At 34.4% G+C, this 72,089-nt stretch overlaps 1 protein-coding gene, 1 long non-coding RNA gene and 1 pseudogene across 2 annotated transcripts; 1 reads left to right on the plus strand and 2 right to left on the minus strand.

Moving 5' to 3' along the window:
- Positions 1-43,184: 43,184 nt before the first annotated feature.
- LOC145074618 (uncharacterized) lies at positions 43,185-44,035 on the plus strand. The gene is made up of 3 exons (XR_013691941.1): positions 43,185-43,372; positions 43,467-43,522; positions 43,796-44,035. It is a non-coding gene; the product is annotated as an uncharacterized LOC145074618 (long non-coding RNA).
- An 861-nt stretch (positions 44,036-44,896) lies between these two features.
- On the minus strand, positions 44,897-46,103 carry LOC145075826 (uncharacterized). The gene is made up of 3 exons (XM_079021924.1): positions 45,827-46,103; positions 45,338-45,575; positions 44,897-45,290 (listed from the first exon to the last, which is right to left on the minus strand). Exons 1-3 carry the CDS (start codon positions 46,101-46,103, stop codon positions 44,897-44,899), a joined length of 909 nt encoding a protein of 302 aa, XP_078878050.1.
- A 1,997-nt stretch (positions 46,104-48,100) lies between these two features.
- Positions 48,101-48,908, minus strand: LOC145073038 (dehydration-responsive element-binding protein 1B pseudogene; annotated as a pseudogene).
- Positions 48,909-72,089: the final 23,181 nt, after the last annotated feature.

The following is a 72,089-nucleotide window of genomic DNA, read 5'->3' on the forward strand; positions in this document are numbered from 1 at the left end:
AATCTAATCGGTCTTTAAGGATTTTTTAATCCTAACAACCCTAATCACGCCTCTACAGTAGCAATTCTTCATAGAGTTCTTCTAAGGTGTGACGTTTAATCATTCGACATTCTTGAATCATCGTTATGTTCTTACTTTACTTGTTCTGAATCTTATCGATCTTTAAGGATTTTTAAATCCTAACACTAACTAATAACTCATTTTGCTCACGATATTTATTAACTTTATTTTCACAGGACTGAGAGCACGAGGTTTTACTTACCTCCTTGGTACTACAAGTGGTGATTGAACTGTTGTAAGAGCTCATTGTTTACCAACAGTAAAAATCGGATTGTCCAATTTGATTTTGACCGAAGACCAAAAACAAATGCTCTTTGAACGAAAACGGTTGACCGAGAACAATATATCTTGGCCGAGAACTCTATATCTTGTTACCGAGAACGTTATTCAGCCGCCGAGAACACGAAAACCTAACCGAAATCAAGGTTTTGATCGTGTTTCCTTATCCAATGAATCCCAAATTAGGTAATTTACCAAAAACAATCTCTAACGCAATATCTTCAAAAATTAGTGAAGAACACTTATAAAATGATGAACACGAAGAACAACAACAATTATTTTCGTCAAAAAGAACTCAATAACACCAAAAGAAACTTCAATAAACTTAGGGATTGTTTTGAAAACTGATTTATACCGAAACAACTTTAAGTCATTTTCAAGTTCTGATACCAATTGTAAAATCCCGATCTAGGTATCAATCCAAATCACTAGATTGGTGCGGAATCACATTCAAGTGAATGACACAAATTGTAACTATGAAATAAGAGCACAATGTTGAATCTTCAATGCACACTATATTAATCAATAGTCTAGTACATAAAACTATCTATGTCTTTCGGTTCTCTCTGTCTCTCTCAAATATCGAAATCAACAACTAGAATGACCAACTCTAAACACGGCTAAATCAATACGATATAAATACCTAGAGCTAATTGCAAAGGCCCAACCCAAAGCCCAACCGAAATTACTTAATGATTTCAGTCCAAACACCACCGAATTCATGGTGTTTTTGATCCTAGGCTGAGAACTTTAAAAGCTATGTAAAGTAAAGTATAAACCACAAATCATGTCCCAACAATTGCGACCTATGCAAACCATGGGCACCTATAATAGTTTATATAAATCGCATCTCACCTCACTCCAAACCATTCTCTTTTAATTTTTTGTTTGTTTGTTTGTTTTATCGTTTTCTTTTTCTGCCTTTGGTCTATTTTTTCTTTTATCATTTTTTATCCATTAATGTTATTTAATTTATTTGATTTATTATTACTATTAGTATTAAAAAATATTATAAATAATAATAAAAGAAATAAAACAAAGGTTGTTTTTATTTATCATCAGATATACTGCTAGTTTGATTATTATAATTGTATGGTGTATTATGCATATTGTGTGGATCATAAGCTTTCGGTCGAGCGCTATAGAAGGTTTCCCATCTAGCAGGACGTTCTGATTTGTACGTACGTTGTATACAAGGTTTCCCCTACCGTTCAGAGTATTCATATGTTATTTTCCGACTATCGTTTTGTTATGTTTTTCATTTGGACTATTCAGATGTTATTTTTCGTTCATACTATCCATGTGTTATTTTTTCCATTTTGACTATCATTTTGTTATTTTTTAGTCATTTATCCCTGTGTTATTTTTGCCATTTAGACTACCCTTCTGTTATTTTTCGTTCGGATTATGTTTGTGTTATTTTTTCGTTCCAACTATTCTTGTGTTATTTTTTTCGTTTCGACTTTCATTATGTTATTTTCTTCGTTCAAACCATCCATGTGTTATTTTTTTCGTTCAGACTATCTATGTGCTATGTTTTCGTTCGGACAATCTCTGAGTTATTTTTTCGTTTCGACCATCCCTATGTTATTTTTTCGTTCGGACTATCCATGTGTTATTTTTCGTTCGGGCTATCTTTGTCTTATTTTTTCGTTCAAACTATCTATGTGTTATTTTTTTTGTACGGACTATCATTGTGTTATTTTTTGTTCGAACTATCATGTGTTATTCTTTTGTTGTGATTTTCGTAAAAAAAAATATTGAATAATACATAGATAGTCTGAACAAAAAATAACACAATGATAGACCAAACGAATAAATAACGCATGAATGGTTGAAACAAAAAAATAACACGGTGATAGTCGGAACGAGAAAGTAACATATAGATAGTTTGAATGAAAAAATAACACATAGATAATCCGAACAAAAAAACTAACATAGAGATAGACGGAATGAAAAAAATAACACATGAATAATACGAACGAAAAAAATAACGCAACGATAGTTGGAATGATATAGAGGGTGTGTATATGATGTCTATAATAATAATAATAATAATAATAATAATAATAATAATAATAATAATAAAGAAAACAAAAAAAAATGACAGAATTTTTTTAAAAAAAAATAGTCAAAACCCTTTTTGATGTGATTAATATTATGGATAATTACAAGGTAATTAGGGATTAGGGAGTACAATTAAAATTGAGGGGTATGTCAATGTGGGACTAGTCCACTTGGTTGAGATGGAAGCCTCTTAGACAGGAGCTCTTTGGTTCAAACCCGAACATAGTGAATTTAATATTTAACCACTAACTAGCCGTTCAAAAAAATAAAAATGAGGGGTATATATAACAACACTTTTCTTTTTCTTAATTCTATTCCCTCTACCAAACATCCCCTTAATGTTTATAATGAAATTTAATTTTAAAAAGTGTGTACTTTCATTGTAAAATGCTTTTTAAATGGTTATCAACTAGTAATAACATTTATATAAAGCTATTAGTAAAGATGTTTTTCTTATTAGACAAAACTGCAAAAATGGTCATTATGGTATGTATGTTTTTGCGGTTTAGTCAAACCTCGATTTGTTTTGCTTCATGGTACTTTTGGCCTAGTTTGTATGTGAAAATGATCCCCTGACTTGACTTCCGTTAAGTTGTTGTTGTTAACCCCCTTTCATGTCTCCTACATAAGGATATATTTGTCTTTTCACCTTTTAGGGACCATTTTTGCACCTGAAAAAAAATATCCCCTTTATATACCAGAGGGACCACCGATCTCTTCTTCCACAAAGTCTCTTTTCTTCCCATTTTTTTTGACCTGTTACAATAACAATGGTGGTTTGTTTTGTGGAAAGCTTGATGTAGTTAAAACATCATGTATCTCACATAATCCCGGAAGGAGGTTTTTTGCATGCTCTATGAATGATTCTGTTTGTAGGTTTATTAGGTGGCTTGACCCGCCCATGTGTGCTACGACTAAAGCCATCATACCTGGTCTACTAAGAAATTTGAATTCAATGCAGGAACGGTGCAATCAATTGGTTATGTGTATCAACATACTAAAGGAGCAATGCAATGGACTGATAAGCAGGAACAATATCTTGGTGGAAAATTGGAATATATTGAAGGATAAATCTTTGAAGCTAAAAATCTATCTATTTGCAACCTGGTTTATGTTTGTGATTGTTATGTTTAGTATTCAGTATGTGTAAGGGTTAGGGTTAGACAAATGTTTTTTTTTGTTATCACGGGATGAAGGGTATTATTAGAAAAATGGGGACATTTTATAGGAAATTGATTTGATCATGTTTGTAATGAAATACGTTGTTAATGATATATATGGTCTGAAAGTATGAAAATGTGTATCAGAATTTGACAAAATATTACCAAATTAAGCATAAATGTGTCATTGCCAAATTAACTGTGGTATCAAAGTATGACTAAGATATATCAAAATAAGAACATTTGTAGAACCAAAATACATTAATTACTAAATTAAGCATAAATGTGTCGTTACACCATACATAAGCACATTATGAAACCATACCTAAAAGTCTAAACATAACAACCAAAATACAATCAAAGTGTTATTGCACGATACATAAAAGTCTAAACATAACAAACAAGTTTTCATCAACATACAACCAAAATCACATAAAAGCACCTACATGAAACCATACAAATTTCATAAATACTTACTTCTTGGACTGATTCCCACCTTTCCCTTTACATGTCCTAGAGTTGTGTCCCTTATTCTTTCATTTGCCACAAGTAACACTAATATGATTCCTTGATAACTTCTATACTCCATCATTTGTTGGTCTGTAGGAACCTTCTTCTTGTGTAGCACCTTGACTTCCCTTCTGATTTTTGCTCAACCTTTCACCTCCACTCTGTCTTCTTTTTTCTCAGGCCTTCCCACCTGAGTGCGATGTAGAGGAAGAATTAGCTTTGTTGGACAATCACTTTTGGGTCACATTGCTCTCCACTTGAGTGGCTCCACCTTAAATGAATATGCTTTTTGCCATGTCTCTAGCTCTCCACAAGGTATATTAGCTAGAGAAAAAAACACTATTAGATAGTAGTATTAGAATTAGATAGATTTTTAGAAATAAATTACAAAAGTTGTCTATGTGGTTTAAAGAAAAAAACACATGTCTATCGTTCTTAGACTTTGGTCAACATTTTGACTTTTTATTGAATAGTAGTATTAGAATTAGATAGATTTTTTTGAAATACATGTAATATGACAAAATCGAAATAAGATGTCAAAATGAACAAATACAAGAAAGTACAATGTTATTTATTGTTTTTAATCCTATAAAATAGAGATTTTTTTTCTGATCCAGGATGTTTTATTCTTGTGTAGGATTATTTAAATTCTTGGACTGCGTTGTATGTGCCAACGGGCAATGTGGGATGTGCAACATAAGGTCTCAAAATTGGGCTCAACAATATCTAGGTCAAATTTTTTATCTTTGGTTTTATTCGCTTGTGAATTCGTGGAGAGACGAGTACTTGATCCTACAGAATGCAATTACTTGTGCGTGTGCAAGCAATCACAAGACTCGTCCTTTATAATCTTAGTAACACGGCGTAGGAACTGTCATGAAATGTGGATAGTTACAAAACAAAAATGGTATAAATATCAACCGTTTAAATTATAAAAAAATGAGTAAATTACACAAATCGTCCCTCGAGCTGGTGTTAAAAGGCACGTTTAGTCCTTATTTTCAAAAATTAACTCAGACCATCCCTCATTTGGTTTAAACTTGCACGCTCCGTCCCTAATATTCGGTTTTGTTACGATTTTAGTCTGTGCCTAATCTAGGATAATCATTATGCCATTTGTGGAGTTCTTTTCCAATTAATTTAATGTTAATAATATTATTATTATTTAAAAAAAATAGAAATTAAATATGCCCCAACCCTCGATGTTGTTAAACATGAACTCAATATCTCAAACCCCAACCCACTCCACCCTAATTATCTAGAAATACCACCACCGACGAACCACCTTGAAGTCAAAATCTGGCCACTGGACCACCACTTAGAACCACCTTGAAATACCTACTGGACTAGCATCGTCGGACTACCACCGTCTCTTTCTCACTGTATCTCTTACTTCCCTTCTTCTTTACAGCAACATCATCGTAGGCGACATCACTAAGGAAAACCCTTCGTTGGTTGATGAATGCAAATAAGACACCCGAAGGTGATACTATTGATCTACCAAAGGTGTTGATCAAAATCTTCTTTCTTCTCATGCGAATCATGGGTTCTGATTTATAATTTAGGGTTTGGTTCAGATTCATTTGCAGGTTTAAGGTTTATTTAGGTTTGATTTTAGGTGTTTATTTGGTAAATTTGTGATGGTCTGATGATGATTGAAGGTCGATTGAAGAGGTTGTTAATGAATGGTTTATGGTGGTGATTGTGGTTGATTTTGTGTAGGTAAGTGGCAAGGGTTGGAGATGGTGGTCGATGGAGAATGAAAGTTGTGTAATGGTGGCGAATGGTTGGTTGTGATGGAGGGAAAAGGTGTATTGTTATGGTGGTGAAGATAATGGGTATAAGGGTGGTTGATGGTGTTGTGGGGATGAAGAAGATGATGTCCTTCCCCCAATCAATCCCTTTCTTTTTCATCATATAGTGGTGAAGTTGTGATGTATGTTGAAGTTCAACAATCTAGAGCTCGAATCAATGGATTTAATGACTGATTTTGTTTGCTTCATTACCGATTTTAGGTTTAGGGAATATATATTATGGTGGACTGTAAAAATAAATAAATAAATAAATAAAAAATAAAAAGGCAAGATGACGAGGAATGGAAGATAAAAAGAGATGGGACCCATAAATATTTAATATCTTTTAAAAATAATTATATAAATAAATTAAAAGGCCATATAAATGAATTAAAAACATTAAAAAAAAATTGGTAAGTGAAATATAGTCATTTCAGGTATTGAGGAATCAAGCGTGCAAGTTTAAATAAAATAAGGGATAGTACAATTTTTTTTTTTTAAAATAACGACTTACCATACATTTTAATGTATGCACGAAGAACTATCGATATAATTTATCCTTGAAAAGCATATATCTAAAAAAAAACAAATTATTTCACATAGTGACCACTGACCAGTAAAACAACGGTACGAAAAGAAAATTATTTAAAAAGGAATGTGAGACCAACGATGCTTTTTCCTATTTTTAGCAATCAAAGATCTTTTTTTTTCTTTTGACTTTTGTTACCTAAAATGTATGGTTTTGGTTTAGCTTCGTAGATATTTTACTATAACTTTATAAGATTAAATTAATATTTAATCATTCAATTCTTAAAACTGTTTTCATTTTTTTTAGTTTAAAAAATCTTTTTTTGAACCGACAAATAGAGAGTAACCCGATCCGATGGATCAGGAATGTCTAACGGGCCACCAAGAGGGGCACCACTCACCACCAAAGGGAACGAAGAATCGAACCCACGCCAATCCAGGGAAAATCCCCCAAATGTGCTCAGCCAAGAGTAGAACTCTTGACCTCATCCATTGAGGCCTATAACCTAGGATGCATCACAACCAGCTAGGCCGGTGATCACATGCATTATAATCTATTTAAAATGTTTTATAAAATATGTAATTAAATTAGTAAAGGCGATGTAAGACAATAAAACTATAAACGAATTATGAATGAAAATTTTAAAAAGTGAGATAAAAAATAAAATATAAAAACGATATATATATATATATCGTTTTATAAAAACGATATATATATATATATATATATATATATATATATATATATATATATATATATATATATATATATATATATATATATTAGTAAAGGCGATGTAAGACAATAAAACTATAAACGAATTATGAATGAAAATTTTAAAAAGTGAGATATATATATATATATATATATATATATATATATATATATATATATATATATATATATATATATATATATATATATATATATATATAGGGCTAGATTAAAGTGTTATATTTATTGTGTGCTAGAATGCACCAATAGGAATTTAGTAAAATTATATTATTATTTAATTAAATGATAATAGATATTAAATGGTTTCCATAATTGTATGTATATTAAATGATATCCATAATTATAATTTTCTCATTATGGAAATTAATTAAATTCGTCATTAATGTCAGCAATAACATTCTTTCAGAATGAATTCGTATCTAGGTTTTATGTCAGCAATAACATTATTTCAGGACTCACTCACTTAAAATATAATAAAGTTGTATGGAATATGAAGAATGAGGGTGTATTCTAGTAGAATATACTCTCGTTCTCCTAGAATACACTCTTATTATTTTATATATGAATTCATTCTGAAAAAATATTATTATTGACATTAATGACGAATTAAATTAGTCTCCATAAAAATGAATTATAAATATGGATATCATTTAATATACATTTAATGTTTACACAATTCTTATTGGTGCGTTCTAGCACACAATAGATGTGAGAAACATTTGAACGTACCTTGCTCTCTCTCTCTCTCTCTCTCTCCCTATATATATATATATATATATATATATATATATATATATATATATATATATATATATATATATAACTACGATAAAGTTTTTACATATTAGTTTCATAATCGATTTAGTCTTTATATCTTTTTTTATTTAATTAAGTCTCAAAAACCGGTAAATCTTAACCCGAAACCCTAACCCGAGTTGACCAGGTAAATCCCTGAGTTGACCGAGGACGGGGACGGGGATGGAGATGGTTCTACTTGTCGGGTATCCATACCCGTACTTGAAACCGGTCCCAATGAGTACCAATATATATATATATATATATATATATATATATATATATATATATATATATATATATATATATATATATATGTGTGTGTGTGTGTGTGTGTGTGTGTGTGTTTATTTTTAATCCAATCATAAATCAAAATGCATAAGAGGAAGTTCAGTAGACAAAGTAAGGTTTTTTAACTATAAAACGTGTCATTTTGGAAGTCTTTTTATGTATTTTTTATTTGCAAAAAATTAATTTAATTTGTAAACTTGAATGTTATCGTTCGTGTTTAAAGACAGTCAGTGATGATTACAGAGATTTATTTTATTTATATTAGTCTTTGTTTTCTTGGTTAATATATAATTGAGTTATTTATCATAAAGGTTCAAAGCTTTGTAACAGGGAAAAATCCCCGATTACGCATTAGGGATCCCTGTTTCCCATTAGGGATGGGGATGGGGATTAATTTCTCATTAGCAGCCGCCACAACATTGACAAGAAGCCGCCACAACGTGGCAACTGAGATTTTGGTGGTTTTGGGAATTAGGATGTAGGGCCGAATTTTCTCTAGGGTTTTGAGATCTCTCATCATCTAAATTCGTCCTTATGCCTCTATTTTTATAAGGAATTATATAAAACCCCAAATATAATTATCTAGTCAACTAGTAATTATCCATATAAATGGTAATTATCTGACTGCTTTAATTATCCTCTTTTATCCTCAAAAATATTCCAGAACTTCTAGATTTCATTTTATTAATTAAATACTATTGATTAATTAACAAATCAATTCCCTATAATGTTTCAATGTCATTTATTGCTTACTTTTGTCCTTGCGTGTAACCCAAAATAACCCTACAATTAATACTAATATTACCAATTGTTCTAATTGTGTTGGGACTATAGTCACCATTCTCCATCAAATGAATCATAAAATATGGGAGTGCAGATTGTGTGTTCATTCGAATACTTCATTTCCACTTATTTGTTATGTAAGTCATCTAGAGGAGTATACATAACCACCCCTGACTTAACTGTCTTGCGGTGTTAATGAATTATATTGATCCGGGGACACTTGATCGCATGTTCATTCAAGTACTCCATTCCATTCAATCGTTTTCTTTCTTGAGACTCATTGCTGCCAAGGATTCCCTGAAGCAGTATAATCAACTTGTTGTTCACACTGATCCATTTGGATAGATCTCGTTAGGTCATTGTATATGATCGAAATATGAGGATTGATAGGATGGGGGAGATTGTGTTAAATATATGACATATATGTGTTGATGATAACAATTGGTTTTCTAGGTTTGAGATATATGATTAAAACATAGTGGGATTGAAAAACCTATGTATCTCACCAGGTTTCCCCAACCTAGCCCACTCATTTTATATGCATTACAGGTAACGGTGTTAAGACTACTGAAGATTTGAATAAGATGTTGAGTGATGTAAGAGAAGACATGTTATAGTGTTCTGGACTATTAGTTATTTACGTTGTAACATATGTTGTGTATTGATTATGACATCCTTAGAGTTTTATTATACCGAGACATTCATTTGTACTCAAAATGTTTTAATGTACTGGGATTTTTCGCAAATAAAGATATTATGAGTTTTAAAAGCATTAAGAAAATTTTCTTCTTTTTGGTTTTAGAAAATAAGGATGTCACACACACACACACACACACACACATATATATATATATATATATATATATATATATATATATATAGACAGAGAAAGAGAGATGATCATTTGTAAATAGACAATTATTATGTGAATGTATAACACAATGGAAGGCAGTTGATTTAAAATTTTGAAACAATTGGCTCACATTATGTTATACATTCACATAATTAATCTAAAACATTAGTTAATTATGGGTAGATTAGTCACTACGTTAAATTTTAGATCATCAGATATGTTATCTTAACGTTATCACAAAATCCAACTGCTTCGATTCTTTCTGCCAATTCACACTAATTGATCAACATTACTTGATCTTCGATTCTCTCTAATCAATCTTCTATTTTCTTTGAGTTGAGTGATTGAGGTTTATGTTCATCTGTCGACATCAACAATTCATTACAAGATTTTTATCGATTTTAGCTTTGTGATCATCGATTTCATCCAAGGTAGAAGTTAAAGTGTTCAATCGATTTCTGCTAATCTTTATCTTTAACAATTGCTAACGATCTTTCAAGCTATGCTTTTTACTCTACATCATGATTTCATCAATTGATCAAGGTTTGAGTTTTCTTCCCCTGAGTTTTCATCGCTTTCAGATCAACAATATTTAGTCATTCATCAACAGTGGTATCGATTTCCATTAGATTGATGCTTCGAGTTTACTCTCAAATCAGGTGTTTTATCAATTTAACTTCATCTTAAATGTATTATCATTTCAAGTATTTGATTTTAGCCATCAATTATCAATTTCAAGCTTTTGGTTTTTTCTGTGCATTCGAGCACATATTAAATGAAGATAAGCAAGCAAAAATAACGTATCTTTGTGTTATTTTGTGCTCATTTTATAAAATCAATGAGGTATGTACATAAATATTATTATTCTTGAGCTAATTCTCTTACATTATACACGCACTCTACTTGTTTGATGAAAGTCTTGAATGAATAAAGAGTCTAATGTAGAGTCTGATATATCACTCCTTCCTTCCCACCTTTAAACTTTGTTATTATTTAATGATATTGACCCCAAATTCCAAGTTGATTTTTTTTAACTTAGTGATAACTGGTGTCCTTTTTCTCAGTGATTGAAGGACATACAACTATCATTGATGCAAATGTTCAGTGCATATGTTGAAGAAGCATATCATTTATATCTTGCCACCATTAATTAATGATGAGAACTTCAAGAAGCATATTGACATGTTGGTTTCAATGGTACTTGGTCCATCTTTAGAATCAAAATCTGTAATGAGGATGTTGGTTTAATTTACTCCCTGCACTTTCTTTATTTCTTTCTTGATGAAATTGTTGTCTACATTTGTGCAACTTTAAACATTGTTATTGCAGCATATATATATATATATATATATATATATATATATATATATATATATATATATATATAATATCCATCAAACCCCTTTCACTCCTTTCATAGTGTAAAGTGATACATACAGTTATGAAATTAGCTAAAACTTTCATGTTTTCTATCATTACAACTTTTTTGGTAAGTCTTGAATGGAACTATAGAGAATGTGGCTCGATAATAATTTCCTGGAGTGTCTCATTCAATGTAGTAGGATGTTGTAAATTTGCTTATATTTTTTTTTTTTTGTTTCAAGTGATGTATTTGAGGTAATTGAATAAAACGATAACACTGTATTCTAAATTTTTTACTTTTACATTGGTATTTAGAAATAAACTGTGCATTATTTTAATTTTATTACATATATATTTTATATTCTAGTTCGATATTTGATTTTCATATAATCATTTAGTGTTACATTCTATTTAGAATGTTCTATATATACAAACATCCTATAGCATTATTCTGTAAGAATATTAAGTTGTAACTTGAATATAGACAATCGAATTAAATTATTCTGTTAGAATGGTATGTATATTGAGAAATCAAAATATTAAATATAACATTAGAATCTTATGTAATATAAGTTTATTATATATGTTATAACACAATTTAGAATATTACACTTTAATATCATAATCTTCCATAAAAATTCATAATATTACATATCAATTAACAAAATATTAGTAAATATTGTAACCTTGTGATATATTTTTTATAATACAAAGTTGAAATTTTGGTTTTTAATCTATGAGGTTTTTAGAATACGTTTCAACTTCCAGAGAAAGTTTATTTATCCTAAAAGTATTCATTTTATTTTATAAACTTATATGTTTCTCACTCGTTTAAAAAGTTTATTAGTTTAGGTTCCTACATATTATTTGGTTTCCTACACACTTAAAGGGAATGACGGTCTGAATTAGAATATTTCATTTTATAATATAATATTACATCATATTACAATCTTTCAAATTATTACACATTAACATTATAAACTTTTCTTTTCTATAAATCAATTTTTGTCTATAGACTATTTTATATATTCCTATAACACTATAAATTGTAAATTTAGAATATTACATAATATTTCATATAATATTAGAATCTTACATGATGTAAGTTAATTGTACACATTACAACATAATTTTAGAATACTACGCTTAAATTTCATAATATTACAAATAACTTCATAATATTACATATTAACAACACATTATAGAAATATTGAATATTTTTGAATAACTAGATTAATATCATATCATTGAGTATTAAAAAAACCAAAATTTAATTAGACATTATTATATTAGAATATCTTGCATATAACTTAGAATTTCACAGAATATTACTCTATTAAAATATTCTACATATAGATTATAAAAACCTATAACATTATTTTCTTAGATTACAAACATCATACATCATAAACTATAATATTCTAATGATTTTAAACATCATACACTCTACTTATAAAATTTACCTTGAATAGTGACTTAAATTCTAAAAAAGACATAAACATCAATTGATGATAACGAACAACATATAAAATTATCCTATTAGAATATTATACATATACTTATTATAACATAAAACATACAATATTATTCTCATGGAATATTTTACATAGATAATTTAATTTTAAACTCGTCTAATATGTGAAAGATATTACTACCATTACATGACATAAACTACAAAATTACATGTATTATCATTTGAAACATAACTATTGTTCAACCACAATATTGTTTTATTAAATATTCACCAATCTTCAAACATTCAAACCATAACTATTATTTACCAAACATTCAACCATACATGTTAATCAAAATATAGAAAATATAGCCAATATTCAAAGAGAAAAGACTCCAAATTCATTGACCAATAAATTCTTGCAAATATTTTATAAATTCGATCAACAATCTTCATGTCACCGCATCGCTTCCTATGCCAGGTTAAGAAGCTTTAGTCAGTCAGATGTTGTAATATTAGAATGTTACATAATATAATTTCATTTTACACATTAAAATATTAGAATATTACACTTTAATATCAGAATATTACACACAGTTTCAGAATATCAAATCTCAACATAATATTAAATGTTAAATAGTTAGAATAGCCAGAATAATAATGTATCAATGAGTATTAAACAAGCCTAAATTTAATTAGGTATTATTCTATTATACATATACTTATCATACATACTTATAAAGCTAGCATTTTTCCTTGAACCTCATGCATTTGAAGCCCCCATAAAAATTTGCATTGAAACCTCCTATTTTAATGAATACAACTCAAAAATCTCTTAATAATGATTAACAATTCAAAGGTTTTATAACTTATAGAATATATTTAATAATCAATTAATGGATACTCTACTATAAAAAGGTCAATCTTTTTGAGTAGACACACAAATACAAATCACTTACAAAATTCACAAAGAAAGCAAGTTTAAAGTTTTTTTTGCTGGTTTGAGGGCTTTGAACAATTTTTCGAGCCATGTTATTATGTTGACGTTTTAAATGTGTAAGTTTGTTATATACTAATTCTTTTTTGTATTTTCTTCATTTAAGTATTCTTTTAAGAATATCATTGTTTGTTGTGGTTGAAATTTTAATGTAAATTAGATTAAATTCATGTTATCGATCATATGTTATGGAAGGTGATATATATAATATTTAATTAACTATTGTATACATGTTTGTATGTTTAGGTTGCTTCAAAACAATAATTAATTAAAAATCATGAATATGTCATATTATCCATATTATCCATGTAAGCCTTTTTTAAAATGCAAATTGTCTATATTATCACTTTATATTTTAGTATATGTTTAACATTTTAATTATAATACTAAGTGCTTTTTAAAAGTTTCTTTCACTTATTAATAATAACAAGTGGTTTTAAAATTAATAAGCAATAATTATAAATAATAAAATCAAATTACATGGATATGCTATATTATCCATTCAAGTCTCTTTTGAAATGCAAATTATCTATCTTATCACTTTATTATTTAGTGTATTTTTCACATTTTAATAATAATATTAAATGTTTCTTAAAAGTCTTCTTTAACTTATTATTAATAATAAGTGGTTTAAAACTAATGAATAACAATTTTAAATGATAATAACATCAAATTATAAATTATATTTAGCTATAAATAAATTGTATTTTAAATGAACATCATTATTGAGATTAGAAAATGATCGCATAAGTAAAAATATAATTAATCAATAATAATAATTGTTAAAAAATAATACTAAATAGATAATTATATTTAATTCTATTAATGAGGAATGTGGGTTGATGTCAATGAATATTATTGTTCAAAATAATTGATATTATATATATATATATATATATATATATATATATATATATATATATATATATATATATATATTAGTGTAAAAATGTTATCTCAAAGTTAATGTCATTAATATAACCGTTTTAAACATATATTTTTCAATATTTTAACAATATATTTTTAATCTTCGTTGCGCAACGCGCGAGAATTCATCTAGTTATAACATAAAACATAGAGTATTACTAACATTACATTACATAAACTATAACATTACATCTATTATTCTCTAAAATACATAACACAAATTGAATGTCAAACTTATACATCTTATATTCTAAAATTACAACTATATTGTCATATATACTTGTTTCATAATTTGTTGGCGTGTATTTAATCAGTTGATGAGCTATGGGATGAGCCACCATGAACTACATTTTTTTATAAACTTTGTCGTACATTGTTTTCTTTAGGACCAAAAACTCATTTTCCCTTGATTTGGTAATTTTGTTATCTCATCTGCATCAAAAAAATATACCATACTTTTGTTAAAACAATAAACTAGGATATAAAAAATAAATTTTTAATAATGTTCTAAACATGTTGTTTCCAACTAAATCCATTTTGTTTAAAAATATATATTACACATTACTTAACAAAAATGTTCAAAACAAGTTATTTCAACAAAATTAAGATGTCTAAAATAATATCTTACATATTACTTAACAAAAAGTTTGAAAGAAAGTTGTTTCCAACAAAAACAAAATGTCTGAAGTTAGAATATGACATATAATTTTAAAATATTTCGCATAACTGCATAGTATATCAAATGCTCTCTGAATATTACACATTACTTCACGAAAATGTTCAAATCAAGCAGTTTAGACAAAATCAAAATATTTAGATAGCAAAACCCATATCACTCTTTTTGTACTACATCTTCCAATTAAATAATTCAATAACATTCGAACTTAGATTATACTAATAAGAATACGTAGAATATCAAAATTAAAAAAATCCTTTTTACTAAATTTATACCAGAAGATAAATAATTAACATAATACCTTAAATAACTCACATATGGTCTTCACTGGAATCATTATGTTACTTTGTTTGAGAACTTTCTTTGAATCCTTTATCCTCGACTCTTTGGTATCGAATAATAACAATCAAGAATATATAAAATAAATATTTATCCAAGATATACATGGTATTCAACTAAAACATACATTATACTTCATATAAGAATTAGAATATCACATAAAAACATTCCAGAATATATAGATTTCAATGGAATTATAAAAGTTCATGTTTTGCAAAGTGGAGATTCATCATGTATATAATCAAGATATGATTGTGTAGAACGAGCTGTTTTTGTGATCATTTTAGTGTTTTGTTGTGATGAATATGAAACAAACTAACTTAAATTAACTACAAACATCAAATATTAGTAACATTCTAAAGCTTTACAACATACAAGAGATCCAATTAAATACCAAATCAAAAAATTAAAGTGATAATCCATTGATTAATATAAATCAAAATCATATACAAATCAGAATCATGTAAGAACATCTGGAATACTAACATATCAACCCATATTATACAGATTTAGTACCAGGTCATGTCATTAATCAACAAATCTACTTCTATCAATTATTGAAACCTAAAATACCTGCAATAGATGTAATTTCCTCATGTTATGGATATTTTAAGTCATCGGTGGATGTTTTTTGTATGAAAACTTAGATTTGCAGCCTTTGATTGAGAATCAACTACTTCTGAAGAATCATCACACAAACCAGAGCTAGAATTAGAATCAATTTTAGCAGAACGAGCCATGTTTAATGCTCGATTAGAAAAAAAAATATTCAAATTGGTGTACCCAAGCTTTGATTTGGTTGAATGAAATCGTAGTTTTTAGAATAAGAATCATAATCAATTTCTTCGCGTTTTTCTTGAGAGATTGGAAACAAAGTTTAATCATGAACGAACTTTGAATCGATGAAAGCAAAATGTAATCACGATTCAAGATCAGAATATGAATCAAAACATTGAAAATCAAAACGATAGTGAATCATAATCAATTTTTAGGGTTTTAACAAGAAGAAATTAGAGTATTTTAACTCAAAATCACTCACAGATATAAAATCAAGAAGATATTGTAGTATTATACGTCACTTGGATTAACTCCAGATGCAAAATCTGAATCCGATTCTGAATGACCCATTTGCTGTAAAACCAAGCTTTGATTTCGTTTGATTCAGGAATGTTGATGCCCGAGAACTTGATCTGATTTTATGATTAATCAAAAACAAATTTGTGAAGGAAGCAGAAGATGTCGATGATCGAGATTTGGATCAAATGGGGTTGAGTGTCCGTATCTAGGGTTTTTAGGAAGAATACATAGTGTTTTTTGTAAGCTGGATGAAAAAGAATGCAAAATTCCATTCCTAACCCTCCGTGTCTTGATCTAATCCCAAAGTTCCATATATATATATATATATATATATATATATATATATATATATATATATATATATATATATATATATATATATATATATATATATATATATATATATATATATATATACACTAGGCGAATGTCTGCACGTTGCGTAGAAACACCTATATAGTTGAAGTCATTATAAATATATATTTTTTTAATTTAAAATTAACGTTGTTGTTAAATTTGATATAATAGTTCGTATAATTAATTGATATAATATATTGATTATTTTGAATTATATGATATTATATACATCTATTATAACGGCATAATCTCAATCATTTAAATGACTTCTACCCACGAGTTACACATTAATAAAATTAAATATAATATATGGTCTAATGTTATTTATAGTTGTTGTTATTATTAATTAATTTTTTTAAATTTATTTGCTTAATGCTTTAATTTCTGTCATTATAATTATTTAAAATATCAAACATTATTTTTGATTTTAAAGGTAACAATATAATCATTTATATAGAGTTATTTTTAATTATTGTTATTTTAAGTTATTTTAAACTATTTATTTAAAAACTTTTAACAATTATAAAAATATCTTTAGGAAATATTTTACTTAAATTGAGATTACAATTTAGTTTTTGCATTTATCACTACAATTTATCACTTTTAACTATTTACAAAATATTATTTGGTTTTTTAAGTGGAACTGAAATTTATATTTAAGTTGACACTATAATGTTATATTTAAATTAACAAATTAAGTATTTTGTCCAAACTGTTCAAAAGTTGTAGCTTTAAACTGATAATGATTTACATACAACAACATATTAAATTTAATATATTAAGTATAATATGTTAAATTCAAAGACATAACTTTATAAGTAGAAGTAAATATATTATTTTAAAATTAATATTTAGTTTGTTTATGATTACACTTTAGGTTTAGCATTTGTTTAACCTTATTAACAAACTTATAATCATTATTAGAAAGACACTATAATGTATCACTTTTAGGTATTTACAAAATATTATTTGGGTTGTTTAAGTTAGACTAAAATTTATATTTAAGTTGACCATGCAATGTTATATTTCAATTAATAATTTAAGTATTTTATACAAATTGTTCAAAAGTTGTATATTTAAAATGATAATGGTATACATCCAACAATATATTAAAACTAATAAATTAAGTATACTATGTTAAAAGTTAAAAAAAAAACATAACTTTATAAGTAAAAGTAAATACATTTTTTAATATTGAAATTTAATTTATATATGATTACACTTTATGTTTGATATTTATTTAACATTATTAACCGACTTATAATTATTATTAGAAAGAAATTGAAAAGTCATGAGAGTTTCAAATGAATGTGGTGAAAGGAAAAATGAATGGGAGTTTCAAATGAATATGGTGAAAGGAAAAATGCTTCCTTTATAAGTATATAAAGATAAAGATATATATATATATATATATATATATATATATATATATATATATATATATATATATATATAGAGAGAGAGAGAGAGAGGGGTGAGTTATTTAAGAACTTAAAGATGTGCGAAAACCCTAGAACTCTTAATCCACTCAACTTTTTTTCAAAACGAATGCCACCATTAGTCTCCAAATGATGCGTGTAAGCCATATTTAGGTTCAAAAAAAGATTTGACGAACTTTTTTTTTTGAAATGTGCATGTATATGCACATTTTGTATTTTCTTCAAAAAAAAAAAAAGCAAACTTCAAAACAAACACAAAAATGAGATTTTAATACTAGTCTATAAAAAGTATTGCAACTTGAAAATGTAAAAAAAGCGTAAAAATAAGTATACATATATGCACATGTATAAAATTGAGTGTTTTGACTCATCTAGGAGAGTTTTAGATGCGTTTGATCAAGGTGCTGCCGGAAATCGTAAATGGGACATTATACCGAAGGAGTTATACCGATATAAAGGAGATACGAGGTCGAGTACGAGGTCTGTTAAGGTATATTTTACCACGTTAATTAGTAATTATGATATTAGATTATTTATAAAATTTGATAAACTTGAGTATATTACGGGTATCCATGATATGGTGCTGTTACAAACCCGTTAGTAAGACCAGTGAGTAAATCTTATGATTAGAGGTTTATTTAAGACTATAAGGGTTATAAACCTTGATATTTGAGAAATACCCATTATGAGAAATTTAGCAGTTGGATTACGGGTTAAGCCTATTGTGATTAAATTATGAGATTTGATTAGTTTAGTGACAAGAAGTCCTAGAGGGTAGCTAGTAATGAATTGTGACAAGTTTTGAGAAAATTGTTATTTAATGATTAGGTGCTACCACATTACGAACTGATAGGCAATTGATGATCAGATCGGATACTAGAATTAGTCAACTAACTACCAGGTGAGTAACACTACTCTAACATCCATTGATATGTTGTCTGTGATATATATTATATGATTTAAAGGATTAATAATTAATAAGTAATAAATTAATAGATTGATAGATTGATTACTCCGAGAGAATAATATATTATTCAAAGATTGATTGTGATTGAAAGATGAATCATATTAAAAGATAGATCATGTCTAAGTAATTGATATATTTGATGTGTGATATTTATGATATATGTGATATGCGATGTATGAATCATATAGAGATCTAGATAATTGATTACTGTTAAGAAATTATTTATTATTATGAGTTAAATAATTATCGATAAATACATTATAAATGATAGATTAATTATGATTAATAAATAGATCATGATAGATAGATTATTCATGAACCGATAAATTAGGATATAGAGATTAATTTCCATTTAAAGAAATAGATATTAATAAATAGATTTATTAATACTGAGAAAGATAAATTATGATGGTGAGCGACATTGATAGATTAATTGTGAATTGAGAGAGACAAAAAGAGAGAGAGAGGAAGAGAGAGGAAGATATATATATATATATATATATATATATATATATATATATATATATATATATATATATATATATAGAGAGAGAGAGAGATGGAGGAAGGGACACACACACACACATAGAGAAAAGGAGAGATCACTGATTGGGAGAATAATCACGATTGAGAAATAGATTACTGACAAAGATATAGATTATTAATTTATGAATAGATTCTAAATAAGAATTAGATTATCACAGAGTTTAGTTATGATAACACCTTTAATTACATAAATTAATTGTTACCTAAGTGAGAAATAAGTCATAATGTGAGTTATATGATTTATTTGATTATGTTTTTGTAGTTGTTATTCACTAAGCCGTGAGGCTACTACGATCCTTATGATAACTACATGCATTCCAAAGTACTAATGTACACCAAAACTATTGTAAAATTTTAAATGATAAATGAAAATTTTTGGGTGTACATGGTATGAAATCCTGGGCGTTAAAATTCAAAAGTAGAGAAAAGTATATATATGTGTATAATGTTTCTTTCAACTCATATTTCATTAGTATACACAAATTAATTCATAAATAAATAAAATATAGTTTAATATAGTCAATTCATAGCTTAATATAGTCAATTCACAACTTAATACAGTCACTTCACAGTTTAATACACAAAATTCACAGCTTAATATAACAAATTTATAGTTTAATACATAAAAAATTTACATTCATAGTCTTATTATCATCTTAATAGGCAAGTTTAGACACTAATTTAGAGCTTAAAACTTATAAAAATCTATAAATTCACAACTTAAAACTTATATTTTCTTCTTAATAATTGTTAAAACTAACATTAACAAAACTAAACAGTAATTGAAGCATTAAATCATCACAATTCAAAACTTATAAAGACCTAAAAATTCATAGCTTAATGTAGATAATTCATAGCTTACAAGGACCTAAAAAATTCACAGCTTAATACAGTTAATTCATACCTTAAAAAAGATAATTCACAACTTAAGACAACTAATTTACAGTTTAATATACAAAATTTACATCTATATATAATAAATTTACAGTTTAATACATAAATTCTCAGTTTAATAGACTAGTTCAGACACTAATTTACACTTTAATACTCATAAAAACTCATGAATTCACAGCTTAAAGCTTACATTTTCTTATTAATAATAGTTAAAACTAACATTGACATAACTAAACAATAATTGAAACATTAAAACAACACAATTAACAACTTTTTTCATTCCCGTTGACATGGAATAAAAATAAATCAAAATTATTTTTTTGATAACCTATACTAACGACGTGTCATCAACATAGGTTTTCAAAAAACCGCGCAACTTTTTTTCATTCCCGCCGAAGCTATGTCGACATCTTGCCGTCAGCTTATCTTTTCAGGTAAAACAAATATGGTCAAAGTTGAAAAAAGCTATGGCGACGACATGTCGTCGGCTAGCCCTGCTTTTAGCGACGACAAATGTCATCAACATAGGGTTAAATTCTTGTAATAGCTAACGATGAGTGGATGTTAAACAACAAAAATGAACATCAATATATTACATGATAATTAGTGTGGAAGATGTAGGCATTGGGAATGAACATTGCAGATCAGATGAAAACCACGAAAGTAATGAAAGAAGAGCATCATTGAATGTCAATTTTATTAAAGATGAAGAAGAGTTTCCGTATTTTAAAAAACGATAATGGCGGATACAAACCTTTCCACTACTTGTGACCATGATCATGTTGTTGATATCTTGGAATAATAAAATTATTTTCTTCTTCTTGTGGTTGCATATGAGGCAACACGAAGAATATGCACAAGAATAGGAAGATGATGACATAAACATGTTGGTGTGGTTGGGCAGATCGTGGTATTGTTGGGTGGTTTGATGATTTTCTCCAACTTAGATGGTGGTTGCGATGAAGCTAATTTCCAAAGAGGATGGCAATGCAAATGATGTTTGGGTTAGAGTGATAATGTCGATCAAAGGTATTAGGGTTGGTATATGGTTGTTAAGGGTTTTCTAATTATATGCTTTTTATTTAATTGATTTAAGTTTCCTAAATTAGTGGAATTTTTAAAGAAAATTAAATGATTATAACGTTAATTTACCTATATACCCTTATCTAATGATTTACTAAGAATGAGTAACACATTAACATAATACTTGTCGGTTTTGTGAGAATGACTAAGAATATGGATGAACATCTATTGTGCGGACGTATAGACAATGTTATTTTGTGAGAATGACTGAGAAAATATGTTACAAACACACGAGGAAAACATCATGAACTATATGATATAAACAACCTAATTAATACGTGACTAATTGATTGTGTAACAGAAAATAAGTACCATTAATATGAATTCCTATAATACCCCTCTTCCTACTTTAATATAGAGATCTTCTGAAAGATAAAAGAATAACGTGTGTGTGTGTCCTGATGCAACAAGGAAAGATAATTGTTTATGCTTGTATACTGTTATACCCTGAAAAGATTTATTCGCTTTTGGAATATCTATTGCTTTTCCCATAACCAAAAGTCAAAAATTGTGTGAATTCGACGAAACCAATATATAATGAGGTAGAGTGTTCTAAAAAACAAAGTACATTAAGTAGTGATCAAAAGTCAAAAGAAAAGGCTAAGTAGATCTTGACATATGAATGTATTAGGCTAAGTGGTGTGGTAACGGGATTACCACCGGTAATCCAATGTGGTCCTTCTCACCGGTGGTAAACACTACCACACCTTATTGATTTCACCGTTGGTATGTCACCGACGGTAGTATTACACCGTGGGTAAAAATTCGAATTTTATGACCGTTGGACGTCAATGTTGCATATGTAACGATTGATTTTTTTTTAAATTACCATATAAATACATGTAGGGTGCGAAATGTATAGTTTGAAATCAAAATTAGTCTTATTCTGTTTACGTGTGAATTCATGTATTTCGAAGTGTATGTATTTTGCAAGGCACCTGTTGATGTCGAAGTCCAATGTCTAGTTCTTGCATATTATTTGTGCGTTTGTATCACTCTATAAATATAATAAGTATAGGGGTAGAGAGTAGCTTTTGCATGTTTTCGCTCTTGTATTCTCTCTCTTGAACTCTTGTACTCTTACAAACGAAATCATATATTATTTACATATCGTGTTCTTATTGCTTTCAGTGATTGAATACGTTTTTAAAACTCGATTTAAACACTCTTCAATTAGTATCAGAGTAGGATACATTCAGTCAATTCTAGTTTTCTCGCACTTTTTCAATATTTTTGAATCGCTCTTTCAGATTCAAAGTTTTATGCATTATTGATTAAGAAAACTTGTGTCGATTGATTGATTTGTTTCAATTCTACAATCAATTTGTTAGATCGAGTGTTTCTTGATCATTCTCTGGTTGATTCTTCGGTTAGATCTCTTTTCTGAAATCAAAATCACTTGTGTCCGTACGAAAATGGCGAACTTCAACATGAACACGATGTCAAGCTTTTATCATTTGCCCGGATCATCTACGAAGATTCCAATGCTCATACCTGAATATTATGAGCAGTGGGCCAATCGAATGGAGAATTGAGTCAACGAAATCAATGAAGATCTTTGGAGGTGTATCACAAGTGGAAACAATCGTCCTTGAAGGCCTGAATAGGTCGGAACAACTAGTTCATCTCCTGATGTTGCTATACAAACAGATAAATAGAAAGCAAACGATAAGAAATGCCTACGAGAACTACGTGGTGCTCTTCCACCAGTAGTTTACAACTATGTTCGAAGTTGCAAAACCGCGATGGAAATTTGGGATATGTTGAAAGATAAGTATCAGGGAAGTAAAAAGACCAAGAAAAGTTTAGTAAAGCAGTGTCTGTTGGAATTGGGTGAGTTCAAGCAGAAAGGTAACAAAACCATCGAGTTATACTATGATCGTTTTAACGAGTTGATCTTCAAGTGTACTCGTTATGGTGTCACTCGTTCGACTCTGGAATACAATCTGACTTTCTTGATGGGGTTGCGAAAGGAATGGAGGACCATAAGCCTGATGATTAAAACTCAACAAAGTTTCGATAGTTATTCTCTGGCTGATTTGCACAAGGTTCTAAAAGCCCATGAAAGTGAGATTAATAAGATTGCTGAAGTAGGGAAGTTGAACTTAGGAGGACCATTGGCTTTAATATCGAAAGTGACTGCCAAGGACTCTGAAATCGAATACGATGAACAAGAGGATGTTGATGAAGAAGGATTTTTGGTGAATTCTGAGGATGAAGCATTGGCTTATTACTCGAATGATAAAGTGATTTTTTTCTCAAAAAACCATTTAATCCAAAGTACAAGAACAATAGTGAATTCAAAGCGAATAGCTCAACAGGAAAAGGTGGAAGGGTAGAGACGAAGGAGGAGAATAAGGAAGGAAAGACTATGATTGAGAAGAAGCCACTAAAGCTGAAAGGGGATTCGGTTTATGATTGCAACTATTGCAATGGTTCGAATCACTTGGCCAAAGACTGCATGCTGCAAAAGAAGGAAGAGAAGAAGGAGAGGGTGAAAGATGAAGCGTACTATGCTGAGAAGATTTAGGATTTGAAGGCACGAACAAAGGGACTCTCCTTGATGGATAAAGGAGGAGACGAGAGTGATGGGACACTATCAGATCTGGTCATTTCGGGTCTGGTGAGGAGGAAATGAGGAATCCAACCCATAGAGCAACGTTTGCTCAGTTCGAAGAGGATGATTCAAAAAATGAGAAGGTTACTAGAACTTTCTTTCTCTCAAATGTAGCCAAAAAATCACCAATGACTACAAAGGTACGTAATCTTCTTAAATCTCCTAATATTCCCTCCTGTACTTATCATGCAGTTTTAATAGATTTTGATGACACTCTTTCTTATCTTAATGATATGTTGATTTCTATGAGTAGAGAAGTTGAACAACCAAAATCATTACTATATTATATTTGAAATAAGATGGAGATTAAAAAGAGTATGAAAGAAAATTAAGAGCTTCAATTGTGAAACATAAGAGTATATAGCGATTTCGTTAGAAATGATAATATTTTCTTAGTTAAACAAAGAAATATCTACTGTAACTCCGCAAAACGTTTGTATGCTAAGCTTACTGAATTGCATCATTCTTCTGATATCTGTAAAGAACATGATCAAAAATTATTACCATTCTTAGATTATGAAAGAGAAAAAATAGATGCTACTTCTTATGACTATGAAAAGAAAATTTTTGAGTTTGATATAGTTCCTAATGACTCGTATGCGTATGGAATTGTTAAGATTGATGAATGCCTAAATGCTAATGAACTTGTGCATATAGTCAATGAAACTCTAACTAAATATGAACAAGTTAAAATTTGAACATGAATGAGACTTCGACGTTAGACTCTCAACAAAATTTTGAAGATGATTCTAATAGTAACAGTGAAATTGAGGAGGAAGAAATTATTGATTGTTCTCAATTATCTGTTATTAATGTCAATTTGATGGAAAAAAGGAAAAGAAAATTTTCATGATTCAATGACAAAGATTAACAGTGATCAACCCTCTACATCGAAATTTTGTGATCCTTTTGATCAAGTTGTAGTGGAAGATTATGAAATCGACGAGGATGATGTTTCGAATGAAACACCTATTCCACGAGTTGTTAGCGAACAAGTTTATGAAAAATCAAAGGAGTTCGAAAAGGTGTTGAAAGAAAAAGGTCCACATTATCTGGAATCTAATTCAGTTGTCTATCCATCATTCAAATGTACAGTTGAGGTTGTATTTCCAAACCAAGTCTTTGTCACTTCTAGAAATGGTGACAAGATAAATCCATAAATAAACAAACTTGTTGATGAAGATAACAAAGATGTGACAAAAGATGGTTTCTATTTGAACCAAAGCACAGTTGAAAATGGTCTGAACAAAAACTCAACAACTTTCCAAAGACAAAAACCAAAAAGTGTCTCGGAAGTAAAAACGGAAAAATCAAGTGTAGTTAATCAATCCAAAGAAATTGTTTCGAAATCACAAAAGACAAAAAAAAAGTTTTCAAGGAAAGTGTTGAAAAAATTGTTTGTGAGGAAGGTATTTTGACTACAAAAGCTCGAAAAAACGTTTATTGGAAAAATGTCAAAACTTTTCAAAAATAAAAAGTTTTTAAGCAAAAATCAACTAAACAAGTTAAGACTTTTTCTCAAAATAAAACTTATGTTCAAACCAAGCTATCTCAAAAGCAAAATATTTTTTCAAAAAGTCAAACTAATGTTCAAAATCAAGTTCGATCTCAAAATGTTCAAAAACAAGGAAATGGAAAATTTGTTCAAAATCAACGTCCGAGAAATTTTGATCCAAATCGTGAAAATAAAAGGTTTGCTCAAAAAAATCAAAGGAATTTTGTTCGAAATAATGAACAAAGAAATTTCAATCCAACTCATGGACAAAGACGTTTTCAACAAGTACAAAATGTTTTCAATCTAAATGTTGTTGGTTATAATAATCAATATCAAAATCGATTTCAAAATTTATGAAAACCATCTTTTCCAAAACAAAATTTTGAAAAATTGGACGTTCAAGGGAAGACAAATGAACCTTTTAAGCCCACAAATCCACACTTTCCAAATCCTAAGTCGAAGCAGAAGGTGAAAGCATCTTTTGTGAAAGGAAGAAGTGATGTGAAAAAATCAATCATTGGCTCAAAGGTAAAGGGAAACAATATCAGTCAGGAAAGTACTCTCAAGAGCAAATCATGTTTGCTTACGAGAACTACTTAAATGATTCGATGAATGGATGTTCATCGTCTTAGGATTCAAATCCATTTGTGAAAAAATGGAAAGAAATTCCCAAGAAGAAGGTTGAAGTACATCGAACTGAGGATGGAAAAGGGAAAATCAATGTTAAACCTTTTCCATTGAATGATTACATTTCAATGCCTAAATTTGTCGAAATTTACTTAATTGACAATTTAATGTCAAAGGTTCTAAAATGGGTATTATGTTCATCTTTTCATAATGCATTTCAAACTAATGTCCAAGGACCGTAAAAGTATTGGGGACCTAAATTCTTCTAAATGATCACATGTACTATGTGACGAGCAATACGATGAGCATTGATACATTGATATTGGTTGCTCTCATCACATGACTGAGCGAAAGGAGAATTTGCGAGACTATAGAAAGCCAGATAATGCAGGAGTAGTGAAGTTTGGCAACAAAAACAAATACGAAGTCAAGGTATATGGCAAAGTGACGAATGGAAAATTTACTATGAATAGAGTAGCGTATGTCCAAGGCTTACAACATAATTTGATAAGTGTTTCACAACTCGTTGTGGGAACTGTCAATCAAGTTGTGTTCGATGAAGAAGGAAGCATCATCTCTAACAAAGAAACGAAGGAGATTCTTCTTATGTTAAAAAGAAAAGAAGACATGTTCACGCTTGACATGAAACCTATAGTTGGTGTTCCCTCTCTTGTATACTATCGAAAGATTCGTCAAACCTTAGATGGTTATGCCATCATCATCTCTCCCATCTGAATTATAAAAATCTCCACAGGTTGGTTTTACATGATCTAGTTCGAGGCTTACCTGATTAAAATTTGATAACGATTCGTTGTGTGTTCCTTGTAAACAGGGAAAGCAACATAGACAAGGTCATCTAATTGTCACCGATTCCAAGATCATCGAACCTTTGGAACTTCTTCACAATGATCTACGTGGACCTTCAACTGTTGAGACTTTCAATAAGAAGAAGTACATATTGGTCATTGTTGCTGATTTTTCAAGGTTTACTTGGTTTTTCTTTCTTTGTCAGAAGTCTGAAACTGCTCAAGTGATGATAGATTTCATCAAAAATATTGAGTTGAGTTTGAGGAAGAAAGTTTGAAGAATTAAGAGTGACAATGGTTCTGAGTTCAAAAATCAAATTCTTGATTCATTCTTGGTTGGATTGGGGATTTCGCATAACTTTTTATCTCCTTACACACCGCAAAAAATGATGTAGTCGAAAGGAGGAATCGCTCTCTCTATGCGAAGCTGCAAGAACCATGCTGACATATGCGAATCTGCCTCAATATCTTTGGGCAGAAGTTGTTTCGACGGCGTGTTTTACACAAAATTGTTCTTTTATTCATCGTCGTTTCAACATCACACCTTATGAGATTATTAACAAATGAAAGCCTAATGTTAAATTCTTTCACGTTTTTAGATGTAGGTGCTTTATAATGAATCTCTAGGACAATCTTTCTAAATTTCAGTCAATGGTTGATGAAGGAATTTTTCTAGGATATTCGCACAATTCAGTTGCATATCGGGTGTTGAGTAAAAGAATAAGAAAGATTGAGGAAACTTTAAATATTACTTTCGCTGACTATCACGTCAAACGTGTCGAACGGTCCTTCATACAAAAGCCAATCATTTCTGAAACGAATGATGAGTCAGAAATCATGAATTCTTTTGATGTTGACTATGGTTTGATTTTTGGTATTCCAGATAGAGCTATAGATGCTAAAATACATGCTGATGACAATCGTATTCTTGAAGAAATGAGGAACTAATATGATTCAACGGTTAATAGTGAAGATGATGAGTCTCATTCTACCTCAACTTCAAAAGTGAATGTCGAACGCATATCGGTTTCGACGGGTGATCATGTGGAGGGGGGGAACTTGAGTTTGATATCACATGGTCATATTCATGATTCAAATGTTGAGGGGGGAGCATGATTGAACTACATATCCATTCGAGGTGGAGCATGTGTAGAATAATGATGATGTTGAGGATGAGCATCTCAAATTGAATCCATTAGTTGAGGGGGAGCTAAATGTGTTGATTCCTAATGATATAAATGATCAAACTAATGAGTTGTTGTTGATAATGTTTCGAATGCAGGTGAAGGTTCTGAAACAAATGATGTATTAAAGGATGCACCTTTAGATTTTGACCATGCATATCCACCAATGGATAAATGGACACGTAGTCATCCAAAGGAATAGGTTCTTGGTGATCCAAATGTTGGAGTTATGACACGAGCACAAATTAGAGCTAAAAATGAAGTACTTAATGTTCACCAGGAATACTATATGTTTAACGTGTTTATTTCAAAACATGAACCCAAATTTGTAAAGGTTGCATTAGAACACTCAGATTAGGTTGTTGCAATGCAATCTGAACTGACAGAATTTGAACGAAGCAAAGTTTAGAGGTTAATTACTAAACCAAAGGATGTTTCATTAATTGGGTTAAACTGGATTTTTAAGAATAAGACTAATAAAGAAGGTAATATGATTTGAAATAAGGCAAAATTAGTTGTTAAAGGTTATTCTCAACAAGAAGGAAAAGATTATGAAGAAACCTTTTCCCCTGTCTCAAGACTCAAGGTTGTTAGACTTTTTCTTGCTTATGCAGCGCATAAAGATGTCAACATATATCAAATGGACGTCAAATGTGCTTTCCTGAATGGTGTATTAGAGGAAATGGTCTATGTCAAACAACCACCTAGTTTTGTCAAGGATAAGTATCCTGATTACTGTTATGTTTTAGATAAGGCAGTTTATGGATTGAAACAAGTACCTCGTGCCTTGTACACAACCTTAACCGATTTTTTGAAAGTTGCTAAATTTAAATAAGGATCGGTTGATCCGACATTATTTCGAAAGAAAGTTGGGAATCACCTGATGCTTGTTCAAATTTATGTTGATGATTTAATTTTTGGCTCAACTGGCCCTTTGTTATCGAAGGAACTTGAGAAGCTTATGAAAATCAAGTTCGAAATGAGCATGATGGGAAAATTTAATAATTTTTTAGGTTTACATATTCGTCAAAGCAGGGAAGGCATCTTCATCAATTAGGGAAAATACGTATGCATCCTGCTTGAAAGGTTTGGGATCACGAACAATACAAAACTGAAAGTAACTATGGCAGTTGGAACATGCTTGAATCCTTCGCTAGACAAGCCAGCAGTGGACTTAACTACATATCGAAGCATGATAGGTTCACTTTTATACTTAACTGTGAGTCGACCTGATATCATGTTTGCAGTGTGTAACTGTGTCAGGTACCAATCAAACCCAAGATAACTCCATCTCAATGCTGTGAAGAACATTTTTTGCTATCTTAACGGAACAGTTTCGTTGGGTCTTTGGTATCCTTCGAAGACAAGATTATTTTTTCAAGCTTACTTAGACACTGACCTAGGTAGATGTCAACTTGATCGCAAAAGCACAATAGGCGGAGGTCAGTTGTTGGATGGGAAGCTAGTAAGTTGGCAATCGAAGAAACAAACATGCATTTCGATTTATACAACAGAAGCAGAGTGTGTGGCTGTTGCAGCTTGCACTTCTCAAGTTATCTGGATTCAAGGTCAACTGCATGATTATGCAATCAATATGAAGAAGATTCCTTTATACTATCACTCACAAAGTGTTATTCCCATCTGCCATAATCCAATATAACATTCGAAAACCAAACACATTGCTCTTCGCTATCACTTTATCAAAGCCCATGTCAAAGATGGGAACACAGAGGTTCATTTTGTGAAAACGACGGATCAACTTGCAGATATATTTACAAAACCTTTAGATGATAAATCATTTTTACGGATTACGAATGGTTTATGGATGATCGAAGCAAGCTCTATTCCTAGTTCTTCTTGATTGAAAAGATATCGATTTGGTAGGTGTGTAACTGAAGAATTCAGAGGTTATTGCTCACGATTCAGCGTTTGCATACGTTCGCTTTCGAAATTCCTCTAAATCGTTCTAACCTCAATTCGCGTTGTGGGGGAGAAAGTTGTTTGATGTACAATATCTGTGGGAGTTGCTACTTCTTACATCAAACATCAATGGTAACACTCTATTAGTTTGTTTTTGTCTGATTTTTTTTAAATATCAAAAGTCCAAAAAGATTTTCTTATTTTTGTCTTTAATTTTCAAAAACAAAACCCAAAAAAAATTCTTATTTGTTTTTGTATTTGTTTTTCAAAAACTATAAATCCAAAAAGATTTTCTTGTTTTTATTTCATATTGTGTTTAACATTTTGTGGCTTATTGTAACAACATGTTGTGGTGGCGAATGCTCAACTCTCATATTCAAAAGGGGAACAGGTAGTATTTCAAACTAATTTCCTAGTTAGGAGTCGCTAGAAGCATGCTGATGTATGTTGACCTCAAGCCCCATAGACTTTATGTGTTCAAAGCCTTAATGGATCTATCACTACGAGTGTTCCTTCCCAATTAGGCTATATTCACATTAGTCGAAGAGCTACCTTTCTTTTCTCATATTGAGTAAAGAGATTTCTGTAATGACCATATATTCCGCAGAGGTGCAATGAGTTTCTTTAACCAATCTTTTTCACCAACACTTTCTTCATGATCACACACATCACTGCATATCCTCAACATCTCTGGTAAAAACCAACCAGAATGTAGATATTGCAACAATCTGTGTTTATGATCCTAATTCATTCTTCCGTGATGTTGGTGAAACCCAACAATCCCAACTACTAAGGCATTGACGGTGAACATATTATTCAAGATTATAACGAAACACTTGCTTCAATACCATTTTTTGATATTCAAAATCATATTCCTTTTGTCATGTGTGATCTTGACAAAATGCTATATAACCAAGACATTTTTCCCCAACAAGATCCAGAACATAAAGTTTTTTTTTTGGAATATGATTTCAATCTGAATATCTTTTTGAACTCTTATTATTTCAACATATATCCAACCATACTAGTTCTTGACTACAATGGTCATCCAATTAATTTTGTTCAATTAACTCACACTTATGTTAAGTTGTGGTATTGAGCAAAATTGAGCCTACCTTCGAAACTGATATAAAAGAGCTCATTCGACGCTCATCGATGAGTATTCAATTGTACTTCACAAGAAATCACACAAGCAGTTCATCATCTCTATTGATGTCGAATGAAGAGATCTTTGTCTGGGATCTAACTGCTTTCGTATCAAATGTTATTTGATATCACTAATCGCACACTTTTTTTAATTTGATTCCCATTCATTCTTTGGCACACATTTGCACTGAAATCCTTGAAGTTTTGGGTACTACCAATTCGAAACCCAGGTTTTGCAAAGTCTGGCATATGATTTCGCTTTACAATCCTAAAAGAGAATGAACCTTACCTCATAGCGAAGGAGTGATGTTCTCTTGACGACGAAATAATAGGATGTACTTGTTCCACAATGCGAAACATGTGATAGTCCTTATCCGAATGTGAATAACGAAAAGTTCGGCGGACATGACAATTCAGTATCTTATGGGATTTGAGGAAATCGTGATGATCACTTTTTCTGACACGACGACTTTTACGACGACCGGTATTATAACGAATGCAACACGTGGTAGTATCTTATTGGTTACCGGTTCAAATTCAAAATTATTCGTCGATTATTAAAGGAAATTGGTGATGTTATTTGAAGACTTTATGCTCTCTTAGCAAATTTTCCCCAAATTTCTCCAAAGTTTATTGTCTTCAAACAACCTTTGCAACCCTAACAATGGCGGCTCCTAATGGAAATGTTGATCCTTCAAACAACACCAATGAAGAAGAGATTTCACAACCTTTGTTGAAGATTTAGAGTTCGAATATTCGTCTTCTGCCCACTGTTGATCAACATCCTGAGCAGTTGCAGATGCTGATTTTAGCCCAAAATCACTTTGTTCTTTCAACCGTGTTATCATCATCGTTTGTTGTTCCAATGAACTGGTTATCTCTTGTTGGTTCAATGGCGGTATTCAAGAAAACAACTAAGGTTGTTACTTTCCAACTGAAGAACAACAAGTTGCGAAAGTTAACCAAGAAACAATTTGCTCAAACTATGAAGCTACCATACTAAGGTACTTTTTATGAGGTTACGAATGAACAGGTTCTTCATATGTTTACTGAGATGGATCATCAACCTGTTCTTACTGGGATTAGTCTTTTTCGCAAGTCAAGTCTTCCCTGTGTTTGGAATTTTCTCTTCGGCGTTATACTACGATGCTTGACTGGTCGTAGTTCAGGGTTAGATAAGGCGAAATTGGAAGTTTATGTGATGATTTTTGTCTCTATTATCATTTGATTATTGATTATGTTACTCAACTTTGGGAGGAGTTTGGTACAGCTATTACTCATACCAATCCATCGAATGGTGTTTCTTGTGCACGATACTGGATTTTAATCCTCAAGTAGGTGTATGAATAGGAAGGGATTTTGGTTCCCTCGGAAGATGAAAAAGTGGAGTTTTCAACTTTACAGGCTCCAAAATTGGTTGTTGATGATCCAGTCCTTTTTCCAAGTGTTTCTCACATTCCAGATGCAATGTTAAGGTGAACTGATCCTGCAAACCCAATTCTTGTTCAGTATTTGGCATCCATTAAAACAAATGTTTCGGTTGGAGTTCTTTTGCCAAAGGGGGATGAGGGTTCATCGAAGGTTGTTAAAGCACCAAAGAAAAAGAAGTAGATTGCGCAACTAAATCCCATTCAAGAACATGTAGAGGATAATGTCTCAAAGGAAGTTATTTCTTCGAAGAATGGTATTCTCAAATGTACAAAGAAGCCAGCCAATAAACCTCATCATTCTCCTGATAGGTCATTTGTTCTATAGCTTGAAGTTGATACCCCTACACAAACCCATCATAATCATTCTTCATCAAAGGGTATAAAGAAGATTCAAAAGCCTTGGATTAACAAATGAGGTGTACTATTTCGAGAAATTCATGTTCCAGTTTCACATGCTTCAAAGAAACGTCAAGCCTAGGAAATGGTTAAAATGATTAAGAAGAAGAAAAGATAAATTGAAGACCCACTTGACAAAGTCACTGTAGAAACAGATCATGGAAGTGACAGCAAAAGCTATGATATTCGTATTAATGACTCTGGCTACCTCGAAGGGATTCTCCTATCAAGTCGATTTTCAAGGAGACTGGAAATACAAGTGAAAATGTAAAGGTATTTAATACAGATACAAACACCAATTCAAGTGATCCTACATCTACATCCATCCCTGAGAAGACCACGGTCATACCACTCGAGGTTTCGCAAACTGAGTCTAATACGGAGGAGGTTCGAACCTCATACATCAATATATACGTATATGATACGGACATATTTTTCAACATGGGTGAAAGGGTGTTGAACAACGAAGCCTTTGGTACTTCAACTCTTAAAACATCTACTATTCCTACATCACTCATACTTTCATCCACAATCGAAACCTCAATCCTTGATACATAAACTTCGTTACCACTATTTTCTTCTCCTATCCCAACTTCACTTCCTATTTCTACCATATCACCAACATATTCCACCATAATGCATGAAGCCATAACTACCCTCTTCTCTTTGCAATCCACTGAGGCATTGAGAATATTTCAAGATGATGAACCAAATGACGATGACATATTGGTTTCTTTTTCCGACTTGCAATTCGATCCAGAGAAAGATAATGTTCCTGATAACATGATAATGTCAGGTAAACAATTCAACATCCTCAACAACAAACTAGATTCTCTTTTACAGATCCAAGAAGATATTGGGGTTCAAAATATCGTTTATGGATTTGAAATGGAGTACATGTTAAACTCACAGGAGAATCGTTTTAGAAGTTTGGTGGAAAATATTAAGAAGAAACTAGTTGAAAGACTAAAAGTTCATGACAATAGTTTTGAGTACGAGATTAAAAAGCTTCGTGATGTTGCTAAAGAGCGTCGTGAACTTTTCGTTGAGCAAGTGAAGACTATCAAAGAGTCTATTGATCTCATGATGGTTGAACTTAAATCATAGATGGCTAAAGAGGTTTAGAAGATAGAGATATATTATTTTGTCCTACATGGAAAAGTTGATGTAATTGCTGATGCTATTACGAAGCTAGTTGAATACAATACCACATATTTGACTAAGCTTGATGCGAAGATATAAAAGGATTCCCAAGTATTTACAAAGTTGGAAGAATTCTTAAGCGCTATCAAGGAATCTATTTCAAAAACTGCTCTCAGATGATTTTGTCTATCGAGGCTAATCTCAAAGAGGATCTTTCTCCCATCCTTGAGTTGGTTCTTCTCTTACCAACTAATGATCCACCTGCGAAGCAAGTGTCAAAATGGGGAGAGAAAGGATGTGGAGGCGTTGTATCTTCGAAAGATATAGATAAAGGAGTAGTTGTTGGGAAGGTGATGTCCACTCAAATACACACTTCACTTCCAATTTCATTAACAACAACTTCGACAACTACCATAACAAGACCAATAACGAAAGGGATTGTTATAAGAAAAAGTGTTAGAGGTTCTAGTTCAATCTATATGCCACCTCCTTTGAAAGACAATCAGGGTGACAAACGAAAAGGTGTTGTGGTAACTCTTTCAAAAGAAGAAAAGAAAAAACAACAAGCCTTAGAGATTGAAAGATAAAGGCAAGTCAATAGCATATTGAGAAGAAGGCAGAATGATCCAGCAGGCTTGAACAAGGGTGATCCAAATAAGCATTGGTGTTATGAAACAATTGAGAAAATCATTTCAATTGGGAATTTTAAGTATTTTTGCAAAGTACCAAAGAAGAGTTATGAAGTTGAGAAATCTGATTTTAATCAACTTGATTTCCCAATAAATCATATGATGTACATATCTTCTCAATACAAGTTAGTCGATCACTTCAAAGACAAAGAAGAATATAAAAGACTAAAGATGCGATTTCATGAAGTGTTGGGGAAAAGTGAAGAGCAGGTGTGGTCATCTGTGAAGGTCATAAAAGTGATGTCTATTTCACATGAAAACTTGTTCGAAGGCATACTACACAATTTTCGCTATGTTGTTGTTAGAGTGAATAATGTGGTCTGTGATTTTTCGATTGCTGATTTCCCATTGATGAAATTAAATAATTTGGTCACTGTGACAAAGATTTTAAGAAATGTGGATGTTACGAAGTTTCCAGAGAACAACAAGGATGGTTTTCTCATTGTCTTTGCTCATATCAACGTGTTCATTAATAACTATTATGATTGTCTCGCCATCACTGATATTGAGCTGACTATGTTTATCAACAAGAGTTCGAAAGTTCCCCAAGCATTTCTGAAAGGGAAGATCAACATAGATGAGTATGAAGATGGGGAAATCATTCATCAACCTTTGGGAGTGGTGTTTCGTGGCAAAACCAAGAACGGGAGGATGAAGAAGTTTTTATCAAGTATGCGATGTAAAGAGGTACACGAATTCTCAGTATACAAGTCTTCTTGTTTGAATCAATAACTGCAAAAGGAATTAAGTAGTTGACAAGGATAAAATTCAAAAGACAATACTTTGGTATTTGGAGATTCGCGGAGTACTTCTTCAGACTATGAAGCTAATGACATGATTTTGTATTTTCTCACCAATGGGGAGATTGTAGTGTGCGAAATGTATAGTGAGAAGTCAAAATTATTTTTAGTTTGTTTAGGTATGAAGTCATGTACTTCGAAGTGTATGTATTTTTCAAGGCACATGTTGATGTTGAAGTCCAATGTCTAATCCTTGCATATTTTTTGTGTGTCTGTATCACTCTATAAATAGAGTAAGTATAGGGGCAGAGAGTAGCTTTTGCATGTTTTCGCTCTTGTATTATCTCTCTTGAAATCGTGTACTCTTACATATTATTAATGAGCCAATAAGATATTATTTACATATCGTGTTCTTATTGCTTTCAGTCTTTGATTTCGTTTTCAAAACTCGATTTAAACACTCTTCAATACATACCATTCTTCCACCTAAAAATTTACACTCTTTTAAAACTTATTCACTTTTACAAATATATATATATATATATATATATATATATATATATATATATTTCTTTCATATCTTTTGTAAATTCTCTCATAAAAATGGAAAACACGTTGGAAAATTGTAAGTTGTTGCTAACCATTGGTCAGGCTGTTGTGAAATCATGGGAAGTGATTGTGGATACAGTACAAGAAGAAGAAGAAGAAAGGAAGTCGAACCTAGGACACGGAAGATGCTACTTAGAGATCGTTGGGATGCAAACGCCCGTCTAATGATACATTTCTTCAATGAAAATTCTGTTTACGGGGAACACCAGTTTCGATGTCGATTCAGAATGGCAAAACTTTTATTTCTTCATATAGTAGGTGACATTACTAACATTTCTGAATATATTAGACAACGTCGAGATGCAAGAGATGCGGATAGGTTTTCAATAATACAAAAATGTGTAGTTGTAGTTCGTCAATTAGCTTACGGTTCCGTTTCTGATTCATGAGACGAATATTTTCAAATGTTGAGTGGGTAGCTAGGGACAATTTGGATGAGTTTTGTAGATGCATTGTCACTATTTATGGTCAAAGGTATTTGTGTAAACCCACTTTTACTAACATTTAATCTTTATATGCTCAACATGCTAGTGTTCATGGCTCTCCTGATATGCTTGGAAGTTTGGATTGTCTTCATTGGGCTTGGGGTAGTTGTCCTAATGCATGGTAAGGAAAATTTACACGGGGTGATAAGGGTCACCCTATAGTCATACTTAAAGCTGTTGCATCCCAAGATCTTTGGATTTGGGCATGCACTTTTTGGTGCTCCCGGCTCAAACAATAATATTAATGGTTTAGACATGTTGCCCATATTTAATGGGTTTTGTGATGGGTCCGCACTGTCCATTTCAAGTGAATGGAACGACCTACGATTATGGGTATTATCTTGCTGATGATATATACCAAGGTTTAAAAATACGGAAACGAGCCTCGAGGCGTTTGCCCTCCGCTTCACGAGGGGTAAGCCTCGAGGCGAAACAAGGCGTAACCTTGAGGGGAAATGATAAAAATAATTATTAAAATTATATAACTTATAAAAACAATATAAAAGTCCAAACCAAACTTAAATAATCATAGATCAGATGATTATTAATGTCTTCATCCCAAAAACTAATAGTTAATACTTAATGTCTTGATCCTAAAAATGAAAATACTAGAAGTCTTAAACATGTAAACTTAATCCAAATCACATAATGCAAACATCATCATCATCTTCCATGTCCTCTTCATCAATCAAATGAAATTCAACACCCTTCCTCTTTCTTGATGTTGAACATTCACCTCCATCACCAATTTCTCCACCAATTTCTTCGCCATTTTCATTTTCACCACCATTGTCGGCTTCATTATCATTTGGGTCGGCTACCCATTCATCATCAGAAGGAACTTCTTCAACATGTAGGGGATCAACTTCATCCGATAGATTTTTCTTCTTGATAAACTTATTTTTCAGCTTCTTGTTGTACATGATGTACACCAAACTATTCATTTTATTGGTGGTCAACCGATTTCTTCGTTTTGTGTGTACTTGATTAAATGTAATCCAATTTCGCTCACAAGCCGAAGCCGAACATGCACTACAAGAAAAAAGACCTTTAATGACGCGCTTTTTACGACACGCGATAATTAACGATACGCAAAAGGACGTGCCCTTAAAATAGTGTCATCTCTCCAAAAAATTTAAGGATTTACGTCACGCTTTATTGCGTGCCCTTAATTTAGTGTCTCAAGAAAAAAAATTAAAAACACGGAGGGCGCTTTATCTTAAACGCGCGTCGTCTGTACCTGTCGCTTTATAATTTTAATGAAACGCGCTCTTAGTAGACAAGGGGGGAAATGAAATCCCCAAAATTTTGAAAACCCGCCTTTTTTTTCTATCTTCTATCTATCTTTCATCTTCAACCTAACAAGGACGAGCATTGCACTCTTGATTTCCCTAACTCTTTCTCTTTTTCTGATTCAAACTTGAAAGAATCGAAAAAAAATCTATCAATTTTGAAGCCTAAAGAATCACAACAACCGACTTCATTACATCTTCATTACAACAAGCCTCAAAAATCTTGCTACTAAGAAAAATCCCAAACAACCAGTGGTATTTTCCCTAAAATTCAAGGATTCTCTCATGCGATTTTAGCGATTTTTGTTTCCCCTGTATTTTTTTTTTGGCATCGATCACTTCTTAGGCGGTCTTGGCCTTCATAATTATTGCATCTGGTTTCCCTTGTTCTCCTCCACCTATGTTTCCATATTTTATCTTCAAGTTCTTCTCATCAATGATTCAGCTGATTCATATGATTCCAGGTCAAGGAGGAGGAAGAAGAGCTATCATTCAAGTTCTAGGAGTAGAAGCAGGAAATCAATATCAGTATGTGAGATCGAGTAAGATGAATCCACTAATAAAAAGAATACCCACCAAAAAAACTCATAAACCCGCGTTATCAGCTACATAAGCCAGAAATCCTTCGTCTAGGGTTTTATTTATCAACGCTCCCGCCAAAGGTACTCTCGTGTCTTATTAACCTGAGTACATGTATACGTTTCTTGACAAATTTCTTGGATTTTCTTGGATTCTCAAACCTCCACCGCTTCACTTCCCACCGACGACCTCCGCTCACCTCTCCCCCCCCCCTCCGAAATTCAGCTGCTTCTAATTTGGGGGTTATTACCCCAGTTCCTTTCCATTGCTCTCTGATTAAACAATTTATTGCCGATTGCGAAGCCTCCACAAACCCTACCTCAACTCCATCGCCATCTACAGTTGACTTGGCCTTGATGTCTCCCCTTCATCATCATTGGAAGCTAGTCCTGTAGACAGTGATGATTTTTGTCACTTGCCTAATGGCAGCCCTCATGAGGCATCACCCACTAGTATTCTTGAGGTTGGTAAAGCTCCTAATATTTTCTTGAATCTTGATCATCTTTTTATGTGGGTAAGATTTTAATTTTGAATTTTTGATTCTGAAATAGATGATGACATCATTTCCGGTTCTTGGAGGTCTACTTTTATCCCCTCTTCCTTATGAACTCTTGTATTTGACTGAAAAAGAAAAATGGTAGGATAGTAGTTGTGGTTCTGTGCATAAAAAAGTGAAGACAGTTAATAGGCCTGATATTAAAGTTGACCAAAACGAGAAGAAGCCAAAGACCGAGGGTAATTTGGTCCCACCTGAACTGAAAAACATCAACATTGTTTGTGATGGCATTGGTGGTGAAACAAAAAGGAAGCTGACATGGATAATTTGTATTGTGAAGAACCTCTCTCTAATGGTATGAGGGTGGATTTCAGAAAAGGTGCTGCCTTTAAGGGTGGATCATCTGGTGTTATACCAAAAGAGGAATCATTATATCTAGTTTTGTTTTAACTTGATTTTTTGTTTTAACTTGTTCAGGTATGGGGAAGGCAAAGGTAAGATGATTAGTTGTTCTATCCATTTTCATTCTAGGGCTTTTTGGTTGTTGGCTATTTAGTACAGGTATGGTCAAGAAACGAGTTACTCAGTTTTCTTAACTTATCCCATATTTATCCTCTTCTTTTTCATCCATCTTTATCCTGTTTCTTGTACCCCTTTAAGTTAAGTTCCTGCCCAACATAAATCCAAAACTATCATGTAGGGTTCATTTGCTGCCAGTTCTTCTACAAGTGTATCATCAAAATAAAATCACATCCTTAGTCTCTTATTTCATAAAACTCTATAGATATGTATGTATATGAACATGCTCAGTGAATCATGTACGTGTTTTTATTCAACCAGCAGAGGCATTGATTCTGTTGCCCTCTGTGGAATTGCAATATCAATCTCTTTTGGGATTACCCCATCCATGTGTGGTAATCTTACTCATATCACATACATATACAAGCATGAATCCCATAGTTCTTCATACTCATATATTTTACATTTTTTCCTGAAGCAGTACATACGTTCAACTACAGTGAGCTACAAATCCGAATTAAACCCAATCTAGAAAAATGGATGCTTACAATATTACAAGAAGTTTCACAATTTGAAACTTTCTTGATACAAATAAATAGATTTTGAATTATTAGTTAATGTTCAATTTTCAAGCTTCGACATTTTGTTTTTTAGTCGCTACCTCAGCCTTGGTTAGTCTAGGCAGGCATCTGACGTTGCTGCCTGCTGGAATAGCTAACTTCTTGTAGTGCACCCCCCATTGCAGTTCACCTATCAGAGAAGGAGACACAAAAAGATTCCCACGTCTGTGGGGACCAGAAATACCCACGATGGTAGTACTAGGTTGGTGGGACAGCAGGGTTAATTTGGGTAATAAGACAGATCCTCTGTTATGGAGTCTTTTTAAGGAAGAGTCCCTCTCAGTGAGAGGCAGGAAGAATATTAGAAGTTTTTTTTTTCTTTTGGGAGACCATAGCATCTCGAATAGCTATTCTTATTGTTAAATTCCTCATTTCGCGTTGTTCTTGTTATGAACTGGAATACCATTTATAGGCTGCCATTGTTTCATTAAAAGATTGATAATTTGTGTGTTGAGTTCATAACACTTCTTCGGCTTACCCTTTTGATCTTACTTTGTGTTAATTCTATATTTTTGGATCTGCTATCTTTGGTCTTATGGCATCTTGATTTACATTTTTTTTCTTCAGTTTTTACTTACAATTTTGTGGGTTTTATATGTTGATAGGAAAAGGTGGTGGTGGTGGGACAGATACAGTGGCAATGGAAATAGGTGGTGGCGATGGGGGACACAACACCCAGAATATGGTGGCGATTGTTATATGCACTTATGAAGGTTGATTGGTCTGTTTCTCTAATACATATTTTTTTCTTCAAGTATTATTTAATTTACCATCACTATTTGTTTAGCTTGTAGGTAAAGTCCACTAATTTAATAGTTTCCCACCAAATATTCGATGACAATTTTTTGATTTATTTAAGTTTCAATGCTCCTATACAGGTAACTACTTTGTCTGATCTCCATTTTTTTGTCAAGTTTTGCCCTTCCTTCTTTTGATGAAGGGTTCAACTCCTGTTTGAGACTTTAAGTGGACTATATTAGATTTACCATTTAACAAAAAAAGTTGCTTAATAACCTTCTATCATTGTTATAAGTTTATGATCTTTTCGTTGACTCACCTTTTGACATCTTTACAAAGCTCAAGATGTAGTCTAAATAAGAAGCTTAGAATTTTGAATGATGGAATGAATATTATGAAGGTTAGACCCGTCTTTTGGCACAACATGAGAGAAGAACCTGTTATTTACATTAATGGAAAGCCCTTTCTGCTTCGTGAGGTTGAAAGACCCTACAAAAACATGCTCGAGTATACGATATATAATAATAATCCTCTCTCATTTTTAATGTTTATTATTTAAATATACTCAAGTGTCAAGTGGTTTAATGTAGGGAATTTACTGTGAAAGAGTGGAGAGAATGGAAGCTCGACTGAAAGAAGATATTCTCAAAGAACCTGAACGTTATGGATATAAGGTATCTACCTGATACCTTGCTGCAACCTTGTTGCCTAAGAACAGAAAACAAAATAGAACAGGAAGAAAAAAAGGAAAAAAAAACTACATGGCTGGCAACAGGTGATAACAGGGGAAGAAAAAGATGGGATTTTTTATTTTGCTTGGTGGAAAAGAAAACTTTTATTGCTGAAAAACTTCTTTCTAAATACCTATAATGTAGCATATTTATACTAAAAGAAAAAGAGTTTGACTCATAGTCTAAAACCGGGAAACAAAAATAATAAAAGCATTTTCCTAAAATGCCCCTGTGGGCTTTTTCCTGAATTACGCCAACAATGGAGGTGATATTATGGCAATTCACGAACTACAATCATATTTTATTACAAAAACTTAATTAAATTGGAACTTTCCCAAAATACCCCTGAGGCTATTTTTGTCCCCAATTCTCAGGGGACGGAATAATGATGGATGGTCAAGCTAAAATTTGGTATTGAATTTAATTTGGTATAAAAATGACAGGTTTGATAATGGTAGATGGTCAAGATACAAGAACTTTTCAAGTCCATTTGGAATATTACACTATAGATAATATTCTCTCTTTATTTCAGAACTTCTTACTTCTTCGTCTTATTAACTTTTTCATCTTATAATATGTTTGGATGCTGCTACATTTTAATACTGTCTGGAGTATATTATATTTGTTATTTGTGATAATAGCAGCTAGTTTTGTTTGTGATGGGATTAGTGTAAATTTTTGTCTGTTTTGTTGTTTTCTGGATGATAGCTAGGTACCTAAAGCATTCTTTAAAGGTGGATCAGTAGTCTACATGTCATTGCATGTCATTGCATTCTCACTGTTACCTATCAAAGTACTGAGGTAAATATTATGATTTTTTATATTAATTTTCTTACTTTCTAAAATTATTAGTGTTTTTTTTTCTGAGTTATGATTGAAAAACAGTGAACTAGGGTAAATTTTATGAATTATGATATTAGTTTCTGAAAATATATAATTAGGGCATCATTATGTCTTATTGCCCCGGGCAACATATTTCTTTGGACCGGCCCTGGGTCCTTGCATTGCAATTGCCTATTTATCGGTTCTAAAGGACTATGAGATTCATTGCTTTCATGAAGGATTGGAAGTCAAACGACTTGGTGGTCTCCATGTCATTGGGACATCTTTGCATGAGTCCCGAAGAATTGATAATCAGGTAACTTTACATCAATATTGTGTTTTAAGGTTTTACATAAATTTAGCATATACTTTCAGACTCACTTTTTTAATTTATTTCTTGCTTTACAAAGCTTCGTGGCAGAGCAGGAAGGCAAGGAGATCCTGGATCAACACGCTTCATGGTCAGGTAAGTTCATTTAAATGATTTTTATAAAGTTTAAAGTCAATCCTTTTATCTGGACAAAATTCTTCATGTTAAATTACGTAATAGTCCTTGGAGTAGTTGACATGAACAATTTTTTTTTGTTAGAATGATTCCATATATATGTGCAAGCAAGTACATGCCTTGTGAAAAAGGGAAATCTATTCTAGTCATTCTCTTTAACAAGGCAACCTTAAAGTTGATTTTTTAAACCTGATGTTTAAAACTACATTGAGTGTGAGATAGAAGTTTATGCAGAGAAGGAAAAAGATAGAAGTTTTTGAGGATGTTGCTGATGAAAAAGATAGAGGTTCTTTAGGATGCTGCTAATGAAGTTTATGCAGAGAAGGAAAAAGATAGAAGTTTGTTGGCACATAGTAAGCTAGATAATTAATGCAATTGTATATAAATGAGTTCATTTTTTTATAACATTTACTCACTATTGGAATAATTATTTGTATTTGACATATTAGTGAAATGAATTATATTTGTTATTTATGGTATTTTATTTATTATTATGAGATTTCTAATGTATTATTTAATATGAAAAATTAGTAAATCTATAAATAATATTTTTTTTAAAACATTTAAAATTACGATACGCAAAAATGTGTGTCATCTTCATTTATGACATGGCCTTTCTTGACAGGGGCTTTCTTGATACGCATTGCGTGTCATTAACACGCGCGTCGTAAGGTTACGACACGCGAATGCGTGTCATCTTCCTTTATGACAGGGCCTTCCTTGATACGCATTGCGTGTCGTAATCGCGCGTCGTAAATGCGTGTCGTAAATGCGCGTCGTAAATGCGCGTCGTCTCTAGACGACGCGCAAATGCGCGTCGTCTATCTTTATGACATGGCCTTCCTTGACACGCATTTGCGCGTCGTCTGAGCCATTTACGACGCGCAATGAGCGTCGTAAAAGGCCTTTTTTCTTGTAGTGATGTTAGGCCAAAAATTTTTGTTGCAAAGGCCTTGACTTCGGGAACCTCATCTCCAATGTTGTCCCACCATTCAACTGCAGTAATAAAACAACATTAAAAGTCTAGTTAAGAAGTAAAAAACAGCAATAAATGCAAAAAAACTGCACTAAAAGTGTGACTTAAAACAACAACCAACCCGGTGGACGTTTCATGTATGATGTCAAGGATGCCATGTATCCGAAAAATCCTCGTTTGTATTTATAAACATGAAGTTAAGAATCGATCTTTATATAAGTGTCTCGATTCCTAACGAGTCTTTCCATGCACTTATACAAACCCATTTTTATCCCGGGATGCTCGGAGACATCAGGACACCATCTAAATCATGGATTGAAGTAATAGGCCGCGACATATAAGTCACGATGCATTTGTAATTACCATTTTTCATCAATAATATCCCATATTTCCTTGTATTGAGACACGTCCCCATTAAAATTACTTGCTATTTTCTCTTTACATTCATCCATTGCACCGTAAATATAAGCCATCGCCGGCTCCTTTTCACCATCAACAATCCTCAAAACATGAATAAGTGGCTTTGAGGTTTTAATGGAATAAACCACACTAGACCAAAAGGTTTTCTCGTCCATGACAATTTTTTTGACAACTTTTCCATCATCCTTTTTTGCCCAAGCACAATTTGACCACTCTCTTGAAACAAACATACTTTGTAGTGGTTGCTTTAATCCATGCAGACTTTCCAATATAAAAAATGATGTCGCGAATCGTGTGATAGCCGGTCGAAGAAGATCTTTCTCAGCAAACTTTCTAGTTAAACTCAAAACCCATTGATGGTTATGGATGAAATTGCTGACTTTTTTTTTGCTTTTAGCAAAGCATATTTATTTTGTAGCAAATCTCCAATCTTCTCAAGCATCAAATGAGCAGCACAAGGGGTCCAATACAAACCCTTTTTCTTCTCCATCAATAGTTCACCAACAGCTTTATAGGCACTAGCATTATCAGTCACAACTTGAACCACAAGTTCTTCACCAATCTCTTCTATGACAGCATCAAGTAACTCGAATAATTTGTGTGCGTTTTTTATACAATCTGAGGCATCAAAAGTGTTCAAAAAAACAGTCCCATATTGATTGTTTACACTAAAATTTATAAGACTTCTATTTCGTATATCAGACCAGCCATCCGACATCAAAGTAACACCGGTTTTTTCCAAGTTGCTTTTATATCATCAACTACGGTTGTAGTTGTCTTGACTTTTTCATTTAATATCCAAGTCCTCAACTCGTAGGAAGTAGGTGGTTTCAAGTCCCTACCGTATTGGCCAATGGAACGCACCATACCTATAAAAGAAGGACTTGTTGCCACGTTAAATGAGATCACATTCTCGTAGAAGCATCTCTCGATATCCAAGCAAACTCTATTCCTGTGTTCTTTAGCCCTTGCTGGTGTCATCTTTTCATCCGATACGGTTCCTTGCTCGTCATCTTTTGTAGTCCCCAAAAATCGATCCATAGGTCCTCTAACACCCCTATCGTTTACACTTGGAGAAGAACTAATGTTGGGATTCACAAAGTATGCACCACATTCCACATTCTCTTCAAAATTGCGTTGGGCCATAAATTTTGTAGTTTCAAAGGTCTTCAAATATTGACATATTTCCTCCTTCACCTCGTCGGGAACATTAGGACAAGGTGAAACATCTCTGTGAGTGCATGCAAGATGTTCCTTCACTCTCTTCACTCCCCCTTTATGACTTTACTACAAAACTTACATTTTAGGTATTTGTAACCTTTTTTCCACACTCAATTGGTATTTCTATACTATATGGCCATGCAGGATCCTTTCGTGACCCTTTAGTAGCCATCCTAATAAACGAAATTTGATAAAACTGCCCCTAACAGTGAGCAAAACGACTAAATAGTGAGCAAAAAGACTAAACAATAAACAAAAACACTGCAAAAAAAAAAAATAATAAACAAATTATATGGATGTATGAACTGAAAAAAAAAACAGAAAGAAAACCACATGAAATAGCAAAAAAGACAGCAAACAAGCAACAAAATAAGACATTGAAATCCAAAAGCTGTATGCTAATTCGTGTAACAACCTAGAAAAATTCTTGCATCTATAACATTAAACACATAATAAATGCATGTATGCATTAAATAATAAATGGCAGTAAATAAACACATGGATCATAAACTCACAAAATAATAAGTTGACTGAATGAATAACAAATAAACACTACAAAAAGAGCTAATAATACTAGAGAAGAAGAGGCAAAAAGAAAGATAAAGAAAAAAAGGATGTAACCTGATGAGGTCTTCACTCTTCAATCTTTGAAGATACAATGGTATGAGATTTCAGAAAATATGGAAGATTTATGTGATACGGATATGTTGACTTTGAATAAAGAAGAAGAAAAAGAAGGAAGATCAAAGTAACAGCCGACATATCATTCTAGACTAGGTTAAAAAGTGTGAAATTTGATTTTTGGGAAGTTTCAAAATTCACTTTCTTGCAGAAATAAAAAGTAAAAACAAAGTTGTTGAAAAACAGGTGTAAAAAACGTTAAAAAAAGGGTTAGAAGACAAAATTTGCTCTTGGACGCCTCCACATAAAACACACCGCCTTCCTCTGTTTTCATCCGCTTCTCTCCGCCTCAAACATCAGAGGCGTATGCCCTAGACAAGACCTTAGAATCGGCGCCTCATAATCGTTTTAGGCTCGAATCGTTCTGAGGCGCGCCTCGAGGCGTATGCCTTGACCGTTTTTTTAAACAATAATATATACCATGAATTTGTTGTGTTTGTGAAACGCTAACATATCCAGGTGATCCAAAATGCATAAAGTATAAAACATACAAAGAAAAGCCTAGGAAGGATGTCAAACGTGCATTTGAAGTCACCAAGAAGCGTTGGTGCATACTACAACATCCGACTCGTCCTCAAAGTGTGGAAAGGGTCGCTCGTATTATGTATGCGTGTATCATTTTACATAATGTGATTTTGGAAGACAAACACAAAATAATTTGTCAGTTTGAACCAAATGACAATGCATCCTTAAGTGGGCCAATACCGCCTAGTTTAAATGAGCCAATTGGCATTGATATCGGTGAATATTCAGACTCAAAGATTTTATTTAGCTAGTTAATTTAATTTTCGTTTTATGATTGTTAAATCAAATGTAATGTTTTTAATTTATGAAATGTTATGTTATTTTAATTAGTGTTTAATTTTATGTTTTATGTAATTATTTAGATTTTTGAATTAAAAAATAATTAGTAGGTAAAAACATTACCACATCCTCCCTCATATGTAAAAAAAATATAAATACTGCAAAAACTTAGGCAACACTTATGTAACACCATTTTACCATTAACAAAAATCATACCACACCTAATAAATCAATTTCTTTTATTATATGGATGATAGAGTTTGTACATTCTCATTGGTTCAAGTCATGAGAGGGGGGAAATAATCAATATATCTGAAATCTAAATCTAAATCGAATATATATATATATATATATATATATATATATATATATATATATATATATATATATATATATATATATATATATATATATATATATATATATATATATATGCACACTAAATGATCTAGAGCTAACTCCATAATGACTCGTCAGCACAAAATTCCACATCATCCCCATAATCGCCATACCCTACCATCTGAGGAGGCGCAACCATCAGTCCCTCCGCCATGCTATCAAAAAACTCCGGCATCTCGAAAACATCATCTTCATCCACGTAAAACAGAATTTCCGGCAACTCCTCCGTTTCCAAAATCTCCACCACATCCACCGTGTATCTAAAAGCCTCCGCCGCTTCTGCAGCGGCCTTTTGTATATCTTCTATTTTGTTAGACTTCGGGACAGGCAGCCGCCACACAGAGTCAGCGAAGTTCAAACACGCCGATCGCCCCCTGAAAGCCAAAGCAGCCACGTCATGTGCCCTAGCTGCCATTACAGCAGTGGGATGTGTCCCTAGCCACACCCTCATCTTATTGTTCGGCTCTCTTAACTCACAAACCCACTTCCCGTTATCCCTCATTCTCACTCCCCTGTACACCGGATGTCTAGTCTCCCTAAACTTCTTCCTTCCGGCCTTCTTCTTCGGGTTCAGTGAAGCCAGCATCACTTCTGCTTCAGCAGCGGCATTCAAGACAGAGGTTGTGCTGCAATTTGAGGTCAAAATGCATACTAATGGAACACTTTCGGATGATAATGCTGGAACTGAGCTATACGATTCCATAAAAGCATCCATGTGTTCCATTGTTTACAGGTTATGAATAAAGTAATGGTTGTTGTTGGTAGTAGTTGTGAGTGATTGATATGCAAATTAAGATGTATATATAGACATTTGTTGAGTGTGTGGAGTGTGGAGTGTACTGGTGACTGGTGATGTTAGATACTAGGTGGAGGAAGGGTGTAGAAGGAAGGATGCTTTAATAATTTAATTTGTTTTTCACGCGTGATAATTTTGCATATATAGAAAAATTACAAGTCTGGTCCCTATAGTATTGCATGAAATACGGATTGAGTCATATGGATATAACTGTTGTCATTGAAGTACAAAAGAGTTTTGGTAAAACAAAATATATCCGGTTTATAGACACTTTATATTCAGCGTCTTCTTTGTTTCTTAAAATTTTATTTTATTTAAATAAAATTAGGGCGTAACTTGTTAATTAGACTTTTGTGTTGGTATATTTTTTGTTCCAAAGTTTTTTTTTTTTTTTTTAATATTTCAAGATTTTGTTCGGAGTTTAGTGATTTACCTTGATGTCATTAGTTTTAATCCATTAAATCCTTGTCAAAAGACTATTTTGTTATTTGTTATTCCATTTTGTATTTATCATTAAATTATAGTATTGATTCATGTGTTTGATTCCAAATTTTTAAAAATTGATATGAGTCATGTTAATGGTTTTCAAAAATAGAACGTATTGTCTTTAAAGTTGTTACCGTCTAAAAAACTTTATTAAAAAGGAGATCATGTATCATTTGCAGGAAGGTAATTTTGTCTTTTCAGCTTCTCTTTCCATATCTAACAACTTACCGCCACTCTGAACTATCACTACTTAATCTACAACCCATCATATCCCCCTCCGGCCCTCCCCTTAGACTGGAGGGAGTGGTGCCACACTCCCTCCTTTTACTGCAGTTTGTTACAACCCCCAAGGAGTGGAAGAGGGAGAGAAAGAAAAGAGAGAAAGAAGAGAGAGAGATAGAGAGATAAAGGAAGAGAGAGAGAGAAAGGGAGCGTTTCCAATTCTTACCGCAGTCTCCAAACTGTACTTTGAAACTGCAGGGAGGGGGCGGTGTTTCAGTGCCACATCAGCTGAAACCACACCCCACACCCTCTAGTCTTACTAATAATAATAATAATAATAATAATAATAATAATAATAATAATAATAATAATAATAATCATAATCATCATGTTCTCAAACCTTATTAATCTAATTACTTGCTTTTATCATGAAAACTTTAATTCAAAAAATCTTAGGACAAATAGTAAAAAATCAAGATGTTCCAACCTATAATCTACCTATCATAATAAACGAAATCTAAAATAATCACATGTCTTTTTTTTAGCTGCCGTTTTTGACATGTAATGTTTGTCTATGATTTTTACCATTTTTTTTGTAACAAACCAATTTTAACTCAAATTTTGAAAATAAAAAAATCATATTTTAATAACATTTTTGAAATATATGGTATTTATCTTTTAAAAATACTATTAAATCTCTCAGATTTTAATGTATTCCAAGAAATCAGCGATACACTTTTCTAATTACTTTTTTTTGTCTATATAATAATTTTAAACATAATCATCGTGGTTTCCACACGTTATAATCTAGTGTGGAATATTCACAACTCATATGTGGATCCGAATGAGGTTAGATTAAGAAACCAATCTTTGTGCTTAAACTCTTGAAAAGTAGGGTTTTCTTTCTTGATTTTTTATAGGTCTTCTAATGTTTTTTCACAATTACAATCAATCATGGTGGTTTTTTTCTCCAAAGTTCTTGGAAGAAAGTACCTAAATGGAAAGGTAACATACATGGACTATGCTGAAGTTGATGAGTTCTATGTACATGAACTCAATGTGATGAAAGAAATATGGTACATTAAATACGAATTAATGTACTACCACTTTGCATGTCTAAAGTCCAGTTAGACTTTAGTCTTCTGCCACTTGGCAGTCACCAAGATGTTATTACTCTGTCTGTGTATGTTTCCAAGTTTAAGGATATAAATGCTGAGCATTAGAAAAACAAACATACTTAATTTATGTATATGTTAAAGTGATGATTGAGGATATAAAAGATGATTCATCCACTAAATATAGTGGAAAAAAGAGACAAAAGAAAAAAAATAGGTTATCATAACAAGAAAATGGATTTTGACTAAAACGAACCTATATAATTTGCCCAAATAATCTATATTGATGATGCTAGTCACATATTCTCATGCTTAGTCCCTTAGCATTAGTCTATTAGATATGGGGAACAAGTATCTGATGGTGATTGTGTTGTTAATGACACCATATGGACAAAGACCTAATATATGATGGTAAAGATGACCGAATGAAAACATAAGATGTCCCAATGCCCTCTAAAAATGCCCTTTTTTATAAGATGAAGTTGATTTCTTTGACCTATGACAAAAAGTGTACGATATGATGACAACATTGAGGAGGACTACCAAATAAACATTGAAGCTGAATAAAAGACTCAATGGATGAAAATTTAGCTGAAAACTTAAATGACTTAAAAATAGATGTAGAAGATGGATCTAACACATATAATGAAAAAAGGGGGAAGCAGTTATGATAATGGCTTTGATGTTGATGAAATAGACATGATAAATTTTGTTGAGGTTGATATAGTTGGGTTCCATGTTGTAATTGATCATAATATGGAGTGTGTTGGAAGGGGAAGCCAATAAGATGACAAAGAGGTTCCTAATACAGAAAGATTTAGGTTTATTGTGGTTAAGGAGGATAACAGACAAAATATGTTAAATAATTTGAGGAAACCTAAGAATTGTAGTTGAAGACAAGCACATGAAGCATAATTTGTGTAACGTCCCAAAACATTACGATGATAGTCACCTCTAGCAACAACTTTATAGGAACAAAAACAGGCCGTTGCTATAGATCCACCCTATAGAAACAAAAACTAGTTCCAATAAGATTTTAGGTATTTTTCATCATACTCCACGTTTAGAAACAATTTTTTTTGCAATATGGTAAGCGTGAAATTTTCTCTACGAATTTTTGTTGGAATACAACAAGCGGGAAATTTTCCTTCTTCTTAAAGTGATGAAATTTTATAGAAACTAAAATTTGTTGCTATAGATCTAATTTTTCTATTTTTTAATGAAACTTTTTTTAAATAATATTAGCAATGAAAAGTGGTTTTTACACTTAACCCAAAAGATCAATTCCTTTGCCTTTATTCACTTGCACCCAAACTAAAATCAGAAGGAGACACTTGGGAGTAAGTTGAAGAAAGCATCACCAATCAACTATCTCAGGCAAAGGAAGAACTGACGGTGACGAAACATCTTCGGTATGTATTCTTCCCTCTTCTCTGGCATGTTTTTCTTCAACCCTTCTTCGCTTATGCCTATATGACAATCTGGAAGGAGAGACTGGCGACCAAGGTGAAAGAAGCACTATCGGCGACGAAGTGTCTCAGAAAAGTATTATCCCCCCTTCTTCGACCTGCTTTTATTTCAACCATTGTTCACCGATTTATTTGTATTCATGCTACTGAAATGCCATAGCTTCTAATGCCATGATTTCTAGGGAGAAGTTTCCATTTGATGTTCAGGATTTCAATTTCAAGCAAAGAAACTTATAAGTTTTGGGACATCGCTTCTAATTATACAAACAAAGCATCTCCGGGTGAAAAATATGTTGGTACATAGCTTCTAGTACAAAGAGTGTTTAGTTTTAGTTAATGAGTTGTCATATGTTTTATAATTACATATGCAAAGCTGATAGCTTTAGTTTTAGTGCCACAATACATGGATTTGGTTTTAGCTTTTAGCCATTTTCACTTTCATACAGTGGTCATTGAGTTTTGGTATAGTATTAGAATTTGATTCACTAATCTGTATTTTTTATACAATTGATCTTAATATGTGTTATATTTGTTGAAATAAGTTATTTTATCGGCTTATTGTATGAATGTCTGATGTGATTGTTAAGATAATGTTGAGAATTTTATATTCATTGTCATACAAATTGTTTATTCTTTTGACAAAAGTCTAAATCAAGGTTATGAAACTTGTTGCGCGAGATCATGATGGAGATGGCTAGGATTTCCCCAAAATACCACAAACCCTGGTCTTACATGCAAATGGTAGGGCCAAAACCCTAGTCTTTCATACAAATGTCATGGGCCAAACCTGGTCTTCCATGAAAGCATCATAAAGACAGCCAACATCCAACATAGTATAGTGAAAAAACTCACATCGCAACACAGTAAACAACTAACCAACTCACACAACCAAGATATAGGTACTACACACCACCTACCAAATCATACAAGGTAAACCCTTAATCTACCTTCGAAAACTAGCATTTTTACCAAAAGTCAAAACTGGTCGTGGGACCTTCTCGACAAAACAGTCACATTCAGTCCAGCCACCACGTCATAGAAACTGGATAAAAATAGCTTAATGGATTAAGCTCTCATCCAGTTAATCCAAGAGCTCCAAAGCTTAGATATGATCCCCCTTAAGGTCTAGATGGATAAAGTTTCCAACTTTATCCATTAATGCCACCCAATAAGTCCACATCTCTAACCCTAAGATCTTAATGGTTGCATCAATTGCATGAAAACCACACAAAGTCATGCAAGGCCACTTTCTAACCAACACCATGGTCTAAAAGCTAGATAATGCACTCAAATACTCTAGAGTTCGCCCAAACTCCAAAGACAATAAGATTGGGAATAAAAAGTTCATAAAATGACCTAATATGAGATCTAAAGATATAACGAACAAGGTTAAGACTTTAAACCTGCTCAAGGTTAGAAATGAGATAAAGATGTTAGATCCAAGACAAATCCAAGATTCCAACCCTCAATATGGACTCCTTTCCAAGCTTCACAAAATGGCTTCAAACTCTCAAAACATACACAAAGAGGCTAGGGTTTGGGTAGGGGTCGTTCTCAGATGATGGAGGCTGTCAAATGAGACAGGCCTAGGAGTAAGTGCCTTTAAATAGGGCACTAATTTTGGAATCTAGGGTTTTGAACCCTAGCCTCCTCCACGTCGTAGCTAAGATCTTGCCACGTCGTGGTAATTCACGAATGTGTGTTTTCTAGAACCAAGCTTCTGTTGAGTTTTACCTACTATTACACTCCTATGGTGCACATACAACCCTAATAGTTTTGGATCTAAGTTTTCTCTAGTTATACATGCAACAAAAATTTCCGAAGCATAAAGCCTACAACTAGCATACAATTTGACATATGAATCACAAAAATAAAAGTTAGAAGATTAACTCTTGTTGTAGCTTGTTGAATTAGGCCTTGCAAGAGGTTAGCAACACAAGTGTTGTGCCTCAAACAAGTCGTAAACATCATGAAAAATTGGAGAATATTAAGAGAGAGGTTAGGCACCAAGAAATCGTCCATCCTCTTGAAATGTCACTCTTAGGACCAATTTTGGCTAAAGGGGTTACACATATATAGTGTAGAATTCCAAGAGTTATGTGTAACCCTAATTCTTACACTTAGGCTTATGATCCATAGCTTACATGGACTAATAATTTATGGACTTTCACATAAGCTTAGCCCATTACAAATTAATCATGGATCATTAGCCCAAACCATATGTCTCACAGATTTACATAATCAATCCCCGCTAATTTAATTAGTCTCTTTTGACCACTAAATTAATTCTTGATCAATACTAATTAAATAATATGATTTCTCAATTAATATATTATACTTATAATATATTAATAAATCACAAATAACCTCTTACTCAAATATCCATCCTATCAAATTGTCCTGATGAAGGCAACCCAAAATGGACCATGCTACTATCGGGTCAAGTAAATACCAATTATAGTTATGGGCTTAGACACCTAATCTAACAGTATCCCACTTGGATAAGTCTAATAACTATTATTGCAAGTACGACTCCAAAATCCGATTAGCAATCGTAGCTCTCAAAAGTCGTTGCCAAACTTTGATCTTATTAGAAAGGCGCCCATTAGATAAGGGATCATATATTCCTCCATTCTAGATATCATATGAACTGAGACATGGATTATAATCGTTCTCTCTGTTCATGTGTTGTTTCCCGATTTCCGATTTATGACGACTGACTAATTGAACAAATTAAATCAGTCCAGGCTTGGCCAAGCACTTAGGGTTGTCATCACTAAATCATCAAGGGGCCCACATATATCGTTTTTATCCCCTTTGGATAAAAGGAACGGATAAACTTCGACTCGTATGATTGCTCTGTTTACTCATCAAATCACACACAATGATATGCTTTATAACACCTAGTTACTAGTACGTTTTCACATCATCATTGTGCAACCGACTTGTAAACTGCAACTTATATCTCTCCGTTTCAAGAATATAAGATATTATCGTCTCATGATCACTCATGATAAAATCCATGAAGTGATTCAAATGAGTGTGGGTTTAGTCCAATACTCAAAGCTTATTATAGGAGTACTCTTGAACACTGCAGCAAACTTGTGCTATGTCTAAACACCTTTAGACAATCTACAGACCCGTTCATGACAGTCTAGCTTCAATACCTACATCAAAAGTATGATCGACTGTGGATAGTTTGAATAATTTTATTATCCGGGAAGTCAAAACATGCAAAGTGAAACACAAGGATAATCGAATCCAATATGGTCTTAACCTTTTGAAAATAAATCAAACACCTTTTATTTAATCACCATATTGATTACACATTATTCATTGTATAATGTTTCAATTTATCAACTTTATACTTGAATTAAAACAATAGTTATCCCATGCTCCAAGCATGCACACTATGTTTATCTATGGTTCTTTCTTTGTGAAATAGATCAATTGAATACATCTTCAATGAAACTCATTTCACAACTCCAAATCTTTATCACAAGTTTAAGAATGCCAAATTCTTGCTATTAATTAGAATGTATCATATTCTAAAATATTATGGAATGATTCCTTTCATAATGTCGAGGTACATAAGTCACAGAGACTTTTCCAACGATATTACAAAGTATTCATTTGGAGATTGTTACAAGAACAATTCCATGGAAGTGAAGTCTCAATTTCAAACTACATTCCTTTGAACATCCTTTTTGCATAAAAGTTTCTGACTTTCACATAGACTCTTAATATTCAACTCCCATCATGGAAACATTTCCATATTTGCCATGTAACAACTCATTATTTATAGAATCCTGTCTATTCATAATAATGTCAATATAGTCTGTTCATTACTATACTTCTAACTTCCCATAAGTGACAAATCCTTGGCGAACCTTAGATCGTCATTGACATTTGTTTAACCATTTTAGTCATATCCGGTTCTAGTCGTATTTCCCTCTTAATGCCCTAGGCATTTGGAAAATTAGAACACGAGAATATTATAGCATATGCAATCGATCCTATACTCGAAGCATATGGGATACGATTCATAATGTCTTACATAAAGACATGATACTCGACCAGTCTTCTGCTATAACATTTCCATATATAGAATTTCTAATGTTGAAAAATTCCAATATGGTAATCATATACACTCATGACTAAGTTTGATTTATACTTCAATCTAAGCTTTTAGATTCAAAATAAAGTATACGTATCCTCTCCCTTAGTTATAGCAAAACAACTTTTCAAACTCTGCAACATTGCGAATTTAAACTTTTGTTTTCTATAATTAACATTGCTAAGTCGCAACACTTAACGTCATAATTGTGCTCCCACTAGCATAATAATTACATTCTTATTTGCATAACACTTATGCTCCCACTAGCTTTAACATGTACCCAGAAATAAGTTGGACTTCCATAAATCAATACTTGTTGACTTTCTTACCAGAGTTCAGATTTTTGATACAAGATGCTTCGATAAGACTTTATCTAGGCATCTCAAACTCATACATATCTCCTTAGATGCCTCACATGTGTGTCAAAATAGTTTTAAGAACTTACAACAATAAGTCTCAAATGTTTAAACATTTGCTATTTCTGTAACATCCCGAGATTTTGCAGGTATTTCTGAATCCTCTCTTCTATTATTATTTTGTCATTGTAGTCCCTGGGGGTTAGAAGAGTCGACCCATGAGAAGTCTAGGGGTTAAAGTTGTAACTTTGGGATCAAGAGATTACACTAAGCATACATAAGGGTAAGTTGATCGTACTAGGCGCGCCCTAGCATGCTGGGCGTACACTTGTGTATGTTGGGCATACTCATGTCAAGCGGAAACCCTAATATTTACGGTTTGGGTGTTATATAAACAACCTTATGAGCTCATAACCCTCCCTTACCTTAGCCTCCACTGTTTAGATCTATTTTCCCTAAACCCTAATCATTTCCTTGAGTGTGTGAGCTTATAGAGTGTATTTTGAGTAGTTGGAGAATAAGGTGTTGCATCAAGCTGTTGGAGAAGGAGATCAAGCTTGTAGATTGAAGTTATTTGGTGCCCTAAAAGCTCCAGAGGTAAAAAGCTTGAAACTCCATGCTTGCATGATATAGATCTAGATATTCTAGCCTTATGGAACCATTCTTGTTCCAAAAGTCCCCAAATTGGTGCATGATGTGATTTGGACAAGATAAGTTGTCCTTTCAGACCCTTGAAGAGGTCCTAAGTGATAAAAATGAGGTTCCAAAAGCTTAAGTTGTCCCATGCGTGAAGTAGAAAGGTCTTAATGGATTAAGAGCTTTATGGACGTCCAAAGTAATAAAGTTCAAGTCTTTATGGCTCTAAGACACTTTTGGTCGATGGATCTGAAATATGGGCTTAAGTGCTTAAGCCATTAAACACTTATTAGGGTTTTGGCAAAACCCCACGTACACCCAACGTAAGTTCTGTACGCCCATCATACTGACTTAACCACCTCGATGGTGGTCAACGTCAGGAAGAGTATGCCCATCATACCAGAGGAGTACGCCCCACATACGTCCTCTGTTAGGCCTTTGAAAAATTGGGCTTCGGGATTGGGCCACTTTTAGAGTAATTGGACTTGGGCCTTGTTTGGCCCTCTGAATAATTAAGGTTGGGTCAGTTTTAATAAAAGGGTCGTATAATGAGGCCATATTAGGGAGTTCGGCCCAAATTCAAAAATTTGGGGCATTAATGGGCTTTAGACATATGGGATTTTAAGATCATGGATTTGGCAATTGGGCCTTGGCCCAATAAAGAGAAAGGACAAAAAGGATTATGTGGACCCTTAGTCAAGATTGATATTCCATGTATTCACATAGTGTTTATTATTTGGATAGTTCAGGATTTTTCTGTGAGACAGCGATTCGGGAGTACGATTCACTAGTTGAGATCAAAATTGCAAGGTGAGTTATCCTCACTATATCAACATGGTCTAAGGCTCCAATGTCGGCCCTTATCGGATTTGTATCCGGGTTTATTGCATGATATGGTTATTGATTTACATTCTGGTATATAGGATGGTCACATGCTTAGTAACCTGGTTAGGTTGGTATCCTGGTATATAGAATGATGCTATGTTAGTGACTGGTTAGGTGTGTATCTTGGTTATAGGATGTTGCTATGATTGATCATCGATAAGAACGGTTTGACTGCTATATATGCTAGCGTATGATATTATGTGCACATATTTGTTTGATCGGGTGTTGGGTTGAGGCGGTCCTGCTTTGTGTTGAAGGCCAACATACCCACGGTGGTCCGGATAGACTACAGGCCCAAGAGGGCATGTCAGTCAAACTGAAGGCCCGACGAGCAGTCCGGATAGGCTATAGGCCTTGCGAGGCGGTCCAAAGGTGTCGAAGGCTCGAAGAGCGGTCCAGATAGGCTGAAGGCCTGCAAGGCGGTCCAGTCATGCTGAACGTTCATTATGCATGTTGTTTGTTTATATGTTTATATGATATGGTTATATATGTATGGCGTTGGTATTTTGGGGGTAACTCACTAAGCCTTCGAGCTTATAGTTATCGATTATTGTTTCAGGTACTTCTGATGATCATGGGTTTTGAAATGTTTTAAAAAGTTTAAATTTGGCATGATTTTTTTATGGATGTTACAATTTGGTATTAGAGCCTTGGTTTGAGTGAATTGGAGGAAACACTCGTGTATCTCCAGTCTCAAACTGAGGACAAGGTTTTCAAAACAATTTTCTTAAAATGTTTTCAGAATAATAAAAGGAGGATGCAAGTGTACGATCAGCCAAATCCCGCGGATAGACCCCAAAATACCTTACAGATTATTTGATTTATCTGATTTGTTATAACAACATGCTAGTACTAGGCTAGGGATCTTCAGGAAGTGCATGATAGAATTTCCTGATTATATGATGCCTGGTATCCTAGGGATTTTTTTATATGAAATTGACTTCATTACTATAGTTACTTAGTGTATGCATTACGCTTGTACATAATTAAGATCTTCTAGCCTAAGAATGTTTGGTTTGGCCTTATTTCATGTTCTTGTCTGTTGAAGGGCTTAGGGTAGGATCAGGTATTCGAAAGTCTATAGGGTCCAGCATTATGTATGGTTAACATACACAAGTGTTGCAGGGTTAGTGGAAGTTTCATGGATGGATGAGTTGTTTGGACGAGTCCGCCGGTTATGAGATATTTATCCTTCCTCTAGGAGTGAGGACTGAGAGTGTGCCATGCTTATGTATGGATTTAGGGCGTTGTGATGACACTTGAGAAAAATGTGGGTAGGTGTGCAAGGTAGTATGGGCCCGTACTACTGAAAGCACATGACCCATACGCATAGCAAGGAAGTCACAATCCCTAGGGTTTTGTTGGGAGTTGGTTCCCGGATTGTTAAATGGAATATTTGATATCTTTTTTGTATGTTTACAACATGGTGGTTACACGATGATTCGTGACTGGATCCAGGTCAGGATCAGGAGAGGGCGGACAGGAGGCGCCCACAGCGCCCGAAACTATCGGCCAGATGAGGCCAGATGAGATGGATGACAGGATCCGGGAGATTCTACATGAGGAGGTTGCTGCTATGTTCCGGGCTCAGTTTCGAGAGATGTTTGGGTCTATCAAGACCGCTATGGTGGAGTACTTTGATGATCAATATACAGCCCTCCCTGAGGCGGCTGCCGCAACAACCACTGCAACAGTATCGACGGCAAGATTGGGAGCCGGGCAGGTTTTTCAGTATCAGGACTTCAGCAAAACGAAGCCCCCTACATTTGATGGGACATAGGATCCCGTCAAGGCTATGAGGTGGTTATCTGATGTGGAGGGGTGCTTCTTCACATGTTCATGTCCTACTGACCAGAAGGTCGGATGTGCCCTGAACCTGCTGAGGTCTGGGGCAAAGGACTAGTAGAGGTTGATGATTGGGTCTTACACTGATGACCAGAGAGTTGCGGTTACTTGGGAACAGTTCAGGGATATGTTCCGTGCTCATTACATTCCACGATTCGAGCGGGAACGGTTCTCTCAGGAGTTTCTAGAGTTGAGAAATGATGGTGAGATAGTGACGGAGATCACCCGTATGTTCACGGAGAGGGCGATGTTATGCCTGGAGTTTGCTTCTAAGCAGGCTCAGATGACACGTTATTTGAGCATGCTCAAGACTGACATCTGCCAATTTTTGGCGACCCAGCGTTGTGATATGCATATGGACTTACAGGAGGCCGCTAGGAGGCGTGAGTTGGAGATTGAGCTGCAGATGAGGGAGCAGCGGCAGGCCTCGACACAGTCACAATCGGAGCCGAAGCAGTCTAAGACCGTTGATTCCAGACCAGGGGGACAACAGGGTTGCACTTGTGGCAAGTGCAGGAAGGGTCACTCAGGGGTTTGCAGGTTTAGCAGTGTGTGCCGCAAATGCGGCAGGGAGAGGCATTATGCGAAGGATTGCCATCACACAGCCCCCGTTCAGGATATGAGGATCTGCTACTACTTTCATCAGGTTGTCACGTGAAGACCAACTGTCCACAGCTCCCAGCCAGGCAAGCGCAGGCTCCAGCGCCGACTACATTGAGGATTATTGACCGGATTCGGGGTCGAGCAGTGCCCCCGAGGGTCCAGGGACGCGCCTTCCAGCTTACAGCAGAGGAGGCCAGAGCAACACCAGATGTGGTTGCTTGTATGTTTCTATCCCTTATCTTACTGATTATATCTGTTTTACGCTTATATGTTTGTACCTGTGATTAGGTACGTTTTTAGTGAGCTCCTTACCTGCTTTGGTATTATTTGACTTGGGGGCGAGTCGGTCGTTTGTTTCTTAGACTTTCAGTAGGGAGTTCGGATTGCCAGTAAGAGAGTTAGAGTGTCCGTTGCGAGTCTCTATCGCCAACGAACACGGGATTTCTGCTTCTTCGATCTATCGAGGTTGCGTATTGGAGATTTTCGGAGTATCTTTTCCGATAGACCTAATTCCGATTCCCATGGGGGATGTATGTGTGATTGTGGGTATGGACTAGCTTAGTCGCTTTGAGGCTATGATCGATTGTGAGGGTCAGCGAGTGGTGGTTCAAACCCCAAGTGGGGGAGAACTGATTGTTTATGGCGAGGGTACTAGATTGGGATCAGGGATTTGTTCAGTTGCTAGGGCTCGGCAGTACATTCAGCACGGGTGTGCAGGTTATCTAGTGTACGTGGTAGATACACGGTTCAGATATCAGATTCCAGTCTCAGAGGTTCTGATAGTCAGGGAGTTTACTGATGTGTTCCCAGAGGAGTTTCCCGGAGTACCTCCGGAGAGGGAAGTCGAGTTTAGGATCGACTTAGTGCCAGGTACGGCCCCTATCGCCACGACGTTGTACCGGTTGGCACCACCAGAGATACAGGAGCCGTCATCACAGCTACTGGAAATGCTGGGAAAGCATTTCATTCGTCCGAGCAGTTCCCCGTGGGAGCACCGATACTCTTCTTCAGGAAGAAGGATGGTTCACACTAGATGTGCATCGATTACCCGGAGTTGAACAAGTTGACGGTGAAGAACCGTTATCCACTCCTGAGGATAGACAATTTATTTGATCAGTTGCAGGGTGCGTCTTGGTTTTCCAAGATAGACTTAAGGTTTGGGTATCATTAGGCCAGGGTCAGATAAGAGGACGTGGAGAAGACCGCATTCCAAACTCGTTATGGACATTATGAGTTCGTGGTGATGCCATTTGGGCTCACCAACGCGCCAGCAGTGTTTATGGACCTGATGAATCGGGTCTGCAGACCGATGCTTGATCACTCGGTCATAGTATTCGTCGACAATATCTTGGTGTATTCCAAGACCCCAGAGCAGCATGAGGAGCATTTGCGGGAGTTATTGGGAGTTCTGAGGCAGGAATGACTTTATGCCAAGTTCTCGAAGTGCGTGTTTTGGTAACGAGAGGTCCAGTTCCTAGGACACCTCGTTAACCAGGTGGGGATTTTGGTTGACCCGGCCAAAATCGAGGCAGTTATGCAGTGGGGGGTTCTGAAATCTTTCACAGACATCAGGAGCATTTTAGGATTGGCAGGGTATTATCAGAGATTCATACAAGATTTCTCCAAGATTCCAGTACCACTCACTCGTCTGAATAGGAAGGGGGTGAATTTCCGGTGGGGCCCTGAGCAGCAAAGTGTGACATCCCCAAAATCACGGCCAGAAAAGACCGATTTCATTTATGCTTTTTAAAATAATTTCAGAGTAAATCCTTTTGATTTAAAAGTGTTGCGGAATTTGTTCCCAAAACAAAACATGATAAAATAATATTTATCAAAGCATTTCATCAAGAGATGCATTTTCATTATATAATCAAAACTTGGGATGTCATGTTCCGATACAGACCATAAAGCATAAACGATAACATTACAAGTCATTCAACAAATATATACATATACAGACTTGTAAACAAAACAACTCGATGATTCATCCATCTTACGCCCTTGCGCCACTTCCTGTAATACAAATAAAACTGAGTGGGTCAGGCTTGGGAGCCTGGTGAGCATATATGGTTTTCAACCCACAATAAATATTCATATTTCATTTCACCAACCAATCACTATCCCGATTACCCATTCCCGTTATCCTCACTTTACATCCCTAAAATAACATCTCTCTCAAGGGACCTAATCTAGGATTTTCATCGGGACGGACATTACTGCTAAGGGGTTTCCTCAACAATAGATATCCTAAAGGCAACCATGAGGGGGATAGAGTACACCGGTGAACACATCGTTCACAACACCTACAGGTTATGAACCTGCTAGCGTTCCACAGGACTATCTAGAAAGAGTCTGTGGTCGTTATCCATACTCCGCTGAATAACTAGATCAACAACAACAACAACGTCGAGGCCTCTCATTTGTTTATTACACACCAACTATCTACCCATGTTCTACCCAACATATTAGTAGATGAAAATATATATTTTCATACATAGTTTAAAACCTGTATATCATTTCCATTCAATACATATTCCACATAACAGATGAGGCACACCCACATAACACGTATTTCATAGAAAGTAAATCAGATCTATGAGATAGAAGAGAATGAATATACATTCATACTTATAACAACAAAATTATACACATAAACAACAATATACTTAATACACTCAAACCATACTTGTATTATTATCGTGTTTATGAAAGGTAGTATACACTCACTTGATCAGAAGACGATCAGACAGCACTACGACTTGCAGAAGTAGTAATCCTCAACAGATCTGGAAGATCTCTACAAAAATCAAATTTCTTGCGGGCAGAGCTTCGGCTCGGGAACCGCACTTCTCGGGATCTTCGGGATCTCGGGACTTGCTTCGGGGCTCGAGAATAATACCGGGGCTTCGGGGTATTTCTGGCACGCAAATCAAAGTAAAACGGGAGAGAGAAGAGAGAAAATAGCAACCCTAAACGGCTGGCCCTACAAATCTATTTATAGGGCAAATTTGGCCCTTGCCACGTCATGGCAACCTTTTTCCACGTCGTGGGCTTGGTCGTCACTGCATGCGTCATCCCAAGTTGCATCTGGGGGCCTTCCGGAGGTGACGGGAGATTTGCCACGTCGTGGCACTGCTTTCCACGTCGTGGCATCTGACAATTTTGGGGTTTCACGCCCCGAACTTCAGAAATTCATAACTTTCGCATACGAACTCCATTTTCGACGTTCTTTATATCGCCGCGAAGGTGAGATTATGCTCTACAACTCTAGTTTAGACTCCATTGGCTAATTTTGAATTTATTTTTAATATATTATAAGTATATTACTTATATATTATCTTTAGTAGGCCAGGACAGGAAAACTCCGTTCGAAATTCATAACTCCTTCATCTGAACTCCGTTTTCGTCTGTCTTTCCATCGTTGCACTACTATCGATGAGATCTTCAATTCTCATTTGGATCACTAAGGATAGATATCTATCTACCTTAAATTCACTATTTATGTCGCGCTGGGTCGCATTGGGTCGTGCCGGTTCTGTCGCGAAACTTCGACAGGTCATAACTTCTTCGTTATAAATCGGATTTTGGCATTCTTTATATATTCGGAAACCTCATTTCGACCACTACAACTTTATGTAAAGATATCGGACTTATCTCATACTTTACTTTTGACGCTTCTTTTTATTCTTAATTAATCAAACCACATAATTAAGCAATTAGGCACAAAACACATAATACTCAAATAATATACTTCTATTATTTCAAAACGGGTTACAAAAGTTAACCTAGACTATTACATTGCTAAAAATGGCAAGCCCGGAAACACAGGCGTTACAATTCTCTCCACCTTATAATGATTCCGTCCCCGGAATCACACATCAACAAACAACTGCGGATAGCGACCCATCATGTCACTCTCCATCTCCCAGGTGAGATTCGGCCCATTCGTGTGTTTCCATCGGACAAGCACTAACTCGACCATCTTGCGTCGCAACTTCTTAGTCTTTCGGTCAACGATTGCCTCTGTTTCTTCAATCAACCTTTTGTTCTCATCGATTCTCAACTCCGAAAGTGGAATGATGTCGGGAACTTCCCCCGTGAACTTCCTCAAATAACACACATGAAAAGTGTTATGAATACCATTCAGTTCTTCTGGTAATTCAAGCTTGTAAGCTTGGTTCCAATCCTCTGAAGAACTTTAAACGGTCCAATAAACCTTGGACTCAACTTTCCCCTTTTACCAAATCTCATAAGTCCCTTCCACGGCGAGACTTTAAGCAAAACCGAATCCCCAACCTCAAAAGTCATCGGTCTTCGCTTCTTGTCAGCATAGCTCTTTTGACGATCCTGAGCTGCTAACATTCTTTCCCTAATTATTTTCAACTTTTCAGCAGTTTGATGAACCAACTCGGGTCCCATAAACTGCTTTTCCTCAGCCTCAAGCCAACAAGACGGCGTACGACACTTCTGCCCGTACAAAGCTTGATAAGGTGCCATCTTAATGCTCGAGTGAAAACTATTATTGTAGGAAAATTCTACCAAAGGTAAATGTTCATCCCAGTTACCTAGGAATTCTAGAGTACATGCTCTCAGCATATCTTCAAGCGTTTGTATCGTTCGTTCGCTCTGACCATCAGTCTGCGGATGGTAAGCTGTACTTAAACACAACTTGGTACCCAGTTCCTCTTGTAGACTTTTCCAAAATCGTGAAGTGAAACGGCTATCACGATCCGATGCAATCATTAACAGAACACCGTGAAGCCTCACAATCTCCTTCACGTAAGAATTTGCAAGCTTTTCCATAGACCATTTTCCTTGGCTGCTATGAAATGTGCACTCTTAGTGAATCGATCAACGACCACCCAAATCATGTCGTGACCATTCTTTGTTTTGGGCAGTTTAGTGACAAAATCCATAGCAATGTCTTCCCACTTACCCATAGGCACAGGAAAAGGTTCTAAATTCCCGTACGGTTTCTGATGTTGTGTCTTGACTCTCGCACAAGTCACACACTCGGCCACATACTTTGCAACATCAAGCTTCATCGTCGGCCACCAGTAGTAGGGTTTCAGGTCCCTATACATTTTAGTGCTACCGGGATGAATCGAGTACCTGGTCTTGTGAGCTTCTTCCATCAGAAGATCTCTGACTCCTCCTGTCTTAGGTATCCAAATCCGATCTTGGAACACCTTCAGTCCATGACTGTTTACACCGAATACCAACGTTTTGCCCAAACGTTCCTCCTTTCGGTCATTCTTTTCAGAAGCTTCCTCTTGAGCTTTCTTTATACTTTCCAAAATAGTCGAGACAACTTCAATTCTCAACGCTCTTGGCCTTTTCCTTTCAATATTGACTTTCCGACTGAGAGCATCAACAACAACATTAGCTTTACCGGGATGGTAAAGTATCTCACAGTCGTAGTCCTTGAGTAATTCTAGCCAGCGTCATTGCCTCATATTCAATTCCTTCTGACCAAAGAGATATTGGAGACTCTTATGATCAGTGAAAAGTTTGCACTCCGTGCCATAGAGGTAATGCCTCCATATTTTCAGAGCGAAAACTACCGCTGCCAACTCCAAATCATGAGTCGGGTAATTCTTTTCATGCTCCTTCAGCTGTCGATACGCATATGCTATCACCTTTTTCTCTTTGGGTCAAAACACAACCCTATCCAACCCCAGACGCATCGCTATAAACAGCGAAGTCTTCAACTCCATCGGGTAGAGAAAGAATCGGTGCCTCACATAGCTTTTTCTTTAGCTTCTCGAATGCTTCTTTATGCTTATCATTCCAAGCATAAACAACTCCTTTGTGGGTCAAAGCTGTTAATGGACTAGCGATCGAAGAAAAGCCTTGGATAAACCTTCGGTAATATCCAGCTAATCCCAAAAAGCTTTGGATCTCCGTGGGACTCTTCGGTTGTTCCCACTTTGTCACAGCTTCAATCTTTGCTGGATCAACCATTATCCCTTCTTGGTTGACCATGTGACCCAAGAATTGGACTTCACGAATCCAAAAATCACATTTGGAGAACTTTTCATACAACTTCTCCTTCTTCAATACTTCTAACACTTCTCGCAAGTGTCTGCCATGCTCCTCTTGGCTTTTTGAGTAAATCAGAATGTCATCTATGAACACTATCACGGATTTATCAAGGAAAGGATTACAAACCCTATTCATTAAATCCATGAATGCTGCAGGAGCATTGGTTAGTCCAAACGACATAACCAAGAACTCGTAGTGTCCATATCTAGTTCTGAATGCAGTCTTCTCTATATCCTGCTCTCTTACTTTCAGCTGATGATATCCTGACCTTAGGTTGGTCTTCGAGAAATAGCTCGAACCTTGCAATTGATCAAACAGGTCATCAATCCTTGGCAACGGATATCTATTCTTTATTGTTGCCTTGTTCGGCTCTCAGTAATCAATGCACATTCTCATACTTCTATCTTTCTTCTTCACAAATAACACCGGAGCTCCCCAGGGTGATGAACTAGGTCTAATGAAACCTTTGTCCAATAACTCTTGAAGTTGCATCATTAGCTCCTTCATCTCCGTCGGTGCTAATCGATAAGGTGCTTTCGCAATTGGCGTTGTTCCTGGTAACAAGTCAATACGGAATTCCACTTGTCTATCAGGCGGTAATCCAGGAAGATCTTCGGGAAATACTTATGGATAATCACACACAACTGGAATATTCTGCATCACCTTCTTTTCCTTCTTAGCATCAATCACGAATGCTAGATATGATGTACACCCCTTGGTCAAACATTTTCTGGCTTTCATCAACGAAATGATTCCAGAATTCACTCTGCGTTTTTCCCCGTACACCATAAACGAATCTTTCCCAGGCGGGTTTACTTTGACTATTTTCTTCTTGCATAAAATTTCGGCATCATTGGCGCTAAGCCAATCCATTCCCAAAACGATGTCGAAACCATTAAGTTCGATAGGCAATAATTCCTCGTGGAACTTATTCCCATTCAGATCAATTAAGATGTTTCTCATACGATGGCTAACAGGTACAAACTTGCCACTAGCAACTTCGACTAATAAGGCATCATCTAGTCTAACAACAGGCAAAGCTAGCTTTCTACCAAATTCATGCGATATAAAGGAGTAGTTGGCTCCAGAATCAAATAAAATTTGGGAAGGCAATTCGTTAACGAGAAAGGTACCTGAAGCGACATCAGCTTCATCTTTAGCAGCTTCCAGTGTCATCTGGAATGCTCTCGCCTTTGGCTTTGGTGGAATGTTGGGTCTAGCTGCCTCCTTCTTCTTCGGGCAGTCCCTCGACATGTGCCCCTCCTCACCACAACCATAGCAAACTTTCTTAGTAAGGGTACATTCATTGGCATAGTGCCCTGACTTTCCACACTTGTAGCATGTGTTCGCCACCTCACATCTTCCGTGATGTTTCTTCTTACATTTGTCGCACCACTTCGCTTCACCTCCACCTCCCCTCGAACCCGACTTCGAGAACTTGTTTTTCTTGTTGGACCCTGAAGTTCCATCGAACTTCCTCTTTTCTCCAACATCTATCCTTTCCAGACCGTTTTCCTTCTGCTGGGCCTCCACATTCTTAGCTGCACGAACAACCGTTTTCAGAGTAGTTGCCATCTTGATTATCGGACCAAAGTCGGCAGGCAGTCCATTAGCAAACCTCTCTATCTTGGAGAGTTCCGTTGGCACTAGGTACAGAAACAACTTCATTTTCTCAGTAAATGCAGTAGCATAGTCGTCTATGCTCATCTTTCCCTTCTTCAAGTTTTGGAACTCATTGTTCAGATCGATCAGATCTGTCTCTGAACAATACTGCACCCTTAGTTGCTCCAAGAACTCCTCCCATGACATTTTCAGGGCTTCTCCTCGTGGCATAGTATCTGCCAACAACTTCCACCAACTCAAGACTCCAGTCTTCAGTTGTCTAACCGCAAAGACGGCCTTCTGTTTGTTGCTACAGTCGCAACTTTCAAATACCATCTCCATTCCGGAGATCCAATCCATTATCTCAATAGGCTTTGGGCTTCCAGAAAGACTTGGCGGCTTGGCGCCCAAGAAGTTCTTGTACATTCGCCCATCCTTGTTGTTTCTCCTTTCCGGATCGTTCCTTCGTTCTCCTTGAGTCCCAACTTGACTCATCATGCGACTATTGTTCCCTTCCTCCGATTGCTCGGGAATCAATTCGGGTTCCTTAATAAGTATGATAGGTTCATCCCTATTATCATGCAACATCTGTCGCATCTCCTCCTTTGTTCGGCTAGCATAGCACGAATCATGGCTTGCACCGCAGCCATTGTTATTGGTTCTGGTGCTGCTGCTACAATGGGTATTTGCTCAATCACTGGCGGTTGATTCCTGTTTTCATCCGCGTTTCCAACGCCACTCCTTGTTCTCACCATTTTTGATCTACACACCGAATAAGGTGAAATTAGATCCTCGTTCACGATAGATATTCAAATCATCCTTATTACTCCGAAACGTTTACATGCTAGTTCTAATACCGTAGACATACGCTTAGAATCCTACACACATAAGGTTTCCAGATCCGGTCGGCAACAGACCGTAGATCCGAACAATTAATATCATATATGGCAACATATAACATTTAGCACATAAAAGCATTTTAGGCAACTTTCCTAAAATAAACTAGTGCTCGTGTCTAAAATTCAACAGACACACAACTCACAATTCCACTTAGCATTCTAAGTTTAAGTCTAGATATACCAACAAATTCCTAGTTCGCTTAAACTAATGCTCTGATACCAACTGTGACATCCCCAAAATCACGGCCAGAAAAGACCGATTTCATTTATGCTTTTTAAAATAATTTCAGAGTAAATCCTTTTGATTTAAAAGTGTTGCGGAATTTGTTCCCAAAACAAAACATGATAAAATAATATTTATAAAAGCATTTCATCAAGAGATGCATTTTCATTATATAATCAAAACTCGGGATGTCATGTTCCGATACAGACCATAAAGCATAAACGATAACATTACAAGTCATTCAACAAATATATACATATACAAACTTGTAAACAAAACAACTCGATGATTCATCCATCTTACGCCCTTGCGCCACTTCCTGTAATACAAATAAAACTGAGTGGGTCAGGCTTGGGAGCCTGGTGAGTATATAGGGTTTTCAACCCACAATAAATATTCATATTTAATTTCACCAACCAATCACTATCCCGATTACCCATTCCCGTTATCCTCACTTTACGTCCCTAAAATAACATCTATCTCAAGGCACCTAATCTAGGATTTTCATCGGGACGGGCATTACTGCTAAGGGTTTCCTCAACAATAGATATCCTAAAGGCAACCATGAGGGGGATAGAGTACACCGGTGAACACATCGTTCACAACACCTACAGGTTATGAACCTGCTAGAGTTCCACAGGACTGTCTAGAAAGAGTCTGTGGTCGTTATCCATACTCCGCTGAATAACTAGATCAACAACAACAACAACATTGAGGCCTCTCATCTGTTTATTACACACCAACTATCTACCCATGTTCTACCCAACATATTAGTAGATAAAAATATATATTTTCATACATAGTTTAAAACTTGTATATCATTACCATTCAATACATATTCCACATAACAGATGAGGCACACCCACATAACACGTATTTCATAGAAAGTAAATCAGATCTATGAGATAGAAGAGAATGAATATACATTCATACTTATAACAACAAAATTATACACATAAACAACAATATACTTAATACACTCAAACCATACTTGTATTATTATCGTGTTTATGAAAGGTAGTATACACTCACTTGATCAGAAGACGATCAGACAGCACTACGACTTGCAGAAGTAGTAATCCTCAGCAGATCTGGAAGATCTCTACAAAAATCAAATTTCTTGCGGGCAGAGCTTCGGCTCGGGAACCGCACTTCTCGGGATCTTTGGGATCTCGGGACTTGCTTCGGGGCTCGAGAATAATACCAGGGCTTTGGGGTATTTTTGGCACGCAAATCGAGGTAAAACGGGAGAGAGAAGAGAGAAAATAGCAACCCTAAACGGCTGGCCCTTCAAATCTATTTATAGGGCAAATTTGGCCCTTGCCACGTCGTGGCAACCTTTTTCCACGTTGTGGGCTTGGTCGTCACTGCATGCGTCATCCCAAGTTGCATCTGGGGGCCTTCCGGAGGTGACAGGAGATTTGCCACGTCGTGGCACTGACAGTTTTGGGGTTTCGCGCCCCGAACTTCAGAAATCCATAACTTTCGCATACGAACTCCGTTTTCGACGTTCTTTATATCGCCGCGAAGGTGAGATTATGCTCTACAACTCTCGTTTAGACTCCATTGGCTAATTTTGACTTTATTTTTAATATATTATAAGTATATTACTTATATATTATCTTTAGTAGGCCAGGACAGGAAAACTTCGTTCGAAATTCATAACTCCTTCATCTGAACTCCGTTTTCGTCTGTCTTTCCGTCGTTGCACTACTATCGATGAGATATTCAATTCTCATTTGGATCACTAAGGATAGATATCTATCTACCTTAAATTCACTATTTACGTCGCGCTGGGTCGCACTGGGTCGTGTCGGTTCTGTCGCGAAACTTCGACAGGTTATAACTTCTTCGTTATAACTCGGATTTTGGCATTCTTTATATATTCGGAAACCTCATTTCGACCACTACAACTTTATGTAAAGATATCGGACTTATCTCATACTTTACTTTTGACGCTTATTTTTATTCTTAATTAATCAAACCACATAATTAAGCAATTAGGCACAAAACACATAATACTCAAATAATATACTTCTATTATTTCAAAACGGGTTACAAAAGTTAACCTAGACTATTACATTGCTAAAAATGGCAAGCCCGGAAACACATGCGTTACACAAAGGGCGTTTGAGACTCTCCGACAACGTTTTTGCGAGGCTCCTGTATTGACTCCTCCGGAGGGAGTCAAGGACTTTGTGGTGTCCTGTGATGCATCCATCACGGGACTGGGAGCGGTCCTCACGCAGAGAGGACGAGTGATAGCCTACGTATATCGGCAGCTGAAGTCGCAGGAGACGTGATACCCTACCCATGATTTGGAGTTTGGAGCGGTGGTATTCTCTCTCAAGATATGGAGGCATTATCTCTATGGGATCCGTTGTACCATCTACAAGGACCCCAAGAGCCTGAGACACATCATGGATCAGTCAAACCTGATCATGAGGCAGCGCAGGTGGCTGGACGTAGTCAAGGACTACGACTGTGGGATCCTTTACCGCGCGGGTAAAGCGAATGTAGTTGCGGACGCTCTAAACCGCAAGTCAGCTAGTTCTTCCACTCCATCAATATGTATGAGGATATCGGTGGATTCTCCACTTGTAGTCTTGATCAAGGAAGTCCATGCAGAGGCTATACATCAAGAGAATTGGAAGTTAGAGAGGATTAGGGGTGAGAACACCCGATTTGTTTAAGATAGTCGGGGATTATTGACTCGATGTGGTCGGGT

Source organism: Lactuca serriola, chromosome 9 (genome assembly GCF_051521515.1).
Source record: "Lactuca serriola cultivar US96UC23 chromosome 9, Lser_US96UC23_V15, whole genome shotgun sequence".
Taxonomy (NCBI): domain Eukaryota; kingdom Viridiplantae; phylum Streptophyta; class Magnoliopsida; order Asterales; family Asteraceae; genus Lactuca; species Lactuca serriola.

What these genes read in the sequence shown, in the direction of transcription:
- LOC145075826 (XM_079021924.1), bottom strand. Translation starts at nt 46,103, where the DNA reads ATGGCCCAACGCAATTTTGAAGAGAATGTGGAATGTGGTGCATACTTT. An exon ending in AACAAGTCCTTCTTTTATAG is followed by an intron (nt 45,576 to 45,826) that starts GTATGGTGCGTT and finishes TTGATGCCTCAG; the next exon opens with ATTGTATAAAAAACGCACAC. An exon ending in TTGCTAAAAGCAAAAAAAAA is followed by an intron (nt 45,291 to 45,337) that starts GTCAGCAATTTC and finishes GAGTTTAACTAG; the next exon opens with AAAGTTTGCTGAGAAAGATC.